This window comes from Amblyraja radiata, chromosome 6 (assembly GCF_010909765.2).
Source record: "Amblyraja radiata isolate CabotCenter1 chromosome 6, sAmbRad1.1.pri, whole genome shotgun sequence".
Lineage (NCBI taxonomy): Eukaryota > Metazoa > Chordata > Chondrichthyes > Rajiformes > Rajidae > Amblyraja > Amblyraja radiata.
In genome coordinates this window covers 53466422-53538510 of record NC_045961.1, presented here as the reverse complement: position 1 = coordinate 53538510, position 72089 = coordinate 53466422, and the positions used below count along the sequence as shown (strand labels likewise).

At 45.2% G+C, this 72089-nt stretch overlaps 1 protein-coding gene across 2 annotated transcripts; it reads left to right on the top strand.

Moving 5' to 3' along the window:
- Window positions 1–29484: 29484 nt before the first annotated feature.
- katnal1 (katanin catalytic subunit A1 like 1) lies at window positions 29485–55941 on the top strand. 2 transcript variants are annotated; one of them, XM_033022852.1, is made up of 11 exons: window positions 29485–29624; window positions 34664–34839; window positions 36119–36282; window positions 37187–37352; window positions 41083–41210; window positions 41298–41403; window positions 46763–46921; window positions 48349–48475; window positions 49748–49882; window positions 50343–50469; window positions 54018–55941. In XM_033022852.1, exons 2-11 carry the CDS (start codon window positions 34678–34680, stop codon window positions 54175–54177), a joined length of 1434 nt encoding a protein of 477 aa, XP_032878743.1. In that variant the 5' UTR covers window positions 29485–29624; window positions 34664–34677; the 3' UTR covers window positions 54178–55941. The 2 variants fall into 2 exon arrangements, with proteins under 2 accessions (XP_032878743.1, XP_032878742.1); XM_033022851.1 differs by lacking the exon at window positions 29485–29624 and adding an exon at window positions 29904–30014.
- The last annotated feature ends 16148 nt before the right edge of the window (window positions 55942–72089 follow it).

Below are 72089 nucleotides of genomic sequence, written 5' to 3'. Positions count from 1 at the left end.
TATAATAACTGAAAATGTCATTCAGTTCTCTTAATTTTTAAGAAAGTTATGGGCTTTTGACTGTCCTTGATCACAGCTTTTGAGTTAAGTGAATGGAAAAGCAATAGGGAACAAGATGCTAATTTCAGAGTATGGAAATGGTCATAACTTTGTTAATACTGAAGATATGAAAGTGAATTAGGTGTCAAATCAAACTTCTTTTTATGCTTTATCTGATGGGATAAATTGCAGACTTGATTTTTAAAATCTCAAAATTTTGTAACATTGCTACATGCAAGGACTTCGGGCTGACCATCAGCCAGAAGAAGACGGACGTCTTGGGGCAAGATACAGAGGCGCCTCCTGTCATCACCATCGATGACTACGAACTTGATGCCGTCCATTAGTTCACGAACCTTGGTTCCACCATCACCGACAACCTCTCCTTGGACACAGAGAATGATAAGAGGATCAGGAAGGCAGCTACAACTCTCGCTCGCCTCCAACTCGAGTGTGGACCAACCCAAAGCTGATAGTGAAGACAAAGATAGCAGTCTACAACGCCTGTGTGAACAGCATGCTGCTCTACGGCAGTGAGACATGGACTACATGTGCCACGCAGGAGAGAAGACTCAACACCACCCACCTGAGAAACATCCGCCGTATCCTGGGCATATCCTGGCAAGATAGAGTGTCCAACGCCGAGACCCTGTCTTGCACTGGCCTTCCCAGTATGTACACTCTACTCAGGCAGCGCAGACTGCGGTAGCTGGGCAAAGTCCACCGCATGGAGGATGGCCGTATTCCAAAAGACATCCTCTATGGAGAGCTGGCATCTGGGAGGAGAACCATCGGCCGCCCTCAGCTACGTTACAAGGATGTCTGCAAGAGAGATATGAAGGCGCTCGACATCGACGTGGAGTCCTGGGAAAACCTTGCAGCTGACCGCACGAGGTGGAGAGGTACCCTGAACCAACATCTCAAACTGGGGGAAGAGAAACTGATGAATGCAACGGCAGACAAGCGGGCACGCAGAAAGGAGCGCAGCAACTTCAACGAACCAGAGACCACACACAAATGTGACCTTTGCGGCAGAGACAGTAACTCCCGCATTGGTCTCTTCAGCCACAAGCGATGCTGCTCTAGCCGAGGTTTAGAGCAAGCAGCCAACAGCTAGGATGCATCACCCATGGTCAGTCATGACTGAGGGGGGCCTACGACGAGGGAGGAGATGAAGAGCGTGTGTGGTGTCTTGGACATAGGTAGGGAGGGATTTGACCAGGGGGGGATAGGATAGAGTCGAGGTATGTGGAAATAAGTTTGGTGGGACAAGAACAAGCAGCAGGTTTGTGGATTTTGGGAAGAAGGTAAAATCGGGCCGTGCGGGGCTGGGGAACGTTGAGGTCGGAGGCTTGGGAGGGCAGGGAGCCAGAAGTGATGAAATCAGTGATAGTGTTAGAGATAGTGGCCTGGTGCTCGTCTGTGGGGTCATGGTCCAAGGATAAGTAGGAGGAGGTGTCTGAGAGTTGGCGCCTGGCATCAGACCGGTAGAGATCAGCGCGCCAGACTACCACGGCACTGTGTGTGTGTGTGTGTGTGTGTGTGTGTGTGTGTGTGTGTGTGTGTGTGTGTGTGTGTGTGTGTGTGTGTGTGTGTGTGTGTGTGTGTGTGTGTGTGTGTGTGTGTGTGTGTGTGTGTGTGTGTGTGTGTGTGTCTGTGTGTGTCTGTGTGTGTCTGTGTGTGTCTGTGTCTGTGTCTGTGTCTGTGTCTGTGTCTGTGTCTGTGTCTGTGTCTGTGTCTGTGTCTGTGTCTGTGTCTGTGTCTGTGTCTGTCCGTCGGAAGTCCCGGTTAGAGGATGGCCGGTGAGGCGGCACGGGTCGGCGATCCCGGTGAGACGGCGATAGTTGGAGGTAACGGTGGGGCAGCGAGGGTCGGTGCCATCGTTGAGGCAGCAACAGTCGGAGGCACCGGCGAGTCAGTGATATTTGGTGTCATGGGTGGGCAGGCGAAGGTGGGCGGCAGCAGCAGCCATAGCGAGGTTCGTGACAGCGGTGTCTTCGGTGGTCCCGGCCTGTGATCGCTCAGGGAGTCAGTGAGTGCAGGTGCTGCTCCTCGTGGCAAAGATGGCGTCGCGGGTCTGGGTTCGTGGTGTTCGGGCAGGCGGCGTGGCCCAGCATTGGAGCCTGCAGGCAGTCGAGTCGCGGAGTGTCGGTGGCAGGAGTGGTCTGGAGGAAGGCGAGTTTAAGATCCTTGGTGGAGTCCAAGTGGGCAAGGAATCATTTGTGGAAAGCGTGACTCTGACGTTGGATGAAGTAGATTTGGGGTCTGTTGCAGGTCTGGGTGAGTGAGGCCCGAAGTTTCAGGAGAGTTAAAGTGAGATCCTGCTGGTGCCGGCGCATCGCAGCCAGAATAGACCGCAGGGCACGGAAGGAGAGTGCAGATGGCCAGTCGGAATCTATAGTCTAAAGACATTTGGACAGGTACATGGATTAGAGGTTTAGAGGGGTATGGGCCAAAGGTGGGGAGCTGGGACTAGCATAGATGGGGCAGCCTGGTCGGCGTGGGCACATATAACCATATAACCATATAACAATTACAGCACGGAAACAGGCCATCTCGACCCTTCTAGTCCGTGCCGAACACATAATCTCCCCTAGTCCCATATACCTGCGCTCAGACCATAACCCTCCATTCCTTTCCCATCCATATAACTATCCAATTTATTTTTAAATGATAAAAACGAACCTGCCTCCACCACCTTCACGTTGGGCCGATCGGTCTATTTTCATGCCCTATTGGTCTATGCGTCTAAATGATGCCATGATTGACCATCGTAAAAGGACTTCCCATTTTGCAATGAGGGTCGAATCCTTACTGAAGGCCTGGAATTCAGGTGAGCAGCTGAAACGTCACCCATTCTCTCCAGAGATGCTGCCTGTCCCACTGACTTACTCCAGCATTTCTAAATAGTGGTGTTATCTCTGCAACATGAGGAGCCAATCTAGAACCTATGAAAAACACGAAATGCTGAAGTAACTCAGCGGGACAGCCAGCAAAAGGAATAGGTGACGTTTCTTCTGACTGAGAGCATCATGTATAGTCTATTCACACTTTAAGGTTTTCACTGTACCTCGGTACACGTGGCAGTAATGAACTAAACTACTAATAATAAACTAAACTACTGCTCCAGAAACACGGAGAATGGATAACAGATTGCTGTACAACAACAAGGACGACATCAGGAAGTTTGCAAAGTCTTTCAGCTTAAAACACCACAGAATCACACATCACTGTCCACTCAGCACAGAGGAATCGGGAACATTGTGTTACTGCCAAAGGCAAGTGATGGAAGCAGGAACTTTTAGCCATGCCAGATTGGTGGGGAATGCTGCCAGCTAGCCTGGATTCATCTTTACTCAGTCAATGCTTGTGTGGGTTCCAGAGATGTCCCATGAGATAGCCCGACTAAATGAGATCTCAGAACTGTTAAGCACCTGAACTGGTCTTTCGACCGATTATGCCAACCATGTTGCCAATTTAAAATGCGCACCTGCCTACACATTTTCCTTATCCCTCCACTCCCTGCCTGTTCATAGAACATAGAACAGTACAGCACGAGAACAGGCCCTTCGGCCCATAATATCTGTGTCAACCACACTGCCAATTTAAACGTCACACCTGCCTACACGGGGTGGCAGTGTGACGCAGTGGTAGAGCTGCTGCCTTGAAGCACCAGAGACCCAGGTTCGATCCTGACTACTGGTATTGTCATACCGAGTTTGTATGTTCTCCCTGTGACAGCGTGGGTTTTCTCCTGGTCCTCCGAATCCCCCCCACGTTCCAAACACGTACAGGTTTGCAGGTTAATTTACTTTGTTAAAATTGCAAATTGTTCCTAGTGTGTAGGAAGTTGCTAGTGTACGGGGTGATCACCGGTCGGCCAGGACTCGCTGGGCTGAAGGACCTGTTTCCGTGCTGTATTTCTAGACCGAACTAAACCAAACTAACCTAACCTAAGATAGACACAAAATGCTGGAGTAACTCAGCGGGTCTGGAGAAAAGGAACAGGTGACATTTCGGGTTGAAACCCTTCCCAAAATGTTACCTATTCCTTTTCTCCAGAGATGCTGCCTGGCCCGCTGAGTTACACCAGCATATTGTGTCTATCTTTGGCGTAAACCAGCATCTGCAGTTCCTTCCTGCAAACTAACCTAACCTAATCTTGGCAAAACTATCTGAGACCAGTGAATTTTAATTGAACAGTGCATGCTGTACCAACCCTGCTGTGCAGTCATTCTTTACTCCATATTCTTGTGGGAATGTTGAGTTTATTCCCATATGTTGATATATAAGTGGCTGCCCACAAAGCTTTAGTTGCTAAATGACAGCTTGCTAATCATCCCATAAAATGTACAAAAAGGTGGCTTGCTTACTTCCTGTCCTCTCCACACCCGGCAAGAACAAAGCAGCCAGCCAAAGAGCAACGTTAAACCGTGATACAGCTTGAATAGAAGTTACATTAGGGAGCTTCGTTTGATAACAGAAAACATGCATGTCTCAGGGAAAAAACACTTCTCTGCTGAAGCAGTAAAGAAAGCACTTAAACACACAACTTTGCAAAAGCACAAGGAGCAAAGGAGCTGCAGCTGGTAGAGCCACTCCCTCACAATGCCAAACACTCCAGCATTTTTTGTCTTTTTTAATTGTAAACCAGTATCTGCAGTTCCGTGTTTCTACATTTTGATTTTTCCACTCTAAAATCTCCTCAATTTATGCCTATTTTTAAGAATTAGTTGTGTCCACTGTGGGCGGCAGAGTGGTGTAGCGGTAGAGTTGCTGCCTTACAGCGCCAGCAACCAGTGTTCGATCCTGACTACGGGTTCTGTCTGTACGGAGTTTGTGCATTCTCCCTGTGACCGCATGGGGTTTCTCCGGGTGCTCCGGATTCCTCCCACACTCCAAAGATGTGCAGATTTCTAAGTTAATTGGCTTCAGGAAAAATTGTAAATTGCCCTAGTGTGTAGGATAGTGCTAGTTGCTGGTTGGTGCAGACTTGGTGGGCAGAAGGGCCTGTTTCTGCACTGGATCTCTAAATTAAACTAAGTTCTCCTCTAATCTGGAGGGGTCCCAACCCAATACGTCACCTATCCATGTTCTCCAGAGATACTGCCTGACCATTGCGGTACTCCAGCACTTTTTTATTTAAAGTTGGGACCTGTTTTGCATGGTGGCAGGTTATGCTTTAAGACTGCGGTTGGTGTGAAGACACTTTTTAGTTTTGGGAAATGGGGTTGAGATTACTTTAGCACCATTAAGACTAAGTTCAGTGCTTGTGCAGACACCAGGTAAGGATATAATCTAATTGACCAGGGTAGAGGATTCTAAAACTAGAGACTTTAGAGTATAGAAATACAGCGTGGAAACAGGCCCTTAGGCACACCTAGTCCGTGCCGACCAGCAATCAACCCGTACACTTAAGGACCTGTCCCACTTGGCCATCATTTGCACGCCATTTACGCGACCTCGTCGTCGCGTTGAGACGCACGGGTAGAGTGTGGTTCGCGCGGGACGGTCGCATGGAGAAGCGCGGAGGGTTATGGAGTATCGCGCGGCGCTCCAGAATTTTGTAGGGCACAAAATCTTTGTGCGCCTCCGGCGTGACATATCGTGTACGCACGCGGGAGTATTGCGGTCGCACGCAGTCGTCCTGACCTCGTACGTGTAGTGCGTGGTGACGCATGATTACACCGCCGTGCGCTGCACATACGCAGTCGGCCCGCCTTTTACACTTAATGGTAAAAAGCGTGCGCGTTTTTAAAATTTGCAGTTTCGTAGAGAAACCCACGTGGTGAACACCAAAATATACTATACCAGAAAGTGCAAAAGTGAATTGATGCTTCAACTGCAATGACTGCTTGGGTCCCTGGATTGTGGGTAAGGAAGAAGTTAAAAAGACAAATCTTGGATCTCCTACAGCTGGATGAACGAATGACATGAGAAGGGGTACAGTTGGTAGAAATGGAAGAGCAAACCAGATAAGTGATACAAAATGCTGGAGTAACTCAGCGGGACCGGCAGCATCTCTGAAGAGAAGCAATGGGTGACGTTTCGGGTCGAGACCCTTCTTCAGACTGAAGAAGAGTCTCGACCCGAAACATCAACCATTTCTTCTCTCCAGAGATGCTGCCTGTCCCGCCGAGTTGCTCCTGCATTTTGTGTCTATCTTCAATTTAAACCAGCATCTGCAGTTCCTTCCTACAGATTAATTTGGTCTGCAGCTTGCTACTTTTCATTCACCTCTTTTTTTGAATAGGGGCATTACATCTGCAGTTTTCCAATTGCTAGCAACACTCAAGAAACTGGAACATTTTAGAAAATCACCATAAATATCATAAACTGGGTAATATTATAAACTGGGTATTCAAATGATGTCACGCGCTCCAGACGGCTGTGCTGACGCATGAAGACGCACACGACAGTCACTACCGGCCTGTCGCGTAAATGACGGCCAAGTGGGACAGGCCCTTAACACAATCCTGCACACGAGGGACAATATTTTTATTTTATTTTTAACAGAAGCCAATTAACCTACAAGTGCGCATGTCTTTGGAGTGTGGGAGGAAAGCAGAGCACCTGGAAAAAGAGCCACGAGGTCACAGGGAGAACGTACAAACTCCGTACAGACAGCACCTGTAGTCAGGACCAACCCAGGTCCGGCACTGTGCTGTAGCAACTCTACCACTGTGCTACTGTGCTGTCCCTGGACATGGGCTTAAGTTGAAAGAGAGGAACCTCAGGGGCACCTTTTCACTCACATGGTAGACCCTGTCTGGTAGACACAAGGAGCTGTTGATGCTGGAGCCTTGCGTAAAACACAAAGTGGTGGAGTAACTCAGCGGGACAGGCAGAACATGGAAAGGTGACGTTTCAAGTTGGGATCCTTCTTCAGACTCTGGAATTCCATATCTGGAATGAGCCGCCAGAGGAAGCTATAGAAGCAGATACAATTATGACATTTAAGACATATGTTCAAATATGTGGATTGGAAGGTTTTAGAGGGTTATTGGACAAATGGGGAAAATGGGACGTGCAGTATGCCAACCTAGACAAGGTTGGTTGAAGGGCCTGTTTCCGTGCTCTACAGATCTATAATTCCATGATTTTCCAATAATAAATTCATAATAGTTGCTAGGGCCAATTTAAAGTTACGTCCAATGCCATGTATCACTAAATTGACACACATTTGAATGAGCTGCACACAGTGTCTGATTCGGGAAAGGTGAGAATAAACTGAGTAAAAAGCATTCCCTCTGTCAAGAGTGTTTTATTGTCATATGTCCCAAAGCAGAACAATGAAATTCTTACTTGCAGCAGCACATCAGATATGTGAACATATTACTCTGTAAAACCCATAATAAACAACAAAAGAAAGTTCAGTATATAATAAAACTAACAATAAAATATAGTGCAATGACAAAAATAATGCCCCCAAGTCTATGTAGTTGGGAGCTTATTTGGAGTTTGTAGTATTTTATAGCCTGATTCCCTGTAGGGAAGAAGCTTCTCCTGAACCTGGACATTACAGTTTTCATGCTCTTGTACCACCTTCTCGATGGCAGGAATGAATTGAGTGTGTGGCCAGGGTGGTGTGGGTTCTTGATAATGCTGGCTGCCTCTCTAAGGCAATGACTCCTGTAGATACCTTCGATGATGCGGAGATGGACCGGGCAGTGTGTGGTAGGGAGATCAATACTCATGAAGGACTGGTCAGTGTTCATCACTTTTTGCAATCTTCTTCGTTCCTGGACAATCGAGTTGCCGAACCAGGCCGTGATGCAACCTGTCAATATGTAGAATCACACTTCACATACTCATCTTTGAAACTACAAAGTACAGAGTGTCATCCTTCACTTTTGATGCTTCAAAGAAGGTGGAGAGTAAATTCAATGCCAAATAAAATACATTTACTGCTGTACGTTAGCAGAATGAATCTTCGACATGCAACTGTGTATGAATGCTTTACAACCTGGGATATTGTTGCCACGGTAAACACAAAATGCTGGAGTAACTCAGCGGGACAGGCAGCATCTCTGGAGAGAAAGAATGGGTGATGTTTCGGGTCAAGACCCTTCTTCAGACCTGAAACGTCACCCATTCCTTCTCTCCAGAGATGCTGCCTGTCCCGCTGAGTTACTCCAGCATTTTGTGTCTACCTTCGATTTAAACCAGCATCTGCAGTTCTTTCCTACACATATTGTTGCCATCTTGTGCTCAAAGATGGAACAGCAGGGTATTCCTAATTAAAGACAGACACAAAGTGCTGGAGTTACTCAGCGTGTCAGGCAACATCTCCAGAGAAAAGGATGGGTGATCAGGTCGGGACCCTGCTTCAGACTGCGATGAGGTTGGAGTTTGTGGAGGGCAGAACGCCTGAGGGGATGAGTACAGAGATAGTCCTGGAGACAATGGGCTGGTGCTCATATGCGGGGTCCTGACCTGGTCAAGGGGTAGGTAAGAGAAGGCATTCGAGAACTGGCGTCTGGCTGCAGCACAGTAGAATGTGGATTCCCAAATGTGGATTGGTGTGCAGTAAACCTTTGCTTTTACGGACATCTTTATAACGGAATTTGGTTATAGTGGACAGACCTACTGACTTTCACTGCTAGGCCAGGCTACCGACACTACGCCCGACCCACACAGCCTCCCCGGCCACTTCCAGGCCGGAGATACTGTTGCTGGCCCCTACCCATGGGCAGGGACCAATTACTTTGCCAATGCTCACCTCAACTCACCTGGATTCCAGGCCCAGAAGAAAGGTCCCGGTCTGAAGCGTCATCTATCCATGTTCTCCTGGCATGCTCCCTGATCTGCTGAGTTCGGGTAGCATTGGTATAGAGTCTGGGGCAGTCATACAGCATGGAAACAGGCCCATTGGCTAATTAAAATGCCCCATTAGTTTTAGTTTTAGAGATACAGTGTGGAAACAGGCCCTTCAGCCCTCCAAGTCAGGTTGCCAATCAACAATCACCCATACACTAGCTCCATCCTACACACTAGGGACAATTTACAGAAGCTAATTAACCTACAAGCCTGCACGTTTTTGGTATGTGGGAAAAAATATACACAGGAGCACCCGGAGAAAACTCTCCGCACAGATAGCACCCGTAGTCAGAATTGAACCCAGGACTCCGATGCTGTAAAGCAGCAACTCTACCGTTGCATTAGCTAGTTTCATTTGGCCCATAACCCTCTAAACCTTTCCTATCCATGTGCCTCTCAGGTTCCTGTTAAATCTTTCCCCTCTCATGTTAAATCTCTTGTTATTTGACTTAATTTTGTATCTCCCTATAAATATATTTAAATAAGTAAATCATACGCTAATTTACTTGCCAAGAGAAAGCAACTTTCAATGGTAAAATAAATGTTATATGAATTTGCAGAATTGGATGGTTCAGTTCCTTCCCATCTGCATTTAATAGTCCTTTTCTTTACTGCTGGGTGATTCACTTTATGTCTTCTCTGACTGGACAAGAGTCAGTCTTGTGAAATCTCTTGTTGTTAATGAATCTCACTTTCCCAACAAACCCTGTATGTGAGGGCTTACTTTTGCAGAAACTGTACATCTGCCAAAGCCGCACTTAATTGGTTTGAATTTCCTGAGGTTGGTTCACATCAATGACAGTCCATGTGTTTAACTTGCAGCCTTTAGACTTATTGCCACTTCTGTACCGAGCAAAATAACACATTTGTGAGGCAGTCACCTTTAAAGAAATGGCTCAATTTACATATAAATCATTTATGATGTTAGCTGATACAATAAGCTGAATTTCTATGCTGTAAGTCACTGTCTTCATGCTGTATAACTCTATCACTCTATTGGGCCAAATGTGGGACTATCTTCGATGGGGCATCTTGGCCAGCATGGACAAGTTGGGCCAAAGGGCCTGTTTCTGTGCTGTATGACTTTAGACTTTAGAGGCAGAACATGGAAACAGGCCCTTCAGCCTACCAAATCCTCGCTGACCAGCGATCACCCGTGCACTAACACTATCCTATACATTGGGGACTATTTTTACAATTTTACCGAAGTCAATTAACCTACAAGCCTGTATGTCTTTGGAGTGTGGGAGGGAACCGGAGCACCCGGAAAAAACCTATGTGGCCACAGGGAGAATGTACAAACTCCATACAGATAGCACCCGTAGTCAGGATCGGACCTGGGTTTCTGGCGCTATAAGGCAGCAACTCCACCGTTGCGCCACAGCGCTGCCCCTCAATGACACATTTGGGCAAAATGTGGGCAAATGGGACTGGCATCTTGGTCAACTACATGAGTAGGTCCGAAGGGCCTGTTTCCTGTTTCTCTGACTAACTAGAATGGGACTGAAATATGGGACCCTTTTAGAATATCATACATCTGGTTTGATCCCCAACGGATCTGGCATTGCTTTGAATTCAGATTTCAGTTCCGTTTCCTCCTGTCCTCTTCATAAATTCCTGAGTCATAGGAGCAGAATGAGGTTATTCGCCCCATCAAATCTACTGTGCCATTCAATCATGTCATCTATCTTTCCCTCTTGAACCCATTCTCCTGCCTTCTCCCCGTAACCCCTGACACCGTTACTAATCAAGAAAAAGAATCACTTCCCAGACAGCCTGGGTGAAAACCAGGAATCCTAACCGCTAGATCATATGGGAGATGTTAATCTTCCACTGATATTCCTTCCTCTGGCTTCACACTCTGGTGTCCCCAACAACTCTCATGAATGTCTCCATATGCGCCGTAGAAAACATTTTATCGGAATTCATCACAGCATGGTTTGGGAACAGCTCCATCCAAGACGTACAAAATTGCAGAGAATTGTGGACGCAGCCCAGACCATCACAGAAGCCTTCCATAGACTCCATTTACACTTCAAACTCCCTCAGCAAGACCACTAGCATAATCAAGAATGAGTCTCACCCCAGCCTCCCCTATCCCATTGGGCAAAAGATATAGTAATGTGAAATCGCATACCTCTGCATTCAAGGACAGTTTCATCCCAGCTGTTATCAGGCACCTGAACCATCCTACCAACAACTAAGCAGTCCAGTTACTATCTACCTCATTGGAGAAGCACGGACTATCTTTGATTGGACAATGTTCTATAGACTCTGGATCAGTTCCTGTGGATTGGAGGGTAGCTAATGTAACCCCACTTTTTAAGAAAGGAGGGAGAGAGAAAACAAGGAATTATAGACCACTGGCTGGTAGACAGGAAGCAAAGAGTAGGAATTAATCAGTCCTTTTCAGAATGGCAGGCAGTGAGTAGTGGGTGTGAGCGGTGAGGAGGATGCTATGAGGGTGCAGGGTGGCTTGGATAGGTTGGGTGAGTGGGCAGATGCATGGCAGATGCAGCATGATGTGGATAAATGTGATATTATCCACTTTGGTGGCAAGAACAAGAAGGCAGATTATTATCTGAATGTTGTCAGATTAGGAAAGGGGGAAGTGCAACGACACCTGGGTGTTCTCGTACATCAGTCACTGAAAGTAAGCATGCAGGTACAGCAGGCAGTGAAGAAAGCTAATGACATGTTGGCCTTCATAGCGAGAGGATTTGTGCATTGGAGTAAGGAGGTCCTACTGCAATTGTACAGGGCCCTGGTGAGACCGCACCTGGAGTATTGTGTGCAGTTTTGGTCTCCAAATCTGAGGAAGGACATTCTTGCTATTGAGTGAGTGCAGCGTAGGTTCACCAGGCTAATCCCCAGGATGGCGGGTCTGGCATATAAAGCAAGAATGGATCGACTGGGCTTGTATTCACTGGAATTTAGAAGGATTAGAGGGGATCTACTAGAAACCTACAAAATTCTTAAAGGACTGGACAGTCTAGATGCAGGAAAAATGTTCCTGATTTTGGGGGAGTCCAGAACCAGGCGTCACAGTTTAAGAATAAGGGGTAGGCCATTTAGGACTGAGATGAGGAAAAACTTTTTCACCCAGAGTTGTGAAGCTGTGGAATTCCCTGCCACACAAGGCAGTGGAGGCCAATTCACTGGATGTTTTCAAAATAGAGTTAGATTTAGCTCTTAGGGCTAACGGAATAAAGGGATATGGGGAAAAAGCAGGAGCGGGGTACTGATTCTGGATGATCAGCCATGATCATATTAAATGGTGATGCTGGCTCGAAGGGCCGAATGGCCTACTCCTGCATCTACTTTCTATGTTTCTATAATTTTACTGGACTTTATCTTGCACTAAACGTTATTCATGTTATTTCCTTGATCATGGATCTGTACAATGTGGATGGCTTGATTGTAATTGTGCATAGTCTTTCCAATGACTGGTTAGTACGCAACAAAGGCTTTTCACTGTACCTTGTTACATGTGTCAATAAACTAAACTAAACAAAACAAACTCAACTCACATTTCAACTCACACAGGAAATCGGTGAGACCAAACGTAGGCTTGGCAATCGCTTCACCCAACACCTCTGCTAGGTTCGCAATAACGAACCTGATCTCCCGGTGGCTCAGCACTTCAACTCCCCCTCCCATTCCGATTCCGACCTTTCTGTCCTGGGCCTCCTCCATGGCCAGAGTGAGGCCCACCATAAATAGGAGGTGCAGCACCTCATATTTCGCTTGGGTAGTTTACACCCCAGCGGTATGAACATTGACTTCTCCAATTTCAGGTAGTCCCTACTTTCTCCTTCTTTCCCCTCCCCTTCCCAGCTCTCCCACAGCCCACTGTCTCCGCCTCTTCCTTTCTTCTTTCCGCCCCCCCACCCCCACATCAGTCTGAAGAAGGGTCTCGACCCGAAACGTTGCCTATTTCCTTCGTTCACCCGCTGAGTTTCTCCAGCATTTTTGTCTACCTTTGATTTTCCAGCATCTGCAGTTCCTTCTTAAACAACTCACATTTCACATCTCTCCTGACCTTTGAAATGTAGTGGTTTACTGTAGTTGTTACTCGTGTTGGATGGAGCAGTCAGCACATCTGACAAATAGAAGCTGGGCGTTCCTGTGAAACTTGCCCCTGAGCCGCAAAAACAGATCTCAGACAATGTCCTAATACATCTTACTGTTGCTCACTATTTCCATTACACTACACATGGCAAAAATAGGAACTGAGTTTTAACCCTCTCACTCCCACAGACCAGACTCCTCACCAGTGATGCCATCTGCACTTCACGCTACCTTGGAAAAGTAGCCAACTCATCAAAGACTTGTCCTACCATTATCCCTCCTTCTCCTTGCTTCCGTCTGGCAGAAGGTACAGAAGCTTGAAAGAGCGCACCACCAAACTGAGGAACAGTTCCTTCCCCACAGTTTAGTTTAGTTTAGTTTTGAAATACAGCATACATACCCTTCGCCCTACCAAGTCTACGCCAACCAACAATTACCCGTTCACTATTTCTATCGTGCACACTAGGGACAATTTACAGAAGCCAATTAACCTATCAACCTGCATGACTTTGGGATGTGGGAGGAAACCGGAGAACCTGGAGAAAACCCACGTTTTTTACATACACCACACAGACGGCAGTCAAGGTCAGGATCGAACCTGGTTCTCTGGTGCTGTGAGTCAGTGGCTCTACCAATTCAGAGAATTGCTGGTGTACATTAGACTAGAGATAAGGTGGATCTGCTTTGAATTTCCATAGGCTTGGTTTGAGGTGGGGATTATTACATGAATGGATTGGAGAAACTCTGATTTTTTAATCATAGTTTCTCCAATCCATCCATGTAATTGTCTCTCCCCCATGCCAAGCCCATGGAAATTCAAAGCAGATCCACCTCATCTCGTCTAATTTACACCAGCAACCCTCTGAAAGACCCAGAGAGTTGACATGCCAAACATGACAACAATAAGAAACATTTAGACGGGTACATGGATAGGACAGGTTTGGAGGGCAATAGGCCCAATGTGGACAGGTGGGACTCATGTAGATGCAGCATGTTGGTCGGCGTGGACAAGTTGGGTGAATGGCATGTTTCCAACTGAATGACTCTATGAGTCTTCTAACCATCAAAAGAAAATGTGCACTTGGATGCCAAGGCTTACTGAATCTCCCGGCTGCCAACCATTTCAACTCCCCTTCCCATTCCCATACTGACATAGAAACATAGAAACATAGAAAATAGGTGCAGGAGTAGGCCATTCGGCCCTTCGAGCCTGCACCGCCATTCAATATGATCATGGCTGATGATCCAACTCAGTATCCTGTACCTGCCTTCTCTCCACACCCCCTGATCCCTTTAGCCACAAGGGCCACATCTAACTCCCTCTTAAATATAGCCAATGAACAGGCCTCAACTACCTTCTGTGGCAGAGAGTTCCAGAGATTCACCACTCTCTGTGTGAAAAAAGTTTTTCTCATCTCGGTCCTAAAAGATTTCCCCTTTATCCTTAAACTGTGACCCCTTGTCCTGGATTTCCCCAACATCGGGAACAATCTTCCTGCATCTAGCCTGTCCAACCCCTTAAGAATTTTGTAAGTTTCTATAAGATCCCCCCTCAATCTTCTAAATTCTAGTGAGTACAAGCCGAGTCTATCCAGTCTTTCTGACCTTTCTGTCCTGGGCCTCCTCCATTGTCAGAGTGAGGCTAAGCGCAAACTGGAGGAAGAGCACCTCATATTCTGCCATGTTCAATGTTCATACTATGGCAGAATATGAAGGTAGACAAAAACACTGGAGAAACTCAGCGGGTGAGGCAGCATCTATGGACCGAAGAAAATAGGCAACGTTTCGGGTCGAGACCCTTCTTCACCCACAAGGAGGATGATACATTCCTGAGCAGTTTATAGAGTGTATGGAGTGTATGGTCTGAAGAAGGATCAGAACATTGAATTCTCCAATTTTAGGTAATACTCCCCTTTCCTTCTTCCCTATGTCCCACCCTGGAGTGGACCCATTTCTCTCACTATCCCACCCTGTTTTCCCCCTTTACCCCTCCCCCACCACTCTGGCTTCACATTTCGCTATTCCTCTCTCCTTATCTGACACACTTTTGTCTCCATTTCATCTTGAGCCTTTGTCTACCGATCTGCTAATAGAACTTCACCCTCACTCACCTGTATCCACCTATCATTCACCAGGCTTTGTCCTGCTCCCACCTCTCTCTTTAGACCTTAGAGATCCAGTGCATAAAAAGAGGCCCTTCGGTCGCACCGATCAACAATCATGCCTTACACTAGGGACAATTTACAATTTTTTTTTACCAAAGCCAAATAGCCTACAAACCTGTATGTCTTTGGAGTGTAGGAGGAAACCAGAGTACCAGGTGAAAACCCACGTGGTCATGGGGAGAACGTGCAATCTCTGTACAGACATCATCTGTAGTCAGGATCTCTCCCTCCTCCCTGCCCCCACCACAATCAGCCCGAAGAAGGGTCGCGAACTGAAATGCCACCCATTCGCGTTCTCCAAAGATGCTGCCTGACCCTTTGAGATCCTAAATCACAATGTTTTTTAAAAATCTCAATTGCTTTTTGTGTTAGATCCTATGACCAGCACATCCGATGAGCAAGAGCTTGATATTACTGTGAAATTTCAGCTAAGTGTCAAACACATTGACTGAAAGTAGTGTTTTGTTCTTTCTCCTAAAGCCTCCCTATCCTTCCCCTGGTGCCCAGCCCAGAATTGAATGCAATGCTCCCTCTGCAGCCAAATTAGTCGATTTAGCACAACTAATTTTTTTCTGCCTAACAGAATTCCATACACTCTATAAACTGCTCAGGGATGTATCATCCTCCTTGTGGGTGTTTAAAATCATGAGAGAATAGATTGGGTAGATGCACAGAGTCTCTTGCCCAGAGTAGTGGATTTGAGAACCAGAGGACATAGGTTTAAGATGAGGGGGGATAGAGGACATAGGTTTAAGGTGAGGGGTAACTTTGACACACAAAGGGTGGTGGATGTATGGAACGAGCTGCCAGAGGAGGTAGTTGAGGCATGGACTATTGGAATATTTAAGAAATAATTAGACAGGTACACGGATAGGACAGGTTTAGAGGGATGTGGGCCTATGACTCCTTCTTTAATGAATTACGCATCTCCAGCTTGTATTATTTAATTTGTACTGTTCCGACCACTCCTTCCAAATAAACAATACTATGACCCATGTTTGGAGAGATTGAAGGGGGGGGGAGGGGGGGGGGGAGGGGGGTGGGTGGGGGGGAAGAGATGCTTCGGGCTTAGATTTGACAAAGTCAGTGACCTGTTCTGCATTAGGACGAACAGCCACTTGTCATCTGAAGAAAAATACCGACCCAAAACATCGCCTGTCCATTCCCTCCTCGGATGCGGCCTGATCTGTTGAGTTCTTCCAGCATTTCCAGCACTTTGTCCTTGCACTTTATTGCAGTGTTGTGCAAAATCTTTTCCCCGGGACTCCCTCTAGTGGCACGAGAGCTCGTTTGGATTGACAATCCTGTTACTGTAGCCCACAATTACAGTTGCATTATGCCTCTGATAAAGACATTGTAAATAGATTGACTATTTCAGCATGAAAGAAAGCTCCATTTGTTGCTGTTATTGATTTTATTGCATGCTTTAATTATATTTTACCTCAAAAATAAACTTAATTCATAATAAAAAATATATAATAGTACGTACAAAGGAAAAATAGCACGGCTCTTTACATTTGCTGTGTCGTTCAGTTAATGCATTGTTTTGTGGCGAGACGAGTCAGTTGAGTTAAGTAAAATTATTTATTTTAAACGATAACAAAGCATTTTAGATCAGCCAAATACACGAAGCTCCTTCTGAATGGGTGGAGCTCGAATGAGGACTATACAAAAACCCACAAAAACACCCCCGCGCTCACGTGACCGCACCAGCCAATAGCGAGGGTTCGTGATGCCCCAAGCCACCACTAGGTGCAGCTACAGGACCCCCCCCAGAACCTGAGGTACGGAACCGAGCGGGAGGCCGGATGAGACGACCGGACCGGGTGGAAACGAGGGACGGGACGAGCAATACAAGTGGGACTGGCAGAACAGAGCCAGGAAACAGTAACTGTGCAGGAGAAACAGGAGCAATGGGTGAAGGGGAGACAGGCACAACAGGTGCCACTGGAACGACCAGCGGACGACCTCTACGCCGGGGTTGAGCCACCACCACCGGGCTATCGACATCCAGGTGGGCGGGCTTGAGGCGAGTGACCGAGCCGCCTTCCTCCTTGCCCCCGACATCCAACAGGAACAGCAACACCCGGAAAGGACCCTCATAAATCCACTGCAGCGGTGACCGGTGCGAGTCCCTGTGGAGGAATACAAACAGGCAGTTCTTAAGCTCCGGCGGCACATACACCGGAGATGTCCCATGTCGCAAGGTGGGAACAGGAGCCAGGCAGCTCATTTTCTCCCGAAGACTCGCCAGAACGGCGGAGGCAGGCTCCAGCTGCCCTCGAGCCGCAGGAAGGAAATCCCCAGGCACCCGCAGCGGAGAGCCGTACGCCAGCTCAGCGGACGACGTGTCCAGGTCCACTATAGGGGCCGTACGGATGCCCAACAACACCCAAGGCAACTGGTCGACCCAGTCCGGGCCAGTGAGCCGCGCCTTTAGTGCCCATTTCAGATGCCGGTGGGAAGGCTCCACTAACCCGTTGGCCTGAGGGTGATAGGCGGTGGTGTGGTGCGGTGCAACTGCGCCCCGTACAGCTGCGCCAAAGCCGCCCACAAAGCTTAAGTGAATTGGGCCCCCTGTCGGCAGAAATGTCCGCAGTCACCCCAAAACGAGCAATCCAATGGGCCGCGAGAGCCCGTGAACAAGACGCAGCGGAGGTGTCGGTCAGCGGAATTGCCTCAGGCCACCTCGTAAAACGATCCACGATGGTGAGTAGATGCGTGGCACCGCGAGATGGCGGCAGTGTACCCACCAAATCTACATGGATGAGCCGGAAACGGCCAGAGGGAACCATAAAATCTTGTACTGGTGCCTGCACATGACGCTGGACCTTCGACGTCTGGCAGGGAATGCAGGCTCTGGCCCAGGCCGTGATCTGCTTACGAAGGCCCTGCCAGATGAACGTGTCTGCCACCAACGCAGAAGTCGCCCGGATGGAATGGTGGGCCAGTCCATGGATGGCGTCGAAAACCCGACGCCGCCAACTCACGGGAACAATAGGGAGTGGTCTCCCGGTGAACACATGACAGAGGACCAACACTCCCGCTGAGCCGAAAGGGACATCGGCCAACCTCATCTCATCACCCTCGCGTTGCGTTTCGGCATAATCCACGCCGGGGTCGATGGCCGCCACAGCTGGGAGAGCAGGGCGACACAAAGCTTCCGCAACCAGATTGAGCTTGCTGGCCACATGCTGAACATCCGTGATGAATTCGGACACGAATGCCAGGTGCCGCTGTTGGCGGGTGGACCAGTGGTCAGATACCTTGGCCAAGGCGAATGTCAGGGGCTTGTGGTCCGTGAAGGGTCTGCCCTCCAGGAAATATCGAAAATGCCGTACGGCCAGGTAAAGGGCGAGGAGCTCCTGGTCGAAGGCACTGTAGCTGTGCTCCGCGGTTCGCAGATGACAGCTGAAAAAGGCCAGCAGCTGCCAGCGGCCTTCGATGAGCTGCTCGAGCACCCCTCCAACAGCCGTGTCAGAGGCGTCCACCGTGAGGGCGGTCGAGGCAGCGGCCCACGTGTGCACCAGCATGGTGGCTTTGGCCAATGCCTCCTTCGCACCATCGAACGGAGCCACATCCTCGTCGGACCACACGAGGTCCCGTGGTTTACCGGTGAGGCACTGAAACAGAGGGCGCATGATCCTGACAGCTGCCGGCATGAAGCGATGGTGAAAGTTCACCATGCCGACAATTCCTGCAGCCCATTGATGGTGAGCGGCTGAGGGAACTGCCGAATGGCCTCCACCTTAGTGGGCAGCAGGGCCGCGCCCTGCGAGGTGACATGATGCCCCAGGAAGGAAATGGAGTGCAGGCCGAAGTGGCACTTGGCGGGGTTGATTACCAGCCCGTGGTCCTGGAGCTGCTGGAACAGGGCCCGCAGGTGCGTGTAGTGTTCCTCTTGGGAGCGGCTGGCGACCAGAATGTCGCCCAGGTAGATGAAGATGAACTCTAATCCCCGACCCACCATGTCCATGAGCCATTGGAAAGCCTGCACGGCATTCTTTAATCCAAACGGCATGCGCAGCCACTCGAATGGTAACGGTGATGGTAGCGGTCTTGGGCCCGTCATCGGGGCGGGCGGGAATCTGGTGGTAACCACGTACTAGGTCCACCTTGGAAAAAATGGTGGCGCCCTCCAGATGGGCCGTGAAATCTTGGATATGCGGAACCGGGTAGCAGTCCGCGGTCGTGATGGCATTTAAGCGCCAATAATCCCCGCACAGTCTCCACTCCCCAGATGCTTTAGGGACCATGTGCAATGGGGATGCCCACGATTCCCATGTCCTCCATCTGGCAGAACTCCTCCTTAGCAATCCGCAGCTTGTCAGGCGGGAGCCTGCGTGCCTGTGCATGCAGTGGGGGGCCCGCAGTGGGAATGTGGTGCACCACCCCGTGCTTAAGGGCAGTTGCTCGAAAGCAGGGGGTCAGAAGCTCCAGGAACTTGGCGAGCAGGGAGGCATAAGGGCCATCTCCATCGGCCACCGTGCCCAGCTGCAGGCTGCGAGGGTCCTGGGGCAATTCGGTGGAACGAGGTGCCTACCCCGCACGTCCACCAGTAATGAAAAGGCCCAGAGGAAATCGGCGCCCAGCCACGATTGGGACACGTCCGTGCCGGTAAAAGTCCAGGAATACGGGCGGGAGTCGAAGATGAGGGAAAGAGTCCACATGCCGTACGTGTGGATGGGGCTACAGTTGACGGTGGTCGGGCCTGGGGCCTCGCTTACCGGCATGCGTGTCCAGTCCAGTCGGGGGAAGGATGCTCACGACAGCCTCCCGAATGTAGAGGCGGTGATTCTGGCCGATCGCGATAGCTTCTACTGACGATTGGCCGAGGCATTTCCCGCAAATCGGCGGGCCTCGGCACCCAGCGTTGGTGGAAGTAGCGCCACTGGCGCTTACCATGGTCTCCGGCAGGCGGCTGCGGCATGGCGACGGCGGTGGAGGGTTGGACATCTCTGGTGCTCTGGAGGGTTGGACGACGCTGCTGGTGCACGGGCGCGGACACCCGATTGATTGACCCGCCGTCCTGCTGCTTGGCGAGCCCCAGTTCGTCAGCCCATTCGGCGAGCTGTAGGGGCTCGGCGAAGTCCGGCCCGGCGAGGAACAGGCGGATGTCATCGGGCATCCTCTCCAGGAAGGCCTGTTCGTACAGCAGGCAGGGTCGGTGGCCGTCCATCAGGGCGAGCATCTTGCTCGTGAGTGTGGACGGCTTTCAATCGCCGAGGCCATCCATATGGAGCAGGTGGGTGGCGCGATCGCGGCGGCTGAGCCTGAAAGTGCGGAGCAACAGCGCCTTGAGGCCCTCATACTGGCCGATTGCTGGAGGACCCTGCAGGTAGGGCAGTAAACGGGAGGCCGTCTCTTGGCTAAGCGCCCCAACCACGTAGACCACCTAGGTGCCGCTACACATTTATATTTAGAGAAACAGCATGGAAACTGGCCATTCGGCCCACGAGCATGTGCCAACCAGCGATCACCCCATACACTAGCACTCTTCTAAACACTAGGCCAATTGAAGCCAATTAACCTACAAACCTGCACATCTCTGGAATGTCGGGGGAAAACCGGCGCACCTGCAGAAAACACCCACATTAGATTAGATTAGATTAGATTAGATATAATTTATTGCCACACAGCCAGGCTGGTGGAAATTTGGGTTGTCTGCAGCGATACAATGATAAAGAACACACAACCACAATAAAACTGTAACACAAACATCCACCACAGCATTCATCACTGGTGGAAGGCACAAAATTTGGCCAGTCCTCCTCCATTTCCCCCCCGTGGTCAGGACCAGAGTCCAGAGTCAGTCCAGGATCGGCTCTTCCTCACCGGAGACCGCGGCTTTAAGTTGTTGTAGGCCGCAGGCCGGCGGTCAAGATTTAAAGTCCCCGCCGCAGCCAGAAGCACCGTAGACTGCAGGGCCGGCGGTCGAAGCTCCCCTCCAGGGGTGATGGTAAGTCCATGCCGGACCCGCGGTAGAAGTCGGCCGCGGGCCGGCAGTGATGGCTTCTTCTTCCCCCGGGTCCCCAACGTGAGATCCCGGGCTGTAGACGCCGCACCAGCTGGAGCTCTGCAGACCGCGGCTTCAGGCTGCGACTTCAGGCTGCCGGCTGCCCCGGGTCAGCGAAACGGAGCGCTCCCCTCCAGCGAGCCCCAGCGAGGGCTCACCCGCTCCACGCCGAGAGTCCACGCTGCGCCCGCCGCTGAAGCCCCGGGCGCGTCTCCGGGAAAGGCCGCGTCGATCCTTGATGTTAGGCCACGGGGGAGGCGACCTGGAAAAACTCGCCTATCAGTGGAGGAGGCGACCGAAGCGGTTTCCCCCTCACCCCCCCCCCACACCACCCCCCACATAAAACACACAAAGAAACATTAAATACAGACTTTAAAACATACTAAAAAAATAAAAAAAGGTTGAAAAACTGACGAGCTGCATGACATGGCTGCTGCCAGAGCAGCGCCCCCTACATGGTCACAGGGCGAACGTACAAACTCCGTGCGGACAGCACCCGTGGTCATGATTGAACCCGAATCTCTGGCACTGTGAGGCAGAAACTCTACCACGACACCACTGTTGTGGGGCGTATCACTGATGGGGATGAGTCCGAGTATAGAAGAGAGATTGAGCAACTGTCCATATGGTGCCAGCACAATAACCTGGCCCTCAACACCAGCAAAACCAAGGAACTGATTGTGGACTTTGGAAGGAGTAGGATGGGGACCCACAGTCCCGTTTATATCAACGGGTCAATGGTTGAAAGGGTCAAGAGCTTCAAATTCCTGGGCGTGCACATCTCTGAAGATCTTTCCTGGTTCGAGAACACTGATGCAATTATCAAGAAAGCACATCAGCGCCTCTATTTCCTGAGAAGATTACGGAGAGTCGGTTTGTCAAGGAGGACTCTCTCTAACTTCTACAGGTGCACAGTAGAGAGCATGCTGACCAGTTGCATCGTGGCTTGGTTCGGCAACTTGAGTGCCCTGGAGAGGAAGAGACTACAAAAAGTAGTAAACACTGCCCAGTCCATCACCGGCTCTGACCTTCCTTCCATCGAGGGGATTTATCGAAGTCGCTGCCTCAAAAAGGCTGGCAGTATCATCAAAGACCCACACCATCCTGGCCACACACTCATCTCCCTGCTACCTTCAGGTACAGGAGCCTGAAGACTGCAACGACCAGGTTCAGGTCAACTCTGCGTGGTGTTCCGACGTGGCAGTCCTGTCCAACTCCTGCTCTCCACACCTTGAACATCTGGCGGTGAAGTGCCGTCCCTTCTACCTCCCGAGAGAATTCACCTCCGTTATCCTGACCGCGGTCTACATCCCACCCCAGGCAGACGTCCATCTGGCACTGGAGGAGCTGCAGGCCGTGGTCAACAAACACCAGACGTCTTACCCCGAGGCATTTACCACCATTGCTGGGGACTTCAATAAGGCGAACCTCAAGAAATCACTCCCCAACTTCCACCAACATGTCTCCTGCTGCACCAGAGGACCTAACACCCTCGACCACTGCTACACCACCATCAAGAATGCCTATCGTTCTATCCCTCGCCCTCACTTCGGTAAATCCGACCATACCGCGGTGCTGCTTCTTCCTGCCTACAAGCAGCAATTAAAGAGCGCACCCCCAGAAGTGAGGACAGCACAGAGCTGGTCGGGGGGGGCAGAAGAACAACTCCAGGACTGTTTGGAGTCTGTAGACTGGGCAATGTTCAAGGACTCGGCAACGGACTTGAACGAATATGCCACAGTCGTTACAGACTTCATAAAGAAATGTGTGGAGGACTGCATCCCTACAAAAACCTTCCGAGTGTTTCCCAATCAGAAACCTTGGATGAACTTTGAGATCCGCATTCTCCTGAAGTCCAGACACAGGGCATTCACCTCCGATGATACAGTGGCCTACATGAAGACCAGATACGACCTTGGTAAGGCCATCAAAAAGGCCAAAAGGGACTTCTGCTCCAAACTGGAGGACGAGACAGATGTTCGGCAGCTGTGGCAGGGTCTGAATGCAATCACCTCCTACAAGGCAAAACCAGGAGGCAGCTCGAATGCCGGTGTAACATCACTCCCTGACGAGCTCAATGCGTTTTACGCACGCTTTGACAGGGAGAATACTGATGTGCCTTCCCGATCCCCCATTCGCTGCGATGGCATTTCAGTCTCAGTCACAGAGGCCGATGTCAGGAAATCCTTCAGAGGGGTGAACCCCCGAAAAGCACCTGGTCCTGATGGTATACCCGGTCGTGTTCTAAAAACCTGTGCGGACCAACTGGCGGGAGTTTTTACGGACATTTTCAACCTCTCACTTCTGAGGTCTGAGGTCCCCACCTGCTTTAAAAGGGCATCAATTATACCGGTGCCCAAGAAGAGTAAGGTGACATGCCTCAATGACTATCGACCAGTGGCACTAACGCCGGTGGTGATGAAGTGCTTTGAGAGGTTGATCATGGAGCAAATCAACTCCTACATCGACAAAAACCTGGACCCACTGCAGTTCGCGTACCGCCACAACAGATCAACGGTGGATGCGATCTCGCTGGCCCTCCACTCCGCACTGGACCACTTGGACAACAAAAACTCATATGTCAGGCTGTTATTCATTGATTACAGCTCGGCATTTAACACAATCATCCCCTCCAAACTGGTTACCAAACTCGCAGAACTGGGTCTCTGCGCATCCCTCTGCAACTGGATCCTTGACTTCCTCGTCCACAGACCACAGTCTGTTCGTATTGGTGGAAATGTGTCAGCCTCAATAACAATCAGCACGGGAGCACCTCAAGGCTGCGTGCTCAGCCCCCTGCTGTACTCACTCTATACCCATGACTGCGTAGCGAACCACAGTGCGAACTCCATCATCAAGTTCGCTGACGACACCACTATTGTGGGGCGTATCACTGATGGGGATGAGTCAGAGTACAGAAGAGAGATCGAGCAACTGTCCATATGGTGCCAGCGCAATAACCTGGCCCTCAACACCAGCAAAACCAAGGAACTGATTGTGGACTTTGGAAGGAGTAGGAGGGGGACCCACAGCCCCATTTATATCAACGGGTCGATGGTTGAAAGGGTCAAGAGCTTCAAATTCCTGGGCGTGCACATCTCTGAAGATCTTTCCTGGTCCGAGAACACTAATGCAATCATCAAAAAAGCACATCAGCGCCTCTACTTCCTGAGAAGATTATGGAGAGTCGGATTGTCAAGGAAGACTCTCTCTAACTTCTACAGGTGCACAGTCGAGAGCATGCTGACCGGTTGCATCGTGGCTTGGTTCGGCAATTTGAGCGCCCTGGAAAGGAAAAGACTACAAAAAGTAGTAAACACTGCCCAGTCCATCATCGGCTCTGACCTTCCTTCCATCGAGGGGATTTATCGCAGTCGCTGCCTCAAAAAGGCTGGCAGTATCATCAAAGACCCACACCATCCTGGCCACACACTCATCTCCCTGCTACCTTCAGGTAGAAGGTACAGGAGCCTGAAGACTGCAACAACCAGGTTCAGGAATAGCTACTTCCCCTCAGCCATCAGGCTATTAAACCTGGCTCGGACAAAACTCTGATTATTACCAACCACTTTCTGTTATTTGCACTATCAGTTTATTTACTCATGTGTGTATATATTTATATCATGGTATATAGACACATTTATCTGTTTTGTAGTAAATGCCTACTATTTTCTGTGTGCTTAAGCAAAGCAAGAATTTCATTGTCCTATACAGGGACACATGACAATAAACTCACTTGAACACTTGAACTTGGAATAGCTACTTCCCCACAGCCATCAGGCTATTAAACCTGGCTCGGACAAAACTCTGAACATTAATAACCCATTATCTGTCATTTTGCACTTTATCAGTTTATTTATTCATGTGTTTTGTAGTCAATGCCTATTATGTTCTGTGTGCTGAAGCAAAGCAATAATTTCATTGTCCTATCATGACAATAAACTTGAACTTGAAACTTGAACTTGAACTTGAACTACCACTGGGCCACTCTGCCACCCTATTCCGCCCCATATACCGCCCCATTCATAGTGACACAGGTTCTGTAAGTTAGCAGTGTGAACACATTTTTTGTGTCCATTTAACTGGCACCCCATTTTCTAACACAAGCTTCCAGACCCTTCACCAGTGTTAGTTTATTTATTATCATGCGTACAGCGGTACAATGGAATGCTTGTGCTGTGTGTTATTCAGTCAAATCATATACTGTACATGAGTACAATCGATCTTCATCAGAACACCACATTCCGGTGCCATCTCCAAACTTACAGGTCTCCTTAAAGTCTGATCTAGGCCCAAGGAGACCTGGCTGCAGGCGATACCATCCACAAAAATGCACTGCAGTTATTCAAGAAGGTTTAGGTTTATTATTGTCACATGTACTGAGAAGCTTTTGTTTGCGTGCTATCCAATCAAATCAGAAAATACTATACATGAATACAATCGAGCCAAACACAACATTTAGAAAAGAGAAAAATATCAGAGTGCAGAAATGTAGCTCTCAGTATTGTAGCGTAAATATTCCAGAGACCAAGTCCAATGTCCGCAATGAGTTAGGCTCGAGAATTGGAGCTGTACCCTGGCTTATGGAAGGGCCATCCAGTGTTCATGTTCATGTTGTAGGAGCGGAATTAGGCCATTCAGCCCATCAAGTCTACTCCGCCATTGAATCGTGGCTGATCTATCTTTCCCTCTCAACCCCATTCTCCTGCCTTCTCCACATAACCCCTGACACTTGTACTAATCATGAATCTGTCAATTTCCACCATAAAAATATATCCCTTGACTTGGCCTCCACCGCTGTCTGTGACAATTAATTCCACAGATTCGCCACCTACTGACTAAAGAAATTCCAACTCGTCTCCTTTCTAAAGGTACGCCCTTTTATTCTGAGGCTATGGCCTCTGGTCTTAGTGGAAACTCTCCCAATAGTGGAAACGTCTTCTCCACATCCACCCTAGCGAAGCCTTTCACAATTCGGTGTTTCAATGAGGTCCCCCCCTCACCCTTCTAACATACAGTGAGCAAAGGCCCAGTGCCATCAAACTCATCATATGTTAACCCAATCATCACTGGGATAGTGTGTAGAGGACTGTGTACCAACGTTCAATGCATGTCCACTGCCCGAGTGAGGCCACATGCTAAGTGGAGGAACAACACCTCATATTCTGCTTGGGTAGCTTACAACCCAAGGTATGAACATTGAATTCTCCAATTTTAGGTAACTAATCAACAACAATCATTTCCCCTTCCATCGTCTGCTTCCACCTACAAACCTTCCTCTGACTTCCCATTTTGTGCCTCTTCGCTCCTTGCCTCCTTATCTCACCACCTTTTGTTTTCTTCTCATCTCTGGCCTTTGTCCACCCATCTGCCAATCACACCCCCAACCCCTCACCTGTATCCACCTATCACTTTCCAGGCTTGTCCAGCACCACCTCCCATCCAGCTTTCTCCTCCCTACTACTGTCAGTCTGAAGAAGGCTCCTAACCCGTGACATTGCTTATCCATGTTCTCCAGAGGTGCTGCCTGACCTGCCGAGCCTCTTTTTGTAAACCAGCATCTGTAGTTCCTTGTGTCTACAAGATGATATATATGTTCTCTAACCGGAAATCATGGATGAACTGTGAAATCCATTCCCAGGCAATGATGACAGAGTCCCGAGTCAACGACATGGACACGCGTTGATCATGGCAACACTTGCATGCTATACTGGGCTACATAGTGAAGTTGAAGACAATGCACATGCATCTTCCTAGACTTGCAACTTTCCATCAAGAAGGAAATGGGTATTGGATGCATGATAACGCTGTCTCCTGAAGGATCCACTGCAAGTCACACAGCATTCTGACCTAGAAATAGATAGCTGCTCATTCCTCATTGTTGGTTTAATGTAACATATATAATATTAATCAAACCAATTCGAGGGTGAAGGAGGAGGCCCTGCGGCAGCGTGATGCTTAGCTGGATTGGGAGTCGCTCCAGTACATTGAGTGTGTGGAGTGGACTTTGGACTCTTTGTAAATGGTGCTAAACTATGGTGACTTGTGAATGTGTGATCTAGGCAAAAATAATGTCACTGTGCAGTGCACACATGACAATAAAGCACCATTGAACCATTGAACCTGCTACTGGTGGCAAGCTGCTAACAATCTCTACTAACCCGCCTGGTAGGTCAACTTACTTCTGAGTGTCATAGAGTGATTATGGCACAGAAGGAGGCCATTCAACTCTTCAGTCCATGTTGATTCTACATAGATCAATCTCGTCGATCCAGTTCCTCTGCTGTTACCCTCCAAACTTACAAGTTCAATTCCCTCAAGTACCTCTCCATTTTCCTTTTGCAGTAAGCTAGTTTAGTTAGTTTAGTTTATTGTCACATGTACCGAGGTTCAGTGAAAAGCATTTTGTTGCATGCTATCCAGTTAGTGGAAAGACAATACATGATTACAATCGAGCCATTTACAGTATAGATACATTGTGTTTTATGACTGTTGGCAGATCAATTTCCCTCCTGGGATAAATAAAGTTCTATCATATCGTATCTTATAAGGGAATAACGTTTAGTGCAAGGTAAAGCCAGCAAAGTCCAATCAAGGATAGTCCGAGGTTCACCAATGAGGTAGATAGTAGTTTTGGATTGCTCTCTGGATGATTCAGTTGCCTGATAACAGCTGGGAAGAAACTGTCCCTGAATCTGGACAGTTCCACTACCCTCATAGGCATCAGTTCTAGAACATTAATATACACTGAGTAAAATATTTCTCCAGTACCTCTATATTGTGCAGAAAAACAAATATTATTGTCCCTCGTTCTTGTAATGCAGGGAAAAGCCTGGTTTGCCTGTAAACCTATCAGAATCGTGATTAATTCTTAACACTGTCTATTGTTGGCTAACAAAACATTCAGGCTTTTTTTTGCTCCAGATATTTTTCTAAGAAATGTTAAGTTTGTTCTGACTTGGCCGTTAGTAATTTTTTCTGGGGGTGAGGGGTAAAGGGGTATTTGCAAACTGCAGCTACTCGAAGAGTTAAATTGATTTATTTTTTAAAAGAGGTAGTGCAGATTTTGTAGCTCTGTCCAAGACTGAAATAAATTGCAGAGTTGTAGATGTAGCCCAGTTAGGGTTGCCAACTTTCTCACTCCCAAATAAGGGACAAAAGGTCAAAATACAGGACAAATTCCTGACGGCAATTCGTTGACCGACTCGGTCGTGGCTGGGTGAATGATGAGTTGGCCCGGGTGCTGGACTGCACACAAAGCCCAGCTGGCGGGCCAGCTGAGGAGTTTGGCCCGCGCGATGCGCGCGCAAAGTCCGGCACCCCAACCAAATCATGAACCGATGATCGGCCATGAGAAGGAGGGATGGTGATGTCGGCGATAAGCGAAGGTCCGAAGGTGGGACAGCTGACCGGGCTGCCGACCGACAGGGTTACAGGCGAGGCGTTGCTGCTGCACTCCATGGGCTGTACTACTTTGGGATGTGTGAGGCGGGGCTGGACGCGGTGCTCTGAGCCGACAGTCCCCTCGACCCGAGTAGTAGCAGTCAAATACGGGACAAGGGCGGTCCCATATGGGACAAACCAGTTTAGCCCAATATACGGATGTCCCGGATAATACGGGACAGTTGGCAATCCTATGTCCAGTCCATCACACAGACCAAACTCCCCGTCATTGACTGGAGAAACTCTGCGAGTCAGGCATAAACTCTGGAGAATATGGATAGTTGACATTTCGGGACTGGAGTCAGACTGCCCGAATCCTAATGTCTCCAGAGATGCTGCCTGACCTGGTGAATTACTCCGGCATTTTGTGTCTTTTATATGTACCTGCAACTGCAGTTCCTAGTTTCCAAACTTAATTTAGTTTTTGCAAAGGGCATGTGCAGATTCTGTAGGAAAGATTACAACAGGAACACAAATGCTCCTATCTTTTTGGCTGCAGAAACAAAGGACTGCAGAAGCTGGGCATAAAAGGGCACAAAGTCCTGGTGCAACTCGGCAGGTCAGGCAGCATCTCTGAAGAACATGGATAGACCTGAAGAAGGTTCTCGACCTGCTGAGCTACTCCAGCACTTTGTGTCTCTTCAATTTTTGGCTGTACGTTTAAAAAAAAAGTTTTTTGACATCCTTAAGACAGTAGCAAACATCCAGATTACTTTGGATGGTTGCAAGGCCAAGTTCCCATTGTTCCTATTGCATTGCATAGTGTTGCGCTGTTCCTATTGCATTGTTTATATTGCACTGTATTATATTATTCCTATTGGATTGCATTGTTCCCATTGCATTGTGCGGGTTGTATGCTGTTAATATCAAAGATATTTGGTTAATATTGCGCTGTTCATATCGCTTTGCATCGCTGCACTGATTTGCAGACAATGCTCCCGGGCCCGTGCAGGGCGCCCGCGCTGATTGGTCAGAGGGGTGTCTGTGATTGACGTGTGGGTTCCAGCGCGCCCGCTGCCGGGGTAACGGGATAACGGACGGGGAGCGGCTGGGCGCCGGGTGCCCTGCAGGTAACGGAGGTCGGGTCTCTGCCCGCAACCAGGGCGAGGGGAGGTAATGGTGAAGGGGAAGGCAGACGGGTGGGGTGAAGCGGTCAGATCGGCATGTAAAACCCCCACCCCACGCAGCAGAGCTTCATATATAGAGCGGCAACTCTTCCCCCTCCCCCCCCCCCGCGGCCTAGTCGCCGCCCCGCAGGGTTGGAAACCGGGCCGCGCATGCTTGTGGGGGCTGTAGTCCTGTTTGCCGCCGCGCAGGCTTGTGGGGGCTGTAGTCCTTGGGGCCGCACTCCGCTGGCGGCCGCTGCCCATCGGACTACAACTCCCAGCATGCCACTGCCGCCCGTCCACCACCTGCATGAAACTGAACGTTGCAAACGATGAGTGAATTGAAAGTTCGAGGTAAATTAAGTCGAGTAAGGTTGAGCGTCTCCTCGCCTGCTCTCGGTTTTTATTGCCTTGAGGGGCGGTGGTTGCCCTGGAGACGGAATGCGCCGGGAAGAAACAATCTCGGGTTACAGTGAGGAGGGCGGTGCCCATTGTGTGTGTGTGAGGCAGTTAAATTGTCATAGAACGGGACAATGTCATTCTTACTTGCAGCAGCGTTACAGACCTGCAAATGTTATGCACAGATAATATATTATGACCATAATAATACAATATTATGTTTAATAATTTATGAATAGATTGATAACCCCCATAAACAACAGGCTGTAGGCTAGGACTCTAGTCCTTGGAGCGCAGGCTGGGGCTTTATTCGTTGGAGTGTAGGAGAATGAGGGGTGATCTACAAAATTATGAGAGGAATAGATCGGGTAAACACACAGATTATCTGTCCCAGAGTAGGGGAATCGAGTACCAAAGGACATAGGTTTAAGGTGAGAGGGGAAAGAATTAATAGAATAGAATAGCCTTTTATTGTCATCCAGACCGAAGTCTGAACGAAATTTAAGCAGTCATACATACAATATAATACAATACAATAAAAAACAACAATAAACACATATTAACATCCACCACAGTGAGTCCACCCAACATCTCCTCACTGTGATGGAGGCAAAAGTCTTAGGGCTGCAGTCTCTTCCCTCCTCTTCTCCTTCTGCGCTGAGGCGATACCCCCGGGCGATGCTAAAACCTGTCCTGCGGCTCAAACACCGCGGCCCGGGGGGGTCGAAGCTGCTGACCTGCTGACGCAGCCGCACCCCGGACTCAGGCCACCGCCACCAGAACTGCCGTCCCAGCCCCCGGAGCATCGTTCCAGCCCCGAGCCGGATCGCCCTCACGTGAGTACTGCCACCGTCTCAGCCTCGCGCCAGGCCGCCGCTCCTCCCTCGCGCCAGGCCGCCCCGACCGGGCGCCGCTCCTCCCTCGGGCTGGGCCGCCCCGACTGGGCGCCGCTTCTCCCTCGGGTTGGGCCGCCCCGACCGGGCGCCGCTCCTCCCTCGGGCTGGGCCGCCCCGACTGGGCGCCGCCCCGACCGGGCACCGCTCCTCCCTCGGGCTGGGCCGCCCCGACTGGGCGCCGCTCCTCCCTCGGGCTGGGCCGCCCCGACTGGGCGCCGCTTCTCCCTCGGGCTGGGCCGCCCCGACCGGGCGCCGCTTCTCCCTCGGGCTGGGAACGCCGTACCTCCCCGAGCTCGGCCACTCCGACGGGAGCACCGTTCCTTCCTCGGGCCGGCCGTCACAGCCCCTCACGAAAGCACTGTCCAGCCCCGAGCCGGGCCGTCCTCACGGGAGCGAGCTCAGTGCGAGTCCTGGCGGGCTCTGCCTCCTGAGCCTCGAGGTCGCCAGCTCCGCCATTAGGCCTCAGCGCAGACGGAGGCAGAGAAGGGGAATACGACAAAAAAGTCGCATTCCCCCGCAGGGAGAGACAGCAAGCCCCGTTTCAACCCCCCCCCCCAAAAAACACAAACTAAAAACCAAAACTAGACTAACCAAAACGAAAATAAACAACCCAAAAAACACAAAACAAACAGGACTGCCGGAGAGCCGCTGCAGCCAGAGCCGCGCCGCCACTAGGAACCTGACGGGGAACTTTTTCACAAAGGGTGGTGGGTGTATGGAACGAGCTGCCAGAGGAGGTAGCTATAGCAGGCACTATAACGTTTAAGAAACATTTAGACAGGTACATGGATAGGACAGGTTTAGAGGGATATGGGCCAAAACGCAGGCAGGTGGGAATAGTGTAGATGGGACATGATGCTCTATGGGGGCAAGTTGGGTCCAAGGGCTTGTTTCCACTTTGTATGACTCTATAGCACACAGCAGTGCAGCCATGGTCAATGGTTCTTCTTTGTCACATGTACATACAATACAGTGAAATTCTTTTTTTTTGCATACAGTTCAGTAAAATATTGCCATACTTAAACACAATCCCTGATTAGTACTAAGTACATAGAAATAGTCCACTGAGACTGCATGCAAGAGTCACCAGGTTTTGGTGCCATTTTCAAAGTCCAGTCCGGTCTGGGCCCTCTCTCTTCTAGAGTAGCTGCCGATCCAGATGTGCCCTAGGCTACTCCAGCTGTCACCTCTGTCCAGATTGTCCAGCGAACCGTCGTCCCTCTGCTCACCTGGCCATCTTCGGCCTTTCTGCCCTGGAGGCTCCTCCCACAGTTGATCTTGTGGGTACGGAAGGTAAGACTCCGGATCACTCTTCTACCAGCCCTTGCTCTCACGACCACTGTTCCTCCATCCTCTTCTCCGGTTCTCCACTCCTCGGGGGACAAGCAGGGACTGGCTTGACAGCTACCCTCCGGTCCTTCCATCCAGCCATGGAGATGCACAAAGGCAATAAACAGTGCAGTCTATTAAGTTAATTTGTTGTGCGATTACCCTTGGAGATTTGTCTTGCTATCACCACCACTGTTCCAGGAAAATCATTCTCTGTAGGATGTATGTTGCAGTGTTTGAAATCGTGTTCCAATAGATTGGAATGAACAGAGATGCCTAATGTATAGCCACATTATGAAAGTTCAATCGTGATTTTCTTCCATATACTGAAGCGGTGAATTTGGAGACATTTAATGTTATGAAGAGTTTCTAATTGGGAAAACCTTTCTGTAAGTTAGTTCAGTCAATTTTAAGTTATAGTTTCAAAGGATGAAATGAAGGGTTAGGAGAGTACTTTGGGCACAGAAGAGAGCCAAGACAGAAATTACATTTCTTTAGACCTGTACTGTACAACTTGTAGTACCAGATCCAAATCCGCATTAGTTTCTGCTTGAAAACGGAGTGGAAGCACATCCAGCTGGATCTGAAGCTTAATTGTTCACGGTCTGTATCATTGATTCAGATGAAGGAGTCAAATGCACCATGTTCAGGTTTGCTGATGACATATTTCCCGTAAATCCAGGCAGGGATAACCTGGCAGGACAGGCTGAGTTGAGCTGAGTTTAGCGCTGCTTCTCTGCGCTGGCTGTGGGCCTGGGGGCACCGCTCCAGTCTGACTCCCGACGTCTCTGCCCCCCCCTCCCCGGGATCTCCGCCCCTGCCTGTCCATCGCCAAGTGCCGCCGCCAAAGGGGGAGGCAGTTGGGATCTCGCCACCGCCTCCCCTCCTCCGCCAACCAACAGGAAGGTGCGGGGCCGAGCGGTGCAGACGCTTCAGATGGCGGAAGGGGTCCACCCCCTCCTTCCCTCCCTCCCTCCTCCTGGCCTCGGCGTGCAGCAGGGTTTGTTTTGAAAGCGACGTTGGCGGAGTGGCAGCAGCGGCCGCTAACAGGGCGGGCGGGGGGCGGGAGGAGGAGGAGATGGAGTCGCTGCTGCTGTTCGGGGCCCGTCATTCGCTCCGACCCTCCGTCATGCCACACTTAGTATCTTTCCCACACAAGATACAAAACGTCACTTTCCTTTTCTCCAGAGATGCTGCCTGACCTGCTGAGTTACTCCAGTTTTTTGTGTCTATCTTCGGTATCAAACAGTATCTGCGTGCCAAGCTGGGCAAAATGACTTGGCGTTTAGGTTGCCCGGCGGCACTTTGGGTGGTCAGTGGCACCCGGGCAACCGCTAATTTCGAGCCCTGCAATTAGGTGATGGTGTAGGTTGAGATGCAGAAGGTCCTTGGGGGATGTAAACAGGCTAACTGAATGTTGGATGAAATATAACATAAGAAATGTGAAATGTCAGAAAACATTTTAATGAAACACAGTTTCAGCAAGCAATTAAGAAGGCAAACAATATTTTAGCTTTTATTGCAAGAGGATTCGAGTACAAAGCTAGGATCATAATGTTGTAACAGTATTTCACTCAGAGATGGTATCTGGAGTATTGTATACATACCTGCTCTCCTTGCCCAAGGAAAAATATACTTGGGACTGACAGACACAGTGACATTTTGTGGGTTGTCGCATGAAGAAAATTGCTGCCTTGACTTTAGAAGAAAATAAATTATCTCATTGCAGTATTCTTTAAGGGATTGACAGAGTGGATGTGGACTTTATGTTTCCTTGGATGTAGTGTCTAAAACCAAGGGCCACAATCTCCAAAGATAGACACAAAATGCTGGAGAAACTCAGTGGGACAGGCAGCATCTCTGGAGAGAAGGAATGGGTGACATTTCATGTCAAGACCCTTTTCAGACTGAATAAGGGTCTCGACCCGAAACGTTACACATTCCTTCTCTCCAGAGATGCTGCCTGTCCTGCTGAGTTACTCCAGCATTTTGTGTCTATCTTCGGTTTAAACCAGCATCTGCAGTTCCTTCCTACACGTTACAGTCTCCAAATAGGTTAGCCATTTAACACAAACATTGTTCAACTGGAAGGTAGTGTAATGCTGCATTTCCCCATTCATGAGTGCTAGGGAATCAGTCCCTGAGTATATTCAAGAGATAGCAATGCATTCTTAGATAATAAGGAAAGTGAGGGATTGGAGAGTAGTGCATGAAAGTGACGCTCAACTCTGATTTCATTGCAAGGCAGAGCAGTCACCAAGGACCGACTAGCCCAGTCTTGCTTCTATTTCTTGTGTGGACCTGCAACCTTAATTCTCCGAATAGAAACATGGACTTTAATGCATGTAATTTGATTTCCTAATACTTTTAATCTTTCAGGTGCGTGGAATACCATGAGTTTAGCAGAAATTTATGATAATGTGAAGAAAGGGAGAGAGTATGCCCTTTTAGGAAACTATGATTCTTCAATGGTTTACTACCAAGGAGTGATCCAGCAGATTCAGAAGCACACTCATTTAATACGTGATCCAGCATTAAAGGTGAAATGGTTGCAGGTATGATTTTCATTATGAAATTTCTTCCTGCCTTGTATTTTAATTTGGTGGTTGTTTAGGTATTCTTTGACTACCTCTATTGCCTGCTAGTTGCTTAGCAAAGATGGTGAGATATTGAAAACATTGCATTCAGAACATGACGTGCATCCCCCATTGCACCTCATTCTTTGCTTCCAGTAGCTTTTCTGGCTTTCCCCTACTGGTGATTAATTCCATATATATATATATATATATATATATATATATATAGGCCTTTATTTGCCTTGATCCCACATGCTAACTCTATTCATTGAAGCTCCCTGTATAAAATGGAAGTGATCACATAAAACATATTCCATTTGAACTGTAAGAGGAACAATACATTTTTTCTTATGTCAGCCACACATTTTCACTTTGGTACGGGTAAGCAGTTTATGGCAAAACGTCCTTTTTTCACCTTTGCCACCATCCAGGGACCTAAACAACCATTTCAGATGAGGCAGATATGCATTTGGTGCTTGCGGCATGGCCTTTACATCAGTAAAACCAAGCATACGCACTCTTCTGCATCAGCCATGCTGAGCTGCTGGTCCTTTCAACACCCCTCCCTATTCCCATCCCCACATCAACACCAACTTGTCTGTCCTTGGTCTTCTGAGGCCAAACACAAACTAGAATAACTCATTTGGTGTTTACTATAACATCTTATCCCTATTCGGTTATTAGCTGGATTAAATAGAAAGGCTGCACTGCATGCCATTTGGACATCTTGATTGTAATCACGTATAGTCTTTTCGCTAACTGGATAGCACGTAACAAAAAAAAGCTTTAAACTATCTTGACTTGCTACTTTCCAAAATAAATGCCAGAGTGATATAATTTTAATGCACGGGTTATTAAATTAAAACGTTTGGCACAGTGACTCAGCCGTAGAGTTGCTGCCTTACAGCGCCAGAGACCTGGGTTTGATCCTGACTATGGAGTGTGTGTAAGGTTTGCACGTTCTCCCTTGACCGCATGGGTTTTCCCCGGGTGCTCTGGTTTCCTCCCACACTCCAAAGGCATACAGGTTTGAATGTTAACTGGCTTCAGTAAATTGTCCCTATTGTGTTCAATGCGAAACTGGGATAACATAGAGCTAGTGTATGGGTGATCATTGGTCGGCATGGACTTGGTGAGCCAAGGGGCCTGTTTCCATGCTGTATCTCTAAACTAAACTAAATATAAATGTAGTCTTTAAGAAGGATGCAAAGAAATTCTGTCTCCGAAATTGTGCACTGAACTGAGTTTTGTTCTGCAGGTGCGGCAGGAGTTGGTTGAAGAGTTTGAGCAGGTGAAGAGCATTGTGAACACTTTGGAAAGCTTTAGGGTAGAGAAACCGACAACTGATTTCTCTGCACCTCAGCAAGATGAGCCTTCCAGGGATCCCAGCATTTGGCCACCACCTATTCCAGTTGAGCACAGGTGTGCAAACAGTGTTCATTCTGTAAAGTTTATGGATTGCACTTACACTAATTCTATTTGGAAACTAAGTATAACTTGTTTCTTTATCAGTATTATAAGGAAAACAATGCTACAAAAACTATGGAAATACAGATAAGATATTGAGGTGCTAGAATTAAATTATGTTCAATGATGGGTTAATAAGTCTGAGGTTTTTACACTGTCACAATAAAGGAATCACAATGATAACTATCACATTCACAACTTTGGCGAAGGTTGACCATGAAGAACTAATAGATAGCCACAAAGTGCTGGAGTAACTCAGCTGGTCAGGCAGCACCTTTGGACAAAAATAATAGATTACTTTTAGGGACGGAACTCTTCCTCAGAATCGAAATATCACCTATTCGTGTTTTACTGAGTTACTTCAGCACTTTGTGCTATCTTCAATATAAACCAGCATCTACAATTCCTTTCTACACATAAAGAATTAATGATGTGAATTTTATTTCAGTGACAACTGTTGATTTCCGGCATCCTGCACCAGATTTTACCTAGCATGTAGAAGATTTACTGCCTCCGCAAGTTAGAATCATAGAAACGGGTCCTTCTGCCCCACAGGCCCATGCTAACCAAGGTGCTCCATCTACTCTAGACAGATTTTCCCACATTTGGCCCCTATTCCTTTCAACCCTTCCTATTATTTACCTGTCCAAGTATCTTTTAAGTGTTGTTATTGTACCTGCCTCAATTCTTCCTCTGGCATCTCATTCCATATACAGTCTACCTCTTTATAATGGATTCTGGTTAGAGCAGACTGAACGTCCCCACAGTAATCAGACGCCACTGTCTCTTTAAGAACATGGGTTGCTCGTTACACTTTGTTACGGGAATGCATAACTGTTTTACGTGTTGAATTTCACAGAACTCCTTTGATGAAGAGGCAAAATCGTGAGGTTAAATGCTTGCGCAAAGAGTCGCCGGTTGTCCAGGCACGAGGAGTTGTAGGTCGAGGTCAGCAGGCTGGTAGAGCTGAAAAGCCGAGCAGCAAATACACGGGCGATTCCAGAGTTAGAGGGAAAGATGACAAGGTAAAAATGTGACCCTGCTTGTAAATTATCTTGTAGAACTCGTCAAAAAATTATATATAATCAATCATTATGTTTGGTTATTTGACACGGTTTGTTGAAACTGTTAAAACATTTTTTTTCAAAATGGATAGTTGTCATTTTTTTTCCACATTTGTTTCCCCCTTCTGTCACATTATGTCATTCTATGAGCGTGGGCCACCATGCCTTGCATTTTGAGGGGTGTGCTTATCATATTTTATTTACTTCTTAGTCTGGGTAAAATATTCTGTGCATCTACTCTATCTATTCCCCTCATGATCTTTTATTTATACATCTTTATAAGATCACCCCTCATCATCCTGTGCTCCAAGGAATAAAGTCCAGTCTGCCTAAAGTCCTCCTTTAGTTAGGGCCGTCAAGTCCTGGCAACATGCTCAAATCTTCTTTGCACTCTTTCCAGCTTAACAGCATTTTTCCTATAGCATGTGACCAAAACTGAACACCATACACTAAATGTGGTCTCACCAACGTCTTGTACAACTGTAACATACAGTGCCCTCTATAATGTTTGGGACACAGACCCATCATTTATCTATTTGCCTCTGTACTCCACCGTTTGAGATTTTTAATAGAAAAAATCACATGTGGTTAAGTGCACATTGTCAGATTTTAATAGAGGCCATTTTTATACATTTTCACCATGTAGAAATTACAGCAGTGTTTATATATAGTCCCACCCATTTCAGGGCATCAAAATGTTTGGGACACAGCAATGAAAGTAAATTAAGTAGTCATGTTTAGTATTTTGTTGCATATCCTTTGCTTGCAATGACTGCTTGAAGTCTGCGATTCATGGACATCGCCAGTTGCTGGGTGTCTTCTCTGGTGATGCTCTGCCAAGCCTGTATTGCAGCCATCTTTAGCTTATGCTTGTTTTGGGAGCTTGTCCCCTTCAGTTTTCTCTTCAGCATATAAAAGGCATGCTCAATTGGGTTCAGATCGGGTGATTGACATGACCACTCAAGAATTTACCATTTTTTAGCTCTGAAAAACTCAGTTTCTTTAGCAGTATGTTTGGGATCATTGTCTTGCTGTAGAATGAATCGTCGGTCAATGGGTTCTGTGGCATTTGTTTGAACTTGAGCAGATAGGATGTGTCTTATACACTTCAGAATTCATTATGCTACTACCATCCGCAGTTGTATCATCAATGAAGATAAATGAGCCAGTACCTTCAGCAGCCATACGTGCCCAGGCCATAACACCCCCACCACTGTGTTTCACAGATGAGGTGGTATGCTTTGGATCTTGGGCAGTTCCTTCTCTCCTCTATACTTTGCTCTTGCCATCACTCTTATAAGTTAATCTTTGGCTCATCTGTCCACAAGACCTTTTTCCAGAACTTTGGTTGCTCTTTTAAGTGCTTCTTGACAAACTAGCCTGCCATCCTATTTTTGCGGCTAACCAGTGGTTTGCATCTTGCAGTGTAGCCTCTGTATTTCTGTTCATGAAGTCTTCTGCGGACGGTAGTCAATGACAAATCGACATCCAACTCCTGAAGAGTGTTTCTGATCTGTCGGACAGGTGTGTGGGGATTTTTCTTTATTATAGAGAGAATTCTTCTGTCATCAGCTGTAGAGGTCTTCCTTGGCCTGCCAGTCCTTTTGCGATTAGTAAGCTCACCAGTGCTCTCTTTCTTCTTAATGATGTTTCAAACAGTTCATTTTGATAAGCCTAAGGTTTGGCTGATGTCTCTAACAGTTTTATTCTTCTTTCTCAGTCTCATAATGGCTTCTTTGACTTTCATTGGCACAAATTTGGTCCTCATGTAGCAATGTTACAAAATTTTGAGATTTAAAAAATCAGGTCTGCAATTTATCCCATCAGATAAAGCATAAAAAGAAGTTTAATTTGACACCTAATTCACTTTCATATCTTCAGTATTAAAAAAGTTATGGCCATTTTCAAACTCGGAAACTAGCATCTTGTTCCCTATTGCTTTTCCATTGAATTAACACAAAAGCTGTGATCGAGGACAGTCAAAAGCCCATAACTTTCTTAAAAATTAAGAGAGCTGAAAGACATTTTCAGTTATTATAGTTTGAAGCATTCTGAAACAAATATGAAACAATCTTACTTGGATGACCTGAAATTAAAGCATATAATTAGTTAGTTACCTAATTGTAGCTAATCACAAAATTCAATTCCTAGATCTAAACATCTTTAACATTTTTAAATAGCCTATGTGTCCAAATAACATTCACACAAGAATTCACAATATTACATGATTTTAAAATCTCATCATGAATTTATAGGCCAAATGGAAGGAATTTAATGTTTAATTCCCGTAAATTAATGGCCATTTAAATCATCTTGCGAGTGGGTTTTTGTGGAACGCGATCGATTGGAACGTTGCGGTTGCAGTGAATTTGAACCCCATATCGGCAGGAAAAACACTGCCGGTTCGTATAGGGCAATAAAAACTTCCAAGAACGCAAGTTGGAACGATTTTTCAGCATCAGCTAGCAGCCCGAGAAAATATATCTTGGACAGGCAGGAGAAAACGGCATTTTAATCACGCCCCTCCCCTCAAAGGCGCCAAAGTTGCGCACACGGCCAGTGGCAGAACTGCAGCGCCGCTGAAGGTAAATATTGTAACATACCTACCTCATGTTGATAAACAGCAATAAAAGTTTCCAAAGGTGATGGAAAGACTGGAGGAAAGACTAGGTGCTGAGAGCTCTCTTATACCTGCATTAAGGAGGTATATAAACACACCTGACCAATTACAAACACCTGTGAAGCCATGTGTCCCAAACATTATGGTGCACTGAAATGGGGAATTATGTATAAACACAGCTGTAATTTCTACATGGTGATACCAAAATGTATGAAAATACCCTTTAATAAAATATGACAATGTGCACTTTAACCTTGGCGGTCACAGTAGCACTGGGGCGGTCACGGTGGCGCAGCGGTAGAGTTGCTTCCTTACAGCAAATGCAGTGCCGGAGACCCGGGTTCGATCCAGTCTACGGGTGCTGTCTGTACGGAGTTTGTACGTTCTCCCCGTGACCTGTGTAGGTTATCTCCATGTGCTCCGGTTTCCTCCCACACTCCAAAGACGTACAGGTTTGTAGGTTAATTGGCTTGGTAAATGTAAAAATTGTCCCTAGTGGGTGTAGGGTAATGTTAATGTGCGGGGATCACTGGTCGGCGCAGACCCGGTGGGCCGAAGGGCCTGTTTCCGTGCTGTATCTCTAAACTAAACTTAAAAAAAACTAAACTAAACCACATGTGATTTTTTTTCTATTACAAATCTCAAATTGTGGAGTACAGAGGCAATTATATAAATGATGGGTCTTTGGCCCAAGCATTATGGAGGGCACTGTAACATCTCAGCATCTATAGTATATCTGAATTGATTGCAATTGAATACTGTGTTATCCCAGGTAATCGTGGTGGTGTATGTTTCTGGTGGTAGTGGTTTATATTTCTTCTGTTACTGCTGGCGTCCTCTGTGCCTCATGATGCCCAATTTTGAACCTCCAGGCCTTAGTCTAAGTTCATCTCATTTAATGCAATTGAACAGCCACACTGCACAATGGAGAACAGTGAAGGTGGAAGGAAGGTGTGACTGAAATGAGAGTACATGCTTTTAATGCAAGGTTGTTGAATATACTTGTTGTATTTAATGTATTTGCTGAACAGCGAAAAAATAGCAATAATGATCTTGTTATCTTGAATACAGGGTAGAAGAAATCCACATGAAGCAGCAGGAGATGCGGATGGGAAGAAATTTGATGGAACTGGTTATGATAAAGATCTAGTTGATGTACTGGAGAGAGATATAATATCCAGGAATCCCAATGTCCACTGGTATTGAAATATCTTTAAACTATTGTTTGGCAAGGACTTGAATTTTGGTCACAACTAAAAAACTAACCGTCTTCATTTTCTATTCAGGGATGATATCGCTGATTTAGAAGATGCTAAAAGGCTTTTGAGAGAAGCAGTTGTGTTACCAATGTGGATGCCAGACTTTTTCAAAGGAATAAGGCGACCATGGAAGGTAAAAATGATATTTGTTGTAATCTGAAATGTATCTGCCCCTTGTTTCCTAACACACCTGTCATAATAAATAGTTTAGCCCTGCTTATTCCATTTAAAACACAGTTTAAATACTACTTTGACTCTTGCGTTAATTTTTACCTTGAAAGGAGAATTCTCAAAATTTGGTAATAAGGTATAACTGAAATCTTTCATTTCGTGTAAGATGCTGGTAAACAACTTTGATATCCTTCATCGTGAGTAGTGCCTAGATATGAATACAAATAACTGGAGATCTGTAAAGATATAGCATTATTTATTTATTCTTCAGACAAGGTTTCCCATATTTTAAATACCAACGTTACAAATAACATTTAACGTTTTTTGAACATGTACCATAGCTCTATTCTTGCAACCCCAGAAAATAGTACTTTTAAATTATTCTGTTTCTATTCTTTATATTTTTGTTTTTCTACGGTTAAGTCAACTGCAAGTCTTCTGTATTGTTTAAGAAATAACTGCAGATTCTGGAAAAATCGAAGGTAGACAAAATTGCTGGAGAAACTCTGAGGGTGAGGCAGCATCTATGGAGGGAAGGAATAGGCGACGTTTCGGGTCGAGACCCTTCTTCAGAAAAATGTGGGGGGGGAGTGGGAAAAGAAAGGAAGAGGCGGAGATAGTAGACTGTGGGAGAGCTGGGAAGGGGCGGGGAAGGAGGGAGAAAGCAAGGACTACCTGAAATTGGAGAAGTCAATGTTCATACCGCTGGGGTGTAAACTACCCGAGCGAAATATGAGGTGCTTCTCCTCAAATTTGCGGTGGGACTCACTGGCCATGGAGGAGGCCCAGGACAGAAAGGTCGGATTCGGAATGCGAGGGGGAGTTGAAGTGCTGAACCACCGGGAGATCAGGTTGGTTAATGCGTGTGACGGCAGACAACGGGTAAAAACGTGCCCAACGTCGCCCTCACCCTGATGGCCACCTTCAGGCGGAACGTAGAGCCAAGGCACGTGGGCACCATGTGTCACTACCTTCTATCTGTCCCCGGTGTTGCGAAGGATGGGCCTGGCGCAGATGCCACGCAAGGTGCCTGTCAGCTTAACATTGCTGCACCATCTGTCGTTCGTGGAAAGGTTCTTCCGGACCAACACCTTTGACCACAAGTCCATCGGGCAGTGGTCAGCACGGAACGTCCTGCAGGCACTGCAGGGAAATGACTCCATGGATCCTGTGGCGTGGTTCCCAGAGCAGACTGCCCAGCTTGTCTGGCAAAATGCCTCATCGCCATAACTCACCAACAAGCACCAAGACCTGGCTTGGCTGGCGGTGAGGGGAGCCCTCCCAGTCAGATCCTTCCTGCACCGTCAGAACCTCACTACCAGCGCACGGTACGGCTGCTATGGAGAGGAGATGGTTGCCCACCTCTTTGCAGAGTGTGGATTTGCAAAGAGAGTCTGGAGAGGTCTGCAAGGATCCCTGTCACGGTTTATTCCGAACAGCTCCGTCACAGAGTACTCTGATTTATGGACTGTTCCCAGGGACGCATTCAGAGACTGACATCGAGTGCTGCTGGAAGGTCATCAACTTGGTGAAAGACCCTCTTTGGTCTGCCCGAGCGTTGTTCACCACCCAGTGGAGCGAGATGTCCGTCGGGGAATGTTGCCGACTGGCTCGCTGCAGACTGCAGGAGTACGTGCTGAGGGACGCACTGAAGCTCGGTGCAGCCAACGCCAAGGCTCGGGGGGAAGGACCACAGTCTAGGTTCCTTCCGCTGCTGGACATGGGAACCTGTTTTGAATGTATGAATGTATGTATTTATTTTTTTAAAGTGTGACTTCAACTGCATCATCGATGCGGCTGGACGATCCAACAGTGGACAGACTGGACAGCACATCCAAGCTCCTGCTGGAGACGGTAAAAGACGCAAAGCTGTGCGACGCCTTCAGAGACCCTGTAGGTGGATCCCAGTAGCGGTTCACCTGGTCCAGATCGGCCGGTTCAGTCCGGTCGCGGATAGACTTCCTCTTCACGTCGAAGGCTGTCACGGTTAGACACACCAACCTCACGCCGGTGTTCTTCTCTGACCACTGCCTCCTTCAGGCTTCCTATCATCTACAGGAGGACCAGAGGCAGGCAGAGGGACATGGAAGTTAAACGTGAAGCTGTTGACCCCAGAGAACATTGAGGTGCAAAAGAGGGACTACGCATGTTGGAGAATGGTGAAGCCCCTCTTTGACTCCCCAACACACTGGTGGGAAGCAACCAAAGAGAACATCAAGATGTTCTTTATAATTAAAGGGGTTCAGAGACCAAGACTTAGTCAGAGGGAATTGTGGCAACTCCAGACAGATTTGCAGCAACTGCTCCTTCTGCAGTCAAGGGGGTGGATGTGAGGGAGGAACTTAGAGAGTTGAAGGGCTGGCAAGCTCGGCTCTTTACCTCTGAATCCTCTAAGATCTTCCGATCCAGGGTCCACCACGTGGAGCAGGATGAGACGTGATCACGCTTCTTCTTCCATAAGGTTCACAGGGGGAGCTCTGTGATGAACAGCCTTAGGGAGGAGGACGGCTCGGTAACATCCTTGCAGATGGACATGCTGAGGATCTGCAAATCCTTTTATATGGATTTGTACGACAGAAAGGCCACAGACAGCACCGCCTCCCAGAACTTCCTGTCCTCTATCACGGAGGTCTCGGAGGACAGCAAGTGGGAGAGCCTGGACCAACCACTGACCCTAGAGGAGCTGACTAGCTCCTTTGACTCGAGTAAAACTCCCAGAAGCGATGGCTTACTGACCGAGTTGTATTCGGCTCTGTGGGACAGGGTGGGCCCGGACCTGCTGGAAGTGTACAACGACATGCTTCTAGCCGGCAGCATGTAAGACTCCATGAGGAAGGGCAGCATCACCCTAAATTACAAGCAGAAGGGGGAGATGAAGGATATAAGGAATTGGAGACCCATCACATTGTTGAATGTTGATTACAAGATCCTGTCTAAGGCCATTACCAACCGGGTCAAGTCTGCTCTGGGACGGGTGATCCAAACCTGTGCTGCATCTGGCAGGAAAATCTCAAACAGCCTGGAGCTGCTGAGAGATACCATTGCCTACGTGCAGGACAGACGGGTGGATACCTGCCTAGTCAGCTTGGACCAGGAGAAGGCCTTCGACAGGATATCACACACGTACATGAGGGACGGCTCTCCAAAATGGGCTTTGGGGAGGGAATCAGAAATTGGATCCAACTGCTCTACACCGATATCTAGTGCAGTCCAAATCAATGGGTGGGAATCAGACAGCTACCCCGTCAGGTCTGGAGTCAGGCAGGGTTGCCCTCTCTCCCGTCTTGTTCGTCTGTTGTATTGAACCTTTTGCTCAGCCCATCAGGAAGGACGCGAGCATAAGAGGAGTGACATTGACAGGCAGTGGGGGCACTCAAGTCAAAACCTCCCTGTTTATGGACGATGTCGCCGTCTTCTGCTCAGATCCAGGGTCGGTCCGTAGATTGATTAGCGTCTGTGACCAGTTTGAGTCGGCCACGGGAGCCAGGGTAAACCGCAGGAAGAGCGACGCCATGCTCTTTGTCAACTGGCCCGACCGATCTTCCGTCCCCTTCACCATCAAGCCTGACTTCTTTAAGGTGCTGGGAATCTGGTTCGGGGGGGGGGGGGGGGGGGGGGGGCTGAGGCGTGTGACAAGAATTGGCTGGAGCGAATAGCCAAGGTGGGGAAGAAACTGGAGCTTGGAGGTTCCTTCCGCTGCTGAAAATGGGGGGCAGGTTGTGGTGGAGACGCCCCTCAAAATAAGGGAAGGGATTCCACGCCAGTGGGCAACATGAGTGGCAAGGATGTGGGGTAAAATTGTGATTTGGGGAACCTGTATTGAATGTATGTATAGCCTCCAAGAATGTCGGATGGAGTTTTGTATTGTAAATACAAAAATGTCGGATGGATCATGTATTGTAAATATTTATTTCTCGAATAAGGTATATTTTGGAGAAAAAAAATGCGAACTTATGTAGGTATGAGCGGAGGTGTTGGGCAATGCCTTTGCTTGGTCTCACCTATGTAGAGCAGTTGACACCTGGAACAGCCGATGCAATAGATGAGGTTGCCTCACCTGGAAAGACTGCTTGGGTGCTTGGATGGAGTCGAGGGGGGAGGTAAAGCGACAAATGTAGCATTTCCTGCGGTTGCAAGGGAAAGCACCAAGGGAGGGGGTGGTTTGGGTGGGAAGGGACGTATTGACCAGGGAGTTACGGAGGGAGCGGTCTCTGCGGAAAGCCGAAAGGTGAGGAGATGGGAAGATGTGGCCAGTGGTGGGATCACGTTGGAGGTGGCGAAAATGTCGGAAGATTATCTGTTGTATGTGACGGCTGGTAGGGTGGAAGGTGAGGACAAGGGGGGATGGGGATTGAGAGCAGAGCTACGGGATTTAGAGGAGACCCTGGTGAGAGCACATACTTCCGCGTTTTGAATGTACCGCGGATGAAAGGCACGGGAGAATTATGCCGCCCTAAGATCGATCTCTTAGGGAAGCATAATTCTCCCGTGCCTTTACTATTTATGACCATTTTATATATGTTTTATATATATTTTATATATATAAAATAATGACCATTTTATAATTTTAGTCAGGGTAAGCACTGCCTACCTTGCCTACCCTGACGGCACGTGCCTGGTGCAGATGCGGCGTAGACAGAGGAATTGGGAGTAGGGGATACTCCTCTGTATTTGTGATTATGTACTTATGTAGGTATGAAAGGTATATAAAAAGTCAGTTTCCAAAGTAAAAGTAAATACCATTTAAACTCTGGGCCAAATATTACTACGCCAAACATTATGGTGCCCTGAAATGGGGGGACAATGTATAAATACTGCTGTAATTTCTACATGGTGAAACCAAAATGTATAAAAATGGCCTTTATTAAAATCTGACAATGTGCACTTTAACTACATGTGATTTTTTTCTATTACAAATCTCAAATTGTGAAGTACAGAGGCAAATAAATAAATTATGGGTCTTTGTCCCAAACATTATGGAAGGCACTGAGAAACTGCCTTCTCAGACTGAGAAAGGTAGGGAGTCTTCTGTTACTTGCAGATGGAGATTGAGAGTAAAGACCTGCATTTAAGTACACAAAGTGCTTGAGTAACTCAGCAGGTCAGGCAGCAGCTCTGGAGAACATGGATAGGTGAGGTTTCGGGTTGAGATCCTTCTTCAGAACCTGCACCTGCAATTCTTTGTTACTACACTTACATTTAAGTGTGTAATGAGCCAAAGAAAATAGTATAATTTGAATGTTGAATTAATGAATTTAGTTGTATGCAACAATAAGTTTGAGTAAAATCTCCTGACGTTCTTTCTATATTATTACTTACAGGGGGTCCTAATGGTTGGACCACCAGGAACAGGTAAAACTATGCTTGCCAAAGCTGTGGCTACAGAGTGTGGTACAACGTTTTTTAACGTGTCCTCCTCCACGTTAACTTCCAAGTATCGGGGAGAATCTGAAAAATTGGTTCGGTTGTTGTTTGAAATGGTGAGTAAAGTTTTTTTTTAATGTGTATATAAGCTGCTGATATATGCTATGGTCATAATGGGTGCTGAGTAAATTTTATTAGTTTTGCTTTGTGCATTTGGTGAGAGGGTTAATGCACATGGGTAGTCGGGGAGAAGAGGTGGAGGGGGGGAAGAAAGTTGGAAAAGAGAGATAGGGTAGGTCAAATTCTGAAAGTAATAGGTGGATACAAGGTAGGGGGTCTGGTTGGCAATGAGTTCAGTAAGTGACAAAGGCTAGCGGTGAAAAGGAGACAAAAGGGAGTCAGACAAAGAAAGAAGAGGAGGAATGAAATTGATGATATGGGTTGACTAAGCGAGGGTCAGAAGGTCCTGTTCTCTCCTTATCTGATACCCTTTTGTCTTTTCACTTCCTGCCGTTGTCACTTACTACACCTGTCTTGACAGTCACCCACCCATCTGTACACACGCATCACTTGCCAGGATTTGATCTATCCAACGTTTCTTTTCCAGCTTTCTTCCTCCTCCCCCCCCCCCCCCCCCCACACACACACACACACACACACACACACACACACACACACACACACACACACACACACACACACACACACACACACACACACACAGTCTGAGGGTCCCGACTCAAAACTTTGTCACCAATTCTTCAGAGGTGCTGCCTAACCCGCTGAGTTACCCCAGCTATTTATTGTGCTCGAGGTAGTTTCCCTTCTGTACCTCAGTAAAGAACAATATGTCCTCTGTACTTTAATAAGGATGTTCACAGCTATCAGAAAACTATCACCAGCTTCAATTACATCTGCAAGCTTTGAAAGCAATTTGAGCTTTGTTGCCAGTAGATATCAGATTTTCTTTCAGCCACTAACTTTTTGACCATCGCATTTATTTTTGGGAATATTTGCTGCATCCTGCATTTTATTGTTCATCATTGCATTCTCTTTTCAATTGACTAATTCACGTTTGCTTGCTGGAGTGCAGTAGGACCCTATAAGACATGGGAGCAGAATTAGGCCATTCATTTCATCAATGCTTTTGAGGCTCATGCCATTAATTGCAACATTTCCTCTTTCGATGTCCCAAAATTCAACACCTCACGCTTGGTCGGATTAAACTCCATCTGCCTTTACTCCACCCATTTCTGTAGCTGATCTATATCCCACTGTAAACTTTGACAGCATTCCACACAGACAGTGACCCAAACGATTTTGGAATCATCTGCAAACAGCAGAGGTCCCAACAGATCCCTGGGGAATTCCACTGGTCACAGACCACCGCCCTAAATATTGTCCTTCCACCACAAACCTCTGTCTTCTATCAGTAAACTTGATCAAATTAGTAAGACACGACCTGCTTTGCACAAAACCAAACTGACTGTCCCTAATTAACCCATTCTCTTCCAAATGTTATGTGTTTATGATCTTCCTTCAGGCTCGATATTATGCGCCGACAACTATTTTCATCGATGAAATTGATTCCATCTGTAGTCGCAGAGGTACTTCTGATGAACATGAAGCCAGCCGCAGAGTCAAATCAGAGCTGCTCATTCAGATGGATGGTATGTCATCTGTCTTTAAATTATGTGTGGATATATTTACTATTGTGACTTCTGGACACAAATAATAGTTAAGGCAGCTTGTTTGTTTGCATATAAATACCATTATCTCCTGGAATTGAATATTATATATTACTAACTCATTAAAAATAATTAGCAGTTGGTATGAGTCAGGAAATAGCTTTGCATACTTCTCAAGGCCTTTGGTTTAGTTTTAGTGATACAGTTTGGAAACAGGCCTTTCGACCTACCGAGTCATAGAAAATAGGTGCAGGAGTGGGCCATTCGACCCTTCGTGCCAGCACCACCATTCAATATGATCATGGCTAATCGTCCAAAATCAGTACCCCATTCCTGCTTTCTCCCCATATCCCTTGATTCCGTTAGACTTAAGAGATATATCTAACTGTCTCTTGAATATATCCAGTGAATTAGCCTCCACTGCCTTCTGTGGCAGAGAATTCTACAGATTTACAATTCTCTGATTGAAAAAGTTTTTCCTCATCTCAGTCCTAAATGGCCAACCCCTTATTCTTAAACTGTGACCCTTGGTTCTGGACTCCCCCAACATCGGGAAATTTTTTCCTGCATGGAGCCTGTCCGAGTCGACCAGCGATTTCTCTTACACTAGTTCTGTTTTACATACTGGGGACAATTTACAGCAACCAATTAACCTACAAACCTGCATGTCTCTGGACTATGGGAGAAAACCAGAGCACTCAGATAAAACCCACGCTGTCACAGGAAGAACGTGCAAACTTCGTAATACCCCATAGTCGGGATCGAACACGGGTCTCTGACGGAGTACGGCAGCAGCTCTACCGCTGTGCCTTTGTTGTCCATTTGCAAAAAATAAACTTATGGTTCTGTTTCCTGAAAAAGTTAATTGGTTTGGGTGCTTTGGAGGTTGAAGGAAAAGCAATTTATATTTGATACGTAACATTTGCTTAATGTCTTGAAATATTACTCTGTTGATTGACCTATGATAAATCAATATTTGCATTTGCTCCCCTCAGGGATAACAACATTAGTTGAATAACTAAAATGGGCAAGCATGATCATGTGGAATAGATAGCGATGAGGGACAAAACACGCATAAATCTCACGCTTGCATTCTTGATAATTTCTGATACCAAAGGAAAATCACTAATATTAGATCAATCAATCTAATTAGCAAAACTTAAATTAATGCATGGTTTATTTTTGACTGGTAAGATGTTGAAAATTGTTCATTAACATTTTGTTTAAGATGTTTAATGTACTTTATTATTTTAGGTGTGGGGGGTAGTTCAGACAATGAGGATCCATCAAGAATGGTAATGGTTTTGGCTGCCACAAATTTTCCATGGGATATAGATGAAGCCTTGAAGAGAAGACTGGAAAAAAGAGTGTACATTTCCCTGCCAACAGGTTGTTATTTTAAGGCTTTTATGATTAGTGCCTTAATAAGGCTATAGCATATTTCAAGTCAATTTAGTTTAATTTAGAGATACAGTGCGGAAACAGGGCCTTTGGCACACCGAGTCTGCTCTGACCAGCGATCTCCGCACACTAACACTATCCTACACACCCTAGGAACAATTTACTATTTTACCAAGCCACTTAACCTACAAACCTGTACGCCTTTGGAGTGCGGGATGAAACTGGAGCTCCCGAAGTAAACCCACACAGGTCACAAGGAGAACGTACAAACTCCATATAGATAGCATCCATGGTCAGGATCGAACCTGAGGCTGCAAGGCAGCAATTCTATCACTGCGCTACCGTACCGCCGTGACTCTTGAGCATTTATTGATGAGCAATTAATACTGTTTTTCTTGAATTTGCAATTTGCTGTGCAGTTTTTAAAGCTATATATTTTTCTTATTAGCAAGTGGAAGAGCAGAACTGCTGAAAATCAATTTACGAGAGGTAGATGTTGCTTTAGGTGTTGATGTTATAGTAATTGCTGAGAAGATGGAAGGTTATTCTGGAGCAGACATCACAAACGTATGCAGGTAAGGATACTCAGGCAATAAGATGGCAGATGTAGAAAATGGCTTGATGTCTTTCGAAATATAGCAACATGCTCCAATTACAAGATGTTCGTTTTGAGATAGGGTTATTGAGCTATTTAATAGTAATGGTTTTAAAAAACATTAATTAAGTTAATCAAGATTTTAATTGTACTGTTGAAAATAAAATGCCAGTGTTTTATATTAAAGTAGATTGGTATTTTAATTGTTTTTAAAATACCAATGTTACCAATGTTTGGTAATAAAATTACCCAACCAGGTAATCAAATGCCCCATATCAATGTCCAAAAGAAAATCAGAAATTGATCAATCGATCAATTAGCAAAGTTTAAATTAATGTTTGGTTTATGTTAGACTATTGAGATTGAGTCATACAGCGTTGAAACAGGCCCTTCGGCCCAACTTAACTACACCGGCCAATATGTCCCGGCTACATTAGTCCCATCTGTCTGCTTTTGGCCCATATTCCTCCAAACCTGTCCTATCCATGAACCTGTCTAACTCTTTCTTAAACTTTGCTAATCAGATTGATCAATCTAGTATTTCTGAATTTCCCTTGGTATCGGAAATTATGAAGCATGTATGCAAGTTAGAGACGTTTCTTGCTTTTATATCTTCCAATATAAATTTAAATTCACGTGGTGTTTAAATCCTCTATTGGCTTCCCCTGTTTCGATGTCAGAATTTCATCACATTTCAGCATTCTTCTAACCAAGGCTTCCTGATTTTCTCTGTTTTACTGATGGGCCCATTATAAAATAACGGTTACACCCGATGCCAAATTTAAACACGGGGAACAGTTTTTTTTGGATGAGCTATTACCAGGATTGGTGGAGACGGAGCATGGACAGATGGGATGGATCAGGTCATTCCCTGTTCTGATACCTACTCTAGTTTAAGATGAACGAGAGTCACTTTTGGGGGTGTAAAAAATAATGGGAATCAGTACCTGACTGGATCCAGATCCAAACTGAAGCATGTTTCTGATAATCCTGGTGTAAGAGTAACTGGCAAGTCAAACTTGCTTTGAAAGGAACAGCTCTCTCTGGCAGTAAAGTGCTGCTGCGGCCCATCGAGAATCTGAGTTCAGTTTATTATTGTCATGTGTACCGAGGTACCATAAAAAGTTTTTGTTTGCATGCTATCCAGTCAAAGAAAAGACTATGCATGAATACAATCAAGCCATGCATAGATCCAGGATAAGTGGTACAACATTCAGTGCAAGATAGAACATTGAAGTCTGATTAAAGGTCTCCAATGAGGTAGATGGGAGGTCAGAACTGTACTCTAGCTGATCACTGAACTGTTCAGTTGCCTGATAATAGCTGGGAGGTTACGAGCCTACTACCCATTCTTCAACGTCAGAAGGTTAATTTGAAGATATAATACACTGCTGCATTCAATCCGTTGTAATTGATATCTTTGTTGAGATAGCAGAGGTTCGGAAGTAAAAACAACTTGAGTTTGGTTGTGGCTTTAGGAGATAATGCGTAGGTCCTACTGTTTGAGAAGTTAACTTTTTTTCCCCAATGTATTTACCTGATTAACATGTTGTAAAATCCAATATTAACTTGGAATTATGCTGATTGATTCACATTAATAAACTTGATGATCTTCTTCTTGCGTATGGCGTGCACAGCCTAAAGTAGTAGGATAACTTGTTCTATTTGATCTTATTTGATTGTGCACGCCGGGTTGATTGCATTCATCGAAACAGGGCAGACCACATGAAGGTTGCAATCTTCCACCCCAACATTGATGATTATAATTTGAGTCCCAGTGTTGGTATAAAATCAGCTCTATCCATTGATTGCAACAACTGGCTTTCATTTAACATTTTAAAATTAGAAAATATTCCGGGCACTTCATAGAATATAATCAAACAAAAGAACTTTGATAAGAATAGACTGATCTCAGAACAGTAAATATCGAAACGTGCAGTGCCCTCCATAATGTTTGGGATAAAAACCCATCATTTATTTATTTGCTTCTGTACTCCACAATTTGAGATTTGTAATAGAAAAAATTACATGTGGTTAAAGTGCACATTGTCAGATTTTATTAAAGGGTATTTTCATATATTTTGGTTTCACCATGTAGAAATTACAGCTGTGTTTATACATAGTCCCCCCATTTCAGGGCCCCATAATGTTTGGGACACATGGCTTCACAGGAGTTTGTAATTGCTCAGGTGTGTTTAAATGCCTCCTTAATGCAGGTATAAGAGAGCTCTCACCACCTAGTCTTTCAATCACCTTTGGAAACTTTTATTGCTGTTTATCATCATGAGGATCAAATTTGTGCCAATGAAAGTCAAAGAAGCCATTATGAGACTGAGAAAGAAGAATAAAACTGCTAGCGACATCAGCCAAACCTTAGGCTTACCAAAATCAACTGTTTGGAACATCATTAATAAGAAAGAGCACTGCTGAGCTGACTAATCGCAAAGGGACTGGCAGGCCAAGGAAGACCTCCACAGCTGATGACAGAAGAATTCTCTCTATAATAGAGAAAAATCCCCCAACACCTGTCCGACAGATCAGAAACACCCTTCAGGAGTCAGGTGTGGATTTGTCCATGACCACTGTACTCAGAAGACTTAGTGAACAGAAATAAAGAGGTTACACTGCAAGATGCAAACCACAGGTTAGCCACAAAAATAGGATGGCCAGGTTACAGTTTGCCAAGTACTTAAAAGAGCAACCACAGTTCTGGAAAAAGGTCTTGTGGACAGATGAGACGAAGATTAACTTATATCAGAGTGATGGCAAGAGCAAAGTATGGAAGGGAGAAAGAACTTCCCAAGAACCAAAGCATACCACATCATCAGTGAAAAATGGTGGTGGGGGTGTTATGGCCTTGACATGTATGGCTGCTGAAGGTACTGGCTTACTTTTCTTGATTGAAGATACAACTGCTGATGGTAGTAGCATAATGAATTCTGAAGTGTATAAACACATCCTATCTGCACAAGTTCAAACAAATCCCTCAAAACTCCTTGGCCGGCGGTTCATTCCACAGCAAGACAATGATCCCAAACATACTGTTAAAGTAACAAAGGAGTTTTGCAAAGCTAAAAAATGGTCAATTCTTGAGTGGCCAAGTCAATCACCTGATCTGAACCCAATTGAGCATGCCTTTTATATGCTGAAGAGAAAACTGAAGGAGACTAGCCCCCAAAACGAAGATAAGATAAAGATGCAATACAGGCCTGTTGAGCATCACCAGAGAAGACACCCAGCAACACCCAGGTAATGTCCATGAATCACAGACTTCAAGCAGTCAGTGCATGCAAAGGATATGCAACAAAATACTAAACACGACCACTTTCATTTACATGACATTGCTGTGTCCAAAACATTATGGTGCCCTGAAATGGGGGGACTATGTATAAATACTGCTGTAATTTCTACATGGTGAAACCAAAATGTGTAAAAATAGCCTTTATTAAAATCTGACAATATGCACTTTAACCACATGTGATTTCAATTTTTGTTAACTATTTTTGTCAATTTTTGTTAACTTTTTAGAGATGCTTCCATGATGGCAATGCGCCGACGAATTCAAGGACTGTCCCCAGAGGAAATCAAAGCCTTATCCAAAGAGGAATTACAAATGCCTGTAACAATGGATGATTTTGAACAGTCTCTGAAGAAAATCTCCAAATCAGTTTCTGCTTCCAGATCTTGAAAAGTATGCAACATGGATGGCTGAGTTTGGTTCAGTGTAATTCTTCAAAGTAAATCACCTCATAAAATGGATGGCATTGAGTAATATGTACTGTGTGAAGTCTTAGAGCAATGAAAATTAAGTTTGCACATTTGGGTTCATAAAATAGACAGCATTGACAAGTTGAGCCTTGAAAATCAGTTATACATTAATGCTGACTGGATACATACAATTAAAGCACTTTATTCTACAAATAATTAAACTAACTGACATGTTTTCAGTCAAGGTGAAGTTATGTCAAATTATTTAATTGTGTTAACCTAAACAAAATGAACTATAGTTTTGCCCCTTTATTCATGTTGGAGAACTTATTAGTTACACCCCAATTTAAAACTCTGCTGCATATCAATAACACTTTATCTTCCTCTTCCACAAGTTATCATTGGATTAATTTCATGATTCTGTGCATTGCTTTGTTGGATGGTTGAAGTGTACACCGTTGTTAATAATCGTACAGTGCATTGCAAAAGAAATGATACAGTTTGGGCATCATACATGGACGAAACCACATGACTATGTTCATTTATCAAGAACCAAACTAATCATTTGCAAAGGTAATAGACCTGATTTTCCCATGAACAAAGCTTTAAAGAAGTTGCATCTTAAAAAAAAAAAAAGATGCAGCACAGGACACTGTTAGCACCACCTGTACACAATAATTAATTTTATCATTTTATGGAAATATATTGCCTGTAAGAGCTTCATTCATGTACATGCGTATCTTCGGATGAGGTTGACGTTTCCCCCCCCCCTGTGGCCCATGTTAAACAATGATTTTCATTTCCAAAATTCCAGTTTAAGTTTCTAATTTATATTTTGGCTCTGCACAATAATAGCAGGTTATTACTTCTGTCCTTATCCTATTGACCTTGAACCCAATTTTGTGTTTACAATTAACTTCCTGACCAAGTTTACAAGAGTTTGATATTGGCTATTCTCCATCCAAAGGTATAAAAGGGATACAAGACATCTATGACAACACTCCATTGCAATTGTATTTAATCTTCAGGAATATTTAGTTTTCTTTGAATTACTTTACTTTCATATACCCTGGCATTGTAAAGATAATGGTTTAACATATTGTATGCTAAATTATGAATAACCAAGCCTAATAAAAAAAAATCACCTATACTAACCGTTGATACAGTAAATAGATTTGTTACAGGCCGTTTTATAGTAAAGAGAACTAACTGGTACTTCCAAACTTCGCCATTTGGCTCAATAGAGATGTAGATGTGAACACTTACTTATTATCACTTAGTGAGCTGAGCTGATTAGTACAAGTAACTAATAGTAGCCTTAACTTAGGGTTGGAAACACAAACAATGCACAAGAACAGAAGTTATTGAGGAATTTAATTTTTCCATTGTTTTACTATGATGAACAATGGGCAGGAATATCTTGTAGCATTCACAATTGTTCCAATTCATTAATTCACTCAGTGCTGAACAATATGATTGGTTTAGTTAAGCTTGTTAAGTGGAATGGTGATGTAACATTAATAATTCAGTATTATATTTTAGTTTTGAGCATTCCTTTAGTACTTGCACTTTTTGTTACAAATAATAGAAACAGGGATGCTAAGGTTTTATGTCAGGTTATATTGCCTGTATGAAGCATTACATGTACTATTATGCTAAAGACCACATACTACTTGTACGTATTATTTATGATGTACTTTTGGTTATGGAACAGTTCTAAATAAATTTTTTGACATTTGTGAAATAATGGAGTAATCCTGATTAGCTTGTTCGGGAAATACTTTTGAATTTACGGTTTTTGGATTTATTTTGAGATCACCTTACTTTATGAAAAAAGAGGCTTTACATTAAAAAAAATCCCCTTGTTAACTCAAACTGATGTATCATAGAATGGGGATCGGCACAGAAGCAAATAAAATGATAATGCGGACTGATCTTGGCTGGGAGATGAGATATCCCATGCTGAGACAAGTACCAAATCATTTCTGTCAACATGAAAGTGCAGGATAACTGATCAGTTACTTTTCTCCACATGTCATTGTTTGATAAGTTGATAAGTAAGAGAAAAAGCTATAATTATGGAGCTGTATCTGTAATGTTGTAAGATCGCCTTCAGTCAGTGATGTTGCATGAGGGTGTAAATCATTTCAAAATACCATACACTATTCGAAGATCAGCAGGATAGCAAATAATAGATTCTTCTACGGACAACAATAGACAACAGGTGCAGGAGTAGGCCATTCAGCCCTTCGAGCCAGCATCGCCATTCAATGTGATCATGGCTTCTCCCCATATCCCTTGACTCCGCTATCTTTAAGAGCTCTATCTAATTCTCTATCTACTTCTCTCTTGAAAGCATCCAGAGGCATCTGAAGCCCTCTGAGGCAGAAAATTCCACAGACTCACAACTCTCTGTGTGAAAAAGTATTTCCTCATCTCCGTTCTAATGGCTTACCCCTTATTCTTAAAACTGTGGCCCCCTGGTTCTGGAATCTCCCAACATCGGGAACATGTTTCCTGCCCTATCTAACGTCTCCAAACCCTTAATAATCTTATATGTTTCAATAAGATCCCCTCTCATCCTAAATTCCAGAGTATACAAGCCCAGCCGCTCCATTCTATCAACATATGTCAGTCCTGCCATCCTGGGAATTAACCTTGTGAACCTACGCTGCACTCCCTCAATAGCAAGAATTCTATCTATCTTTCAATTACAAAATTGAGTGTATAGGGCCAGTAGTCCATGGGATAAATGCATATGGTATTTTCGGCTCTGCTTGCAAATTTATTACCAAGTGATGTGTGACTGATTCTATAATCTATTTAGAACATGGAACTGTACAGCATGAGAACAGGCTTTTTGGTTCATGATCTTTGTTCTGACCATGATGCCAATTTAAAATTTACATCTGCCTGTATGTGATCTATGTCCCTTCATTCCCTACCTGTTCATGCCCATCCAACCGCCTCTTAAATGTTGTTATTGTATCTGCTTCCACCATTTCCTCTGGCAGCAAGACCAGGAACTTACCACGGTACACAAAAATGCTGGACAAACTCGGGGGGTGCAGTAGCATCTATGGAGCGAAGGAAATAGGCAAAGTTTCGGGCCGAAACCCTTCTTCGGGCTGCTTCTTCACTCCTTCACCCGCTGAGTTTCTCCAGCATTTTTGTGTACCTTCGATTTTCCAGCATCTGCAGTTCCTTCTTGAACAGGAACTTACCACTCTCAGTATATCAATTAAAAAAACTTGCCTCGTTCGTAAACTTTCCCCTTTCACCTTAAAGCAATGCCTTCTAGTATTTGACTAGAAGACTCCAACTATATATCCAATTTTAAATACTATCTAATCGCCCCTCACCCTCCAATGCTCCAGAGAAAAAAGTCCAAGTTTGTCCAACTTCCAATTATAACTAATCTCTGAAGGGCCCCAACCCAAAACCTCTCCTGTCCATTCCCTCCACAGATCTTCCTGACCCATTGAGTTATTCCAGCACCTTGCGTCTTGCTCAAGATTCCAGAATCTGCAGGTCCTTGTGTCTTCCAATTATAGCCAACACCCTAATCTAGGCAACATGCTGAGTGAAACCTCTTTGGCACCCTGTCCAAAGCTTTTGTATCCTGATTATTTGTGGGAAGTTACAGCATTTTTCAATTCCATCACAGGAATAGTAGTAGCCTGATTTGCGATGGTTAAATATGGAATCTCTTTTGGCTTTATTCATCATGTTATAACAGTTTAAAGCCATTCTACAGGCGGTTTCCATGCTGGGCAAAAAGAGAGATTGACACATTCAAGATATCGGTCTGTGATCTTGCAGGTACTCATTCAATTGTGATGAAAGTTTCTGAGTTTACAACCTTTTTTATTTATTGTCACGTGTATCGAAGTACAGTGAAAAGCTTTTGTTGCGTGCTAACCAGTCAGTGGAAAGTAACATTAATCCACTACCACAGTTACTTGTTATACATTCAAATTTCTAGTTATTGTGTCTATGCCCCTTTATTTTTGCCCTCTCTGTTAATCCAAATAGCTCCCTCTTAATTAGTCTTAATTTAAATTCCCTCTCGGTATTCTCTGCTCTGAAGAAAACATCCTCTGCTTAGCCTATAATTAAAACAAATTAAGTTTAAAAGATAAAAACGAAATGACAAGAAATATTTAGCCGATCAAGCAGTATCTATTTTGGAACAATAACTTCATTAGAGGTCTTTCCTCGTAACCTAACTTTTCCATCTGGTGACATACTTGTAAACCTCTAAATTCCCTTTCCTGTTATTATGCCCTTCCTATAATGCTGCCCTGTTCAGTAAGACGCCCACGTGGCATGTTACAGTACAAGTTTCCTACTTTTAGTCCATATATTGCCAAAGGACATTTTCCTGTATGTCTCCTAAGCTGCCTATCTGACTGATGATCTTCATGGATCTGTAGACTTGCACTTCTAAGCTCCTCTGTTCCCCTCCTGCTGCTCATTATTCCACTATTTAATTTTTATTACCTTCATCTTGTTTGCCATCCCTAAAGCACAATCTATGATATCATCAGCCTGAAGAAGGTTCTGACCTGAAATGTCATCTATCCGTTCTCCATGGAAGCTGCCACACCCACTGAGTTACTCCAGCACATTGTGTCTGTTTCTGTAAGCCAGAATCTGCAGCTCCTTTTTTCTATACACTGGGAGAGAGAGAGAGAGAAGGGAGCGGGAGAGAAGGGAGAGAGAGAGAAGGGAGAGAAAGAAAGGAGAGGCAGAATGGGGAGAGAGAGAGAAGTGGATAGAGAGAGAAGGGGGAGAGAGAGGGGGATAGAAAGAAGGGAGGGAGAGGGGATAGAGAGAAGGGAGAGAGAAGGGGGAGAAGAGAGAGAATGGGGAGAGAGGTAGAGAGAAGGTAGTAAGAGAAAGGAGAGAAATGAGAAGGGGCAGGGAGAGAGAGAGAAGAGGGAGAGAAAAGAGCACTAATTTTGTGGAATCACCTTAAATCTAGCCCCCCAGATATCCTCCAGTTAAAGCCCTTAAAACACAAGAGGGAAGCTCAGAAAAGAGTTCCCTGTGTCAGTTGGTACTGAGACTATTCAGTTAAAACCTATCCAGTTAAATCCTGACCATCCTCAGATCAATACTGATCCCCAATTACCAGTTAGAGTGAACCAAATTATCAAACAATGTAAAGAAATGTATTTGGAACATTGGGATAAAGAAACCAAAAGCCAAAGCAGATTAGAATGTTACCGTGCCCTAAAAAGAGATTATAAATTGGCAGACTATCTCTCAACTGTTAGAGACATAAAGCAGAGACAGACCCTCACCAAATACAGGTTAAGTGACCACTATTTGGCAGTTGAAAAAGGAAGACAGAAGAGATTCTGGCAACCAAGAGAAAACAGAATATGCGGCCACTGTTTGACACATGAGGTTGAAACAGAGGTGCACTTCCTCCTAAAATGCAAACAATTTGACAAAACAAGGAAAACGTACGTTGACAAACTCAGTCTGGCAACCCCTGATTTTAAAGAACTAGATGATACATCAAAACTAAGAATAATCTTTGGTGAAGGAAATACGGCACATCTTGGTGCACAATACGTAAAGTCTACCTTCCCAAGTGGCGTATCTTTGGTCTGCACCACCGCTGCTGAAGTTATCTAACGTGGAGGGAGAGTGAGGTAGAGTCAATTACGTGAGCCTACGTAATTGGCGCTCGCTCTTCCTCCAGTGGGCTCAAGACACGCCCCCTTGTGAGGCAGATGTGATCGCTGCCTCCCCTGGTGCTTTTTCAATGCAATTTTGTGAGACCAGCGAGCACAAATTTAATATATTTATACGTGAAATAAGTTACCTGGACTATGGAAGGAATGTAATGAAGGGGTTTACAAACATTACATTGGTGACATACATAGAGATAATATCAGGCACACGCTTATTACCCGCGCTCCATTCAGTTTCTGAGGGGTTGCGCAATCAGAAGGGAGGCTCAGCTCGTCGCTGTCTCGCCTCTCATCTCTCCCTGTATTTGCAGCGGAGCTGCGAAAATTTGGCGATTTTTACTAAAAAAAATGATTAGATTCATATAGAAATGACATTTATAACAGATCAGTGGAAAAATCTTTATATTTATTTTATTTTATTATTATTTTTCTTGACTTTTCTTAACAGCTATTTTCATTGGGAGTATGACAGGTGAGGCTCTGCCTCCCCTAACCGCACTGAGATGCACACATAGGAAGAATCTAGAAGGTTGTTAGCCAAATCCAGGAAAAAGACTGGCACAGAATGCCACATAGGTCGGCAAAGACTGGTGCGCCGACTCACCCGTTGCCATGCTGTATAAGCCTATGACTGCATGTCCACAGATTGCATTAGGTCTCAATGAGAGCTACTATCTGAACAATCGCGAACAGAGGTGCACCCTACAACGTCACCAGCGCAAGACTTGCAGGATGATATCAAGGAGCTCGGCTCCAACTGCAGTAAACAAAAGATAATATTTCAGGTGGAATGAAGTTTGAATGGAATAAATAGTGTGACCACGATCGCTTTGGCAGGGGATAGTCTTGCTGCCTAAAGGGCACGCCACAGTGTAATCAAATGCATCTGGCAGATTGTTTCCGGCCGCGGCATCAAAGGCATGAGATGCAATCGCTGACGTTTCCCATAGTACAATACAATACAATACAATTCAATTTATTGTCATTTGGACCCCTTGAGGTCCAAACGAAATGTCGTTTCTGCAGCCATACATTACAAAACAAAAAGACCCGAGACACAACACAGTTTACACAAACATCCATCACATCGTTGTGATGGAAGGCAAAAAAAACTTATCTCTCCACTGCACTCTCCCCCCCATGTCAGAGTCAGAGTCAAAGTCAAAGCCCCCGGCTGGCGATGGCGATTGTCCCGCGGCCATTAAAGCCACGCCGGGACAAAGCCAAAGCCACCACAAACTTGGAACAGCACAGACCTCCACTCAATCTATCCAATACTAAAGGGCAGGCATTTCGCAGTTAAATGTCTTATATTGTCACAGTGTGAACACTGTTGCAAAGGTGGTGGCTTGTTCTTTCAGTGAAAATAAAGATATAATGATTTAACGTTATTCAACCTCTGACCCTCTTGGGAGACTAGCTTGCCCCCACCCCCCCAGCAAAACCTGAAATGACGCCCCTGTTTGACAGCTCCGGCACCTAAAAAATTAGCACTGCAACACTGTCTGCCAGCCCTCTCGCTAGTTCACTGCGTGTCCGATCCTAACGCAGAACCACAAAACCTTTGGGCTTCCGGTAACCTGCACAAAGAGCCTCTGCTAACAAGGATTGGCGAACTGTGCTGGTCAACGTGCACTGGGCGAGATGGCTGGGGGAAAAGCACGGCAACCACCACAAACTTGGAACAGCACAGACCTCCACTCAATCTATCCAATACTAAAGGGCAGGCATTTCGCAGTTAAATGTCTTATATTGAATTGGCGGCTCCTTCACAGGGCCAACCCTGTACTCAGTTTTTCTCGGAGATGAATCTTTGCCTTAACGGTACATTCACACCGCCTGTAGGTAAAGCATCAGCCCACATCACACTGATACAGTAGCTGCCTGCCTCAGATTAAATATATTTTTACACATAAATTATGAATAAAGATAAGAAAATGTTTCAAACACGTAATATTTTCTTATTCCAGTAGCAAACACATTAAGGATTAAATGAAAATAATAAATTCTTTAACTTTTTGAATATCTCATAATTGCAGATTAATGAACTGAACTAGAACTGGGACTGTGTAAGTAGTGTGTGAACGGCAGAACAAGAAAGGAAGCTATTGACAGAATTCTAGATTAATTAATTGGTAGAATAATTAACAATTTATACACAGTTTATAGAGCGCTGCGTTCACTTCTTTTTTCCCCGAATGACCTTTGACAAATCCCATGATTCCTTGCGTTTATCGGAATACCGAACTCGCTTATTCCGGTAATACTCTTAAAGTTTATGATCTTTTCTCATTATAATTTCATCCTCAAATGAGAAGGGTGTGAAAACCCACAGGCCCATGTGTTTAAAACTCTCCTTTTGTATTGTCTCTGAGCATTACCTCTGGTTTATGTTCATTTTAAGTAATTCGGGTCATCTCTTGAATTGTGCATAGAAATTGAAGCACTCATTTAACCAAATGAGTAACAATATTACAAAGAAAAATAAATGTTTTCCATTTCTACATACAATTAAAATCAATGTGGACTCATTCTGTGTATGTTAAAGTTATAGCCTACTTTTATTGTAATTATATAACTTCTAAATTTTTCTTGGAGTTAAATACTGTGATTATTGCAGAATGAATATAGCAACACTTATTAGAGGCAGAACAAGCAAGCTAAGCTACAATTTTCAAGTTCCAAAATTGAATAAAGAATTTCGAACTGATGATTTATTTGTTGAAGTAACAGGGGCCTTTGTAGTGATAGTAAAATCCTTTAAAAGATTGTTTAAATGTCTTGCATCTTGCAACCTTTAGTTTTCTGTCTGATAATCATGCAACATTTATTAAGTAAATGGCACCAATGCTATTTTGTGTGGGTCCATTCTGCAATGTTCTCCATACATTCTATTCTAAACCAATGGGGAATAATTTTATTCGTCGCTTGTATTTTCACTATTCCCATAGCAGAAGCCCATCGCGGGGCTGGAAACTGAAAGTATCCTGAGCTAATTCTGCTACCGCCATCATCTATTGCAACAAGTGATGGCTCCCACTGATTGTCGCCGGAAGCTTGCGTCTTTTTCAGGAGGGACTATGACAGCGATGTCAACATTTGAAACATGGAAGATGGACACGAAAGAAGACAATCAGATTATAGAATTCCATGTGCAGATATATGTTTGAACAATACATTAAAGAATCTTTCCACTTGCCCATGCAAATACCCGATTGTATGTATTTTGATATTCTTACAAAGCGTGCAAAATTGGTATTAAATAGCATGAAAAAAATGTCTGCACTCTTTTCATGGGTACCAATGAATCAATATGAAGCCCTTTAGTGCATTGACATGCCTGGCTATTGAAAGTGGTTTTAATGCCATTGAACCAACATCCTGTGATATCCTGTGAACTTTTTGAGTTCCATTGAACCAAATGCCATTGAACCAAAATCCTGTGATATCCTGCCTCAGCTTTTTTGCACCTTTTTCACAAGTTATTTTGGAGTTATACAACATGGAACAGGCCATTCAGATAATCATGTCCACACAAACAAATTTGCATCCTTCCATATTATTCAATCTTCCAGTACTTTGCTCCTAATCTTCTATACTTAAGATGATCAGGGTAAAGGGATCAGGGGGTATGGAGAGAAGGCAGGTACAGGATACTGAGTTGGATGATCAGCCATGATCATATTGAATGGTGGTGCAGGCTCGAAGGGCCGAATGGCCTACTCCTGCACCTATTTTCTATGTTTCTATGTTTCTATGATGCAAGTTCTTGTTGAGATATTTTTAAATACTGTCAATGACAGAACGTGCAAACTCCACACAGACAGCACACTAGGTCAGGATTCACCTGGGTCTCTGGTGCTGTAAGGCAGCGGCTCTACCCCATTCCAGGGAAAACAGATCTAGTCTTTCCAATCTTGACTTTGGTTTCTATATTCCATCCTTTCAGACTTATTCCCATTTTTAATCATGTAAATCATCTCTTTTCTTTCCATTAAGGGATCTCAATCGAAACATTAGCTCCATACTGTAAGTGCTAAAATAAATTTCCACCATGTTCTGATCTTATGTTGGATTTCCAAAGTCTGCTGAGTTTTACTGTTGTATATTTGGCTGGTTAATTTATGAAGCTTCTATTTACAGCATTACCGGATTATAAATTATAAAAGGTCAACAGAGTAATTTCTGGTGAGTCGTAGTTTCTAATTCCTATGTCGGAAGACTGGGCGATCCAATAAAGGCTGGGGATTTTGTTACTGTAGAGGGCAGTATAAACCCACCATTTGATTCTTACAGCCCTGCTGTTAGATGACTGTTACAGTTTTTGTGTGCTAAAGAACTAGATCTTCAACAATCAACAGAAATCTGGAGTTTTGTTCTGAAAGAGGGTGCATTAAAATGTCAAACATCATATTTCCTGTGGTCAGCGATCGTTTACAACTTATGAATTTATTTTCAAAAGAACTGTTGATTTACAATTTGTTTAATTTGTTACAATAGAACAACATGCGTGGAATGTATCTCTTGTGTCTTAATTGAAATGTGTGGAACTGGAGAATCAAGGAATTGCAGATGCTGATTTACCAAGGAAAGACACAAAATGCTGGAGCAACTCAGTGGGTCAGGCAGCATCCCAGGAGAATATGAATAGGTGATGTTTCGGGTCACGACCCTTCTTCAGACTGATTCTTCAGACACGGCATGAAACTGACATAAGTGAACAATATGGAGAGTGGCAGTTACAATTAAAATTGTTTTCCATTACTGCTCAGTTTAAATACATATTTTTAAATATATATATATAACATTATGAGAGGATTAGATGGTGTAGACAGTCAACACCTTTTTCACCAGACTGGAAACGTCAAAGATATAGCTTGAAGGTGAGGGACAAAGTTTAAAGAAGATGTATGGACAGGTTTTGTACACGGAGAGCGGTGGGTGCCTTGAACGTGCTGCCGGGGATGGTGGTGGAGGCAGATACGAAAGTTGCATTTGAGAGAGATTTAATAGGCACATGGATATGCAAGTAATGGAAGGATATGGATTATGTGCACCAGATGAGATTTAGTCTTGGCATCATGTTCAGCACAAACATAGTGGGCTGAAGGGCCTGTTCCCGTGCTGTACTGTACAGTGTACAAAATTATGAGAAGAATAGATCGGGTAAACACACAGTCTTGTGCCCAGAGTGGGGGGGGGGATCAGGAAACAGAGGACATAGATTTAAGGTAAGGGGGGAAAGATTTAAAAGGAACCTGAGGGATAACTTTTTTAAACAAAAGGTGGTGGGTATATGGAACGAGCTGCTGGAGGAGGCAGTTGAGGCAGATACTATCACATTGTTTAAAAAGCATTTAGATAGATACGTAGATAGAATAGGTTTAGAGGGATATGGGCCAAATGCAGGCAGATGGGGCATGTTGGTTGGCGTGGGCAAATTCTGCAAAAGGGTCTGTTTCTGTGCAGTATAATTTTATGATTCTTATCTTTTATGTTCTAAATTCCTAATGGACAGCAAAGCCAAATCAGACGTGATTTTGGAATTATGACACTAATTTTATGTTGCCCAGGTGAAATTATCCGTCATTTATCTGCCCTGTTTTGAGTCATTGAATGCTTGTGGTTATATCGGTGATTTTAATGAAAGGAATGGGAAGGGTTGTGATGAAACAGTGCCTTCCAATAGGCAAACATTTTCAGAAAGACATGGTGATGTAAGAAGCTGGAATGAAAATTAGCAGAGACGGAAACTTTAAAATGTGTTGAATAGAATTAGATAATAGATTTAGATAATTTGTGTGTCCAATTTGACTGCCAGGAAGAGCATAGCTTTATAGTGAGAGATTTAAAAGATGTGTGGGGCAACTTTTTTTATGCATAGGGTGGAGAGTGCCATTTCCCTCCAATTCAGTTTAGTTTATTGTCACGTGTGCTGAGGTACAGTGAATAGCTTTTGTTGCATGCTTGGTCAGATCAGGGGGAGTTCAGGTCAGGTCTGGGGGAGTTCCCCCCGCCACGGGTACCATATAATCCCGTGCTACCTGCTCCATGGTCGGCTAGTCGGCAACTAAACCGTCTCCCCCACCTGGTTTGCCAGGTGAGGAGGAGGCTGTGGACCCCCCCAGCAGGACCAAAAACAAGACCTGTTAAAGGGCAGATGAGCTTCTAGCGAGCCAACAGCCATCCACACTTCAGTAGAAGTTGTGATCACTGTCGCACATAGCATTGTAAGGAATGATGATAAAGCAAACACACCAAAATCCTATACTTCCAGCGGCGGAAGTCCGCAGGAACTGGAGGACAGAGATGTGTGGTGCGTTCGTCACCGTTCTTGTTGATAACCAGCACCACTGCGTCGCTAATGTTTTCAACGATGATGAATGATGATGAATGCATGCTACCCAGTCAGCAGAAAGACAATGCATGATTACAATCGATCCATTTACAGTGTATAGATACTTGATAAGGAAAGCAAAGTAACTGCAAAGTCTAATGAAGGATAGTCTGACAGTCATCAAAGAGGTAGATAGTAGTTCACCACTACATTCCCTGCATTTTCATGTGCCGATGTAAAAGTCTCTTAAATGCCACTTTCGTATCTGCCTCCACCACCACTCCAGGCAGCATGTTCCAGGTACCCATCACTCTGTGTACAAAACATGTTCCACACATCTCCTTTAAACTTTGTCCCTCTCACCTTCAAGCTATGTGACATTTTCAGCCTGGAGAGGCAGATACGATAGTGGCATTAAAGAGGTTCTGGACAAATTCTGACATTCAGTTGATGGCTCGTTTGAATATAATCTGCATTAAAATAAAAACATATTTTCTGGTGGTTTTTCAATAATAAAAGATTGTTATATTTCAGGTTGGTTGGTTCAATCCAAAAGATAACTAATTTCTGTGAACATCCAGGTGAGTACCAGATGACTAAATATACTTATCTTTAAATTAAATTAACAGTTTAAAATTATTTTAGCTGTACAAATATCACAAAATATTATTCAACATCAATCATAGTACTTTTCTATTATAAAGACATGTGAGTCTGTAGGTTAATTGGCCTCTAGAATTTCCCCTAGTGTGCACATCCTCTCTCATTCTTCTAAATTCCAGTAAATATAAGCCCAGTCGATCCATTCTTTCATCATATGTCAGTCCCGCCATCCTGGGAATTAACCTGGTGAACATACGCTGCACTCCCTCAATAGCAAGAATGTCCTTCCTCAAATTAGGAGACCAAAACTGCACACAATCTAACTAGGGGCAATTTTATTTTTAAAGAGGCCAATTAACCGACAAACACGCATGTCTTTGGAATGCAGGAGGAAACCGGAGCACCCAGAGGGAATCCATGCGATCACAGGGAGAACACAGAAACTCCACACAAAGAGCACCAGAGGTCAGGTCTCATGCGCTGTGGGGCAGCGGCTCTCTGCCACACAATTACATTAATGTTGAGGCAGAAAAAGATTTCCAAGGCATTGCAATGTTGAGCAGCAAGGACTACTCTAGCTGTGTTGGGAGATGTTCCCCCTTCTACAATCTCCAGAAACTAACCAGTTAACCACTAACCTGTAATTGTGTGGCAGAGAGCCGCTGCCCCACAGCGCATGAGACCTGACCTCTGGTGCTCTTTGTGTGGAGTTTCTGTGTTCTCCCTGTGATCGCATGGATTCCCTCTGGGTGCTCCGGTTTCCTCCTGCATTCCAAAGACATGCGTGTTTGTCGGTTAATTGGCCTCTTGAAAAATAAAATTGTCCCTAGTTAGATTGTGTGCAGCTTTGGTCTCCTAATTTGAGGAAGGACATTCTTGCTATTGAGGGAGTGCAGCGTATGTTCACCAGGTTAATTCCCGGGATGGCGGGACTGACATATGATGAAAGAATGGATCGACTGGGGTTATATTTTCTGGAATTTAGAAGAATGAGAGAGGATGAGGATCTTATAGAAACATATAAAATTCTTAAGGGAAGATTAATTCCCCCCCCCCCCCCCCCCCCCCCCCCCCCGCCGCACCTTCCCCCCCCCCCCCCCCCCCCCCCCCCCCCCCCCCCCCCCCGATGTTGGGGGAGACCAGAACCAGTGGTCACAGTTTAAGGGGTAAGAATAAGGGGTAGGCCATTTAGGACTGAAATGAGGGGGAAAAATTCAAGCAGAGAGTTGTGAATATGTGGAATTCTTTGCCACAGAAGGCAATGGAGGCCAATTCACTGGATGTATTCAAGAGAGAGTGAGATATAGCTCTGAGTGAGATTATACAGTTGCTGCCAGTGACGTCCGGGCAACAAGGAAGGCAGCATGGGTGCTTTTGTTGTGCAATTTTCGACACATAATTTGTCACCATATTCCATCAACAGCATTGCTGCTCCAAATAATTAATGCCCAATTGTATGTGACTTTGGACACTTAACATTAAACACAACTTGGTCAGTTTTGCTGCTTTGTCATGTAGAAGTATTTATAACATTGATTTGACATTAATGTCAGGCACAGAAGGCAGTGGAGGCCAATTCACAGGAAATATTTAGGACTGAGATGAGGAAAAACTTTTTCACCCGGAGAGAGGTGAATCTGTGTAATTCTCTGCCTCAGAAGGCAGTGGAGGCCAATTCACTGGATGTTTTCAAGAGAGTTATATTTAGCTCTTCGGGCTAAAGGAATCAAGGGATATGGGGAGAAGGCAGGAACGGGGTACTGATTGTGGATGATCAGCAATGATCATATTGAATGGCGGTGCTGGCTCGAAGGGCCGAATGGCCTACACCTGCACCTATTTTCCTATGTTTTTCCTGTGTATCCAACCTGCACACCCTCAATAGGAAGAATGTCCTTCCTCAAATTAGGAAACCAAAACTGCACGAACAGGGGGCTGTCCCAGCAACTTCCTCCTACAGACCACGATCCATTGAGTCATCCATTTGGCCATGTGCGACCGGTTCCCCTGAAGCTAGATCTGCTGGACCTTCAGCTCGGCGGACTCACTCTGAAGCCACGGATCTTGAGTTTGTGGTATCGGCTCAACGGGCTCCCCCCCCCCCCCCCCCCCCGCCACCCCCCCTTCCCTCCCCGCCATGATCCGGTCGCGGGGACCCTCTGCCCGACTTCTCAAGGCCCGTGGCCTCCTGGGAGTGTCTGCCAATCCCAGCTTCCTGGGATTGTGTGTGTGCGCGTGCATGTGCTCATACACACACATATAGTATACAGTATATACTGATATACTGAACTTTTTTCTTTTTGTTTATTATGGGTTTTACAGAGTGCTTTGTTTACATATCTGTTGCTCTGCTGCAAGTGAGAATTTCACTGTTCCTTTTCGGGACATATGGCAATAAAACACACTTGTCTCTTGGCTGTTCATGAGTTCTCAGATAAGTAAAATGCAATCTGAAACCAGGGCGGCTAAACAGCCTGGAGCATAACAGGGAACTAAAGTATGAAATACCTTTTATTTAGAACAGAACAAAACCTTGTGTTGGAGGGAAATGGATTAAGCAGGTTATTACAATCATGCAGCATTGAAAAGTGTATCGCACAGGAGGGGGAAAGAATGAAGAGTGAATTAAAAGGCAAGCCATGGAAACAACAAAACATTGAACAATAAATACAGAGAACAGGACTTTCTCTCACCTAACTAAGATTTTATCCTTTAAAGTTAGAGATGGTACATTTTATATTCAAAATTAAACCAGAAATACTTAGGCAGGGCAACTAATATTTTCCTTGCAAAAATAAGTTAATACCAAAACAAGTTTGGTTTTGAATGATGTGTCACAAACAACGTGGGGAAAAGATCCAGTGATATTTACTAAAAGTTGGCAAATCTCACTTTACTCTGTACTTGGGTTATCACAAGAGTCACCATCACAGTAAAATCTGTTTCAAAAGTACTTTAATTTCCTTTCTCCATATCGTTCTGGAACAAGGGCATGAAAAGCCAATACAAATCTCTAAATTTTCATGGCCAACTTTAAATAAATCCTTCATTGTTCTTTGTGCACCAAGCCCATACGGTCCCTTAGCAACAGGACTGGAATGTCATCGCGTTCACTGTAGGGTAGTGTGTTTTGCAGAGAAGTAGTTCCACGCTCCTTGTTGCCCCAAGACTGACTGATACGGTCAATATGCATTGACATCACCAGTCATTTCTACTGAGAAACTAATGTTATTTTTGTTTATTTTGTCAATAATATTCAGTTTAGCTTATTGTCACGTGTACCTAGGCATAATTAAAAACTGTTACATGCTGACCAGTCAGTGGAAAGGCTATACATGATTATAATCGAGCTGTCCACAGTGTACAGATATATGATAAAGGATATAACTTTTAGTACAAGATAAAGTCCAGTAAAGTCCTATTAAAGATAGTCTGAGGATCTTCAATGGTCAAGACCGCCCTCTAGTTGGTGATAGAATGGCTCAGTTGCCTGATAACAGCCAGGAAGAAACTGTCCCTGAATCTGGAGGTGTGCGTTTTTGGAAATTGTCAGTCCCATTCCCAATTTGCTTTAGCATTGCCAGTGATACTCAATGCAAACAGTTGCTAATGGTTCAGTTGCCTGATAATAGCTGAATAACGATGAAACAGCTGAATAATAATAAAGTATCAATCGGTGAAAAGATCAACAGAACAAAATGTCACTAAAGAATTTTCTTAATAAACACACAAACATACTTATTATTTCAGAAACTTTTAATCCAGTACATTTGTACTATATTTACATATTCTGTTATACTGCTGCAAGTGAGAATGTCATTGTTTAATCTGGGACATATGACAATAAACACTCTTGACTCTTGGTCTAAATGTTAACTGCAGCCCTGGAGGCAGTGTGGAGAGGCAATGTCTTAAACCAACAGTACATTATTTTTAACAGCCCAGAGATATCTGTAATCTTGTTACGTTTATGATTCTTTAAGCACATTAAAAAAATAATAACCAGGTAATTTTCAATTGTTCAGGAGAATATCAAGTGTTGGAGTAACTCAGCAGGTCAAGCAGCATTCATTGCCATAGAAGGCTGTGGAGGCCGTCATTGGGTATTTCTAAGGTGGAAATTGACATATTGCTGATCAGTAAGGGTGGCATGGGTTATGGGGAGAAGGCGGGAGAATGAGGTTGAGAGGGAAAGATCAGCCATGGTTGAATGGTGGAGTAGACACAATGGGCCGAATGGCCCAATCCTGCTTTTATGACCTGATCATCCCTGGAGAACATGGATGGTCCAGGTCGGAACCCTTCAAATTGAAGTCAAGCTTTCAAATCTGAACCATTTAGTGTAAAATATAACATTTGAAGTCTGATAAAATCCGATTAAAGTAAGTTCAAAGCTCAAAACTAGTGCATCCAGCACCTGGGGTTAATTCTCACAGTTTATTTGGGTTTTTTTCTCAAATAATATTTGCCTCTCTTTGAACTGGATAAGGCATAAAGTATTGCTTACAATTCTGGCTCATTAAATACAAAGTCTGTAGTTTTGTATTGGTTTCTGGCAGATCTTTATTAGAGAAGGTGAGATGTTTACAGGGAGAGGTAATTAAATCCTAACCCAGGGGACATGCAGCTTTATAGGTGGGATTTATTTGAAACTGATGATGAAATATAATTTGTCAGTAAGTATGGCAATTTTATTTACCAGAATTCTGCCTGGATCAGGTGGTTTTAGCTGCGAAGAGTTTGGATAAACGTTAATTGCTTTCTCTGGAACGTCAGAGGCTGAGGGGAGGCCTGATAGAAGTATATACAATTACGTGAGATATAGACAGTGTAGATAATCGGAGCCTTTTTGCCTAGATGGAAATGTCAAATCCCAGAGGACATAGCTTTAATGTGACTGGGGCAAAGATTAACGGAGACGTGTTGGGCAAGTTTTCTTTTGCACAGAGGTTGGTGAGTCACGCACTGCCAGGGGTGGTGGTGGGGGCAGATACAATAGCGCCGTTTGGGGCTTTTAGATTAGCAAATGGATATGCAGAAATAGAGGTTTATGGATCATGTGCAGGAGATGAGATTAGTTTATTTTGGCATCATGTTCAGCATGGACATTGTGGGCCGAAGGGCCTGTTCCTGTGCTTTATTGTACTAAAGATAGCCTACCAGGCAACGCCCTGCCTGAAGTAATTTGTGGCTATCCCTGATTGGTCCTGAACCTTTCTCGCCTTACCCAGTGAGTTACTCCAA

Bases quoted from the DNA above. Each gene is read 5' to 3' on its own strand.
- katnal1 (XM_033022851.1), top strand. From the start codon at position 29,993: ATGAGTGAATTGAAAGTTCGAG. The intron at 34,840-36,118 runs GTATGATTTTCA...TTTGTTCTGCAG, and splicing joins TAAAGGTGAAATGGTTGCAG to GTGCGGCAGGAGTTGGTTGA. The intron at 49,883-50,342 runs GTTGTTATTTTA...TTTTCTTATTAG, and splicing joins GTACATTTCCCTGCCAACAG to CAAGTGGAAGAGCAGAACTG.